Genomic DNA, 71,182 nt, shown 5'->3' with positions numbered 1-71,182 from the left:
ACCTCTACACTAACTACCAATGTAAGGGGTCACCTCTACACTAACCACCAATGTAAAGGTTCACTTCTACACTAACCACCAATGTAAGGGGGCATTTCTACACTGATCACCAATATAAGGGGTCACCCCCACATGACCATCAATGTAGGGGTCACCTCTACACTGACCACCAATATACACTTCTACCCCTGGGGAGACATGTATGGGATGTCCACCAGGGAAGATTCCCGGACATAACATTTCTGATACTTGACCGGATCCACCCCAGTACAAGGGGTGGGGACCAGGACAATATGCTCCTTCAAAGGGAGACCAGGTGGATAGTGTTTTACGTGCCATTCATCCACCTGGGTTAAACAATTCAGCCAGTTATGGCCCATTCCTGGGAGGGTTCATATCGGGACTATGGGATGGACTCAGTTAATCCCATTGACCACTAATGGGATTGAGCGGACTTCATCCTTTAGGGAATCTGAATGAACATCGGCAGAGAGATATTCACACTATCCGCTATGTATGAATGGTCACATTTAGTGTGCATTTCATGATTTGTAATGTTCCAATGAGAGGTCAATCTGTCATATCCATTCTTTGGTTACAGCCTTGCTCTGTATATATATCTTTTTTGTGAAGAGTAGTTTAACATTAATATTTTGTTTTATTTTATATGTTCATTTCCTTGCTGTTGCTGTATCTTCTTGTTGGTCTGTGATCTTCCATTTTATGGGTTGATGCAATCCCGATAGGAATGTACCCGATACCATGAACCGGCTTTTTCCATTGGGTTATGGTGAATGGTGCAGTATTCTATATAAGCACAAGATGGCGAAAGACGCAATGGATTCTACAATGTTGCTTTGGTGTAGTCTAAATTTCACCCCAGGAGTTGCTAGGAGGTGTCCTAATCTAACCACGAACCGATCATGTTTCATTGGCTGGTGCCATTGTTGACTGGCCCCTCCCCTACTATCCTATTAGACCAGGCTTGCTGCCTGTGGAACGCATGGCCACGGCCCCGCTAGTCGGAGTGGGTGTGCCGTGCAATCAGCCAATGCATTTACCAGCTATCGCGCATGTGCGTACTAGTATCAGTATCGGGACCGATACCGAGTATTTGCAGGAGTACTTGTGCAGTTGCTCCCAATGCTTCACCCGATACCTGGACACTCAGGAACAATCGATGCAGTGGCGAGGGAAGTTATAATCACTGATCTCCTTGTGTGGCTTTCAATAAAGCAGCTGAAAGCCGCGGAGGGGAGAGGAGGAGAAGAACAGGGAGATCAGTGATTGTAACTTCTGCCCCGCACCAATTGTTCCTGAGTGTCCCCTGTATAGTCCTCCATCCCCCGTCCCCCTCCGCTCCCCCTCCGCTCCCCCTCCGTGCGCTCCTCTGTGTTAATCTCCAGTCCCCCTCTATGCGCTCCTCCTCCTCCTCCAGTCCCCCTCCATGCGCTACACTGCCCCAGTGTTCTCCTCCGGTACCCCCTCATCCTCCTCCGGTCCCCCTCCATGTGCTACTCCTCCTCTGTGATCTCCTCTGTTCCCTCCGGTCCTCCTCCACCCCCCTGCCAGATCTTTCAGGATGGAGAGCGGAGGAAGGAGCCGTTAATTTACCAGCTCCTTCCTTTTCTGAATGCACAGAGTCAGTGATTACTGACTCTGCCCATTCATAATAAATGAGCATCGTAAACTGTGTTTATGATGCTTCAGTTTATGAATGGAGAGGAGCCTTTGTCTCCTATTCATTCATCTTCAGTGCAGATGAGGCTGCTGAGAAAGGGACTTGGAAATCTGTGTCCTCAGTCCCTTTCCATGTCTCAAAGGGGAGATGTCAGGGGTTTGTTTAGACCCCTCATATCTCACCAAAGCCCCCCCATATCCCCCAACAGGGTTGAATAAAAAATATTCTAATGTAAAATTGTAAATATAATAATTTCTAAAATAAACACTGCCACTGATTGTCCACTCCCCCCCCTGACAGAAACCATGAAATCAGGCTGAGACAGAAGTACAGTTAAATCACACTTGTTTAATAATAAAAGTAAAAAGAACAAACATAGTCAAAACATAGCCAGAGTTCAGTAACCGGAACAGATAGTCAGCCAAGCCAGAAGTCAGGGATCAATGTAGTGGAACAGCAAACAGGATCTGGAGCCAAAAGGGATGTCAGTCTTTAAACAGGAACGCAGGAGTTTCTTGTGATGTGACCAAGGCGAAAGCAGAGCTCCTCTGGACTGGACGGCTTAAGTAGGCAGGACTGACGAGCAGGATATCATCAACAACAGCTGAGTTATGCCCCGTACACACGGTCGGACTTTGTTCGGACATTCCGACAACAAAATCCTAGGATTTGTTCCGACGGATGTTGGCTCAAACTTTTCTTGCATACACACGGTCACACAAAGTTGTCGGAAAATCCGATCGTTCTGAACGCGGTGACGTAAAACACGTACGTCGGGACTATAAATGGGGCAGTGGCCAATAGCTTTCATCTCTTTATTTATTCTGAGCATGCATGGCACTTTGTCCTTCGGATTTGTGTACACACGATCGTAATTTCCGCCAACGGATTTTGTTGTCGGAAAATTTTATCTCCTGCTCTCCAACTTTGTGTGTTGGAAAATCCGATGGAAAATGTCCGATGGAGCCAACACACGGTCGGAATTTCCGACAACACGGTCCGATCGAACATTTTCCATCGGAAAATCCGACCGTGTGTACGGGGCATAACTGTGGAGAGATACGAGCTGGCAATTAGCCGACAGCTGAGCGGCCAGCTCAGAGAAGGAAGGGCTGAGCCCAGCCCTGACCCCCCCTCCAAAAAGAAAGAAAGCATTGTAAAAAAAAAAAAAAATTATATATATATGTATATATATATATATATATATATAGTATCTCACAGAAGTGAGTACACCCCTCACATTTTTGTAATTTTTTTTCTATCTTTTCATGTGACAACACTGAAGAAATGACACTTTGCTGCAATGTAAAGTAGTGAGTGTACAGCTTGTATAACAGTGTAAATTTGCTGTCCCCTCCAAATAACTCAACACACAGCCATTAATGTCTAAATCGCTGGTAACAAAAGTGAGTACACCCCTAAGTGAAAATGTCCAAATTGGGTCCAATTAGCCATTTTCCCTCCCCGGTGTCATGTGACAAGTCTCAGGTGGGAATGGGGAGCAGGTGTGTTAAATTGTGTGATATCGCTCTCACTCTCCCATACTGGTCACTGGAAGTTCAACATGCCACCTCATGGCAAAGAACTCTCTGGGGATCTGAAAAAAAGAATTGTTGCTCTATATAAAGATGGCCTAGGCTATAAGAAGTTTGCCAAGACCCTGAAACTGAGCTGCAGCACGGTGGCCAAGACCATACAGCGGTATAACAGGACAGGTTCCACTCAGAACAGGCCTCGCCATGGCCGACCAACGAAGTTGAGTGCACATGCTCAGCGTCATATCCAGAGGTTGTCTTTGGGAAATAGACGTATGAGTGCTGCCAGCAATGCTGCAGAGGTTGAAGGGGTGGGGGGGTCAGCCTGTATTGTTTTTTCCTTTTTTATTTTCTTTGATTTTGTCTTTCTTTTTTGGTCTAAAAATGAAAATAAACACCTTTAACAAAAAATACTTACTGCGCATGCGCTCCAACATGCGTTCCACGGTGCACTATACGTTCTACACACTTCTCTACTCCACTACCAACAGAGCCCATCAGGTTGTTTGACAACAGCAGCAGCGGACATCTTACTACACCCAGCTAGGTCTTAACCTTTTTTAGTAATAAAGTGAGCGTATATAAATAAATATAGTATATTGACATCTGTGATGCAGTTTGTATGTTTAATTTTGAAAGCCTAAAGGTTAAGCGCTGAGCAGTTTGAGGTTTACCAACATGGCCTCCGCCACCTTCCTACTGCTGGTGTCCAGCTTGTTACAAAATGTAACATCAAAACAGCATCACAAATGTCAACATACTATATTTATTTATAAACGCTCACTTTATTGCTAAAACTACTCTGAAATTCAAGACGTAGATGGGTGTAGTAAGATGTCCGCTGCTGCTGTTTTATCAGATTGCCGCTACCTGTCAGATCATAAAGTGTTTGGAACGCATGTTGGAACGCATAGAGCATGCGCAGTAAGTATTTTTTGGTCGGAACATCACTTCCGTTACACAATCTGGTAGCGCTATTCTGAACAGCATCACTTGCTCATTCCCAGAAGTCTGTGGGCAGAGAGAAGACAGAGGGGGTCAGTGTCAACATTCAACAACACGCTGGCAGCTAAGCTGGCCAGGGCAGGGGCACAGCCAAATATGCTGGTGTTCCATCAGAATCGGAGACCCGTCAGATTTGGTAATGGATGTGACGTTGCATCAGAACACCGCAGAACACCGCAGCAACCATCTTGGTGCACCCTGCACTCAGCCACAGTAAGCCTGCAGTCAGAAGGCTGCAGCGGACATCTTGGTGCACCCTGCCCATATAGTGAAATACAGTATTTTAAAATCCATGAGACATGTTTTGATATTGAATTTGAAAAGCAGCGGCAAGCCTGCTGATCTAACAGGTTTGGTAATCTGACAGAACACCGCTGCTTTTAAAATTCAATATCAAAATAATCTCACGGATTATAAAATACTGTATTTGAACCATATAAGCTCAGTTTACTGCTAAAATAAGTCTGAAATTCAAGACTTGGCTGGGTGTAACAAGATGTCCGCTGCCACCTTCTGACTGCAGACTTACTGCGGCTGAGTGCAGGGTGTACCGCAGTGTTCTGACGGAACTTCACTTTAGTTACCGAATCTGATGGGTCGCCGATTCTGACAGAACACCAGCATATTTGTCTTGGAAAAAAATGAACTATATTATTTTAAATTGTTAAAAAAAAATAAAGAAGTATAGCCTCTTTGCCCCGCACTCTGAAACCATGAAATGTGAAAATAGAAATGAATAAATTTCATACCGCGCTCAATAAACCAAATCATGTGATATAAATTACTCCTAACAAACATATGCAGAGCATAAACAGAAACATATGCAGAAAAAGAAAGAAAAGCTCCCCATAGTTCAGCTTGTAGCCATTTATTTGAAAAATGGACTGAAGACGTCAGACGTGCTGACGAAACGCATTGGATTAGGTACGTGATACGTCACTTCTGCTATCGAGGTTGGAGTGCAGGTGGAGCGCAACTTGGCATACCGGCTCCATTTTATGTGTTTTTAATGGAACGATTACATTTTTCAAAATAAACGGCTACAAGCTACACTATGAGGAGCTTTTCTTTCTTTTTCTGTTCTACAAATCTCGTTTTGGCCATATCATTGGGGAGAGACGCCTATACTGGGTGGGGACATCATGATATACATTCTCTGCTTATTTGACACCTGTCATGGGTGTCAGATCTATACGGTGAGTAGGATGTTTGCCTAGATTGGTGGAGGACGGCACCTTTCCCATTCCCAGAATTTTATTTTCACCGTTCACTGGATTGAAGAATCGTTTGGTGGCGGTTCATTATAATTTCATTATAATTTCATTGTTGTATTTACAAAGTTCATTTATATTATTTTTCACATGCATATGTTTATATGAGTAATTTATATCACGCGATTTGGTTTATTGAGCGCGGTATGAAATTTTATTAATTTCTATTTTATAATATTTAAAAGTTGCAGTGAGGCCAATCTGTGCCCATCAGTTATGCCAATCAGAGCTGCCTTTTAGTGCCACTGTAAAAAAAACGGTAATCGGTATTGGCGAGTACTTGAAAAAAAAACTATTGGTACTTGTACTCAGTCTTAAAAAAGTGGTATTGGTGCAACCCTAACAATGTGTTTATGTTTGCGATGTTTACATTCCTTGTAATCGAAATAAACATGATAAAAAATAAAAACAAAAAAATAAAAAATGAAACAAATAAGAAAAAAAAAGTAAAGTTCCCCCATCCTTCCGTGTTAGCGTGCAGATTTTTAGATACTGTAGTCTTTTGTTGCTATTCCACGAGTGTGCGCAATTTTAAAGCGTGACATGTTAGGTATCTATTTACTCGGCATAACATTTTTCATATTTTGCAAAAAAATTAGGGTATATATTGTGTTTTTTTTAACATTAAAGTGTATTTTTTTTAATGCGTTTGAAAAAAACGATGTGCAAATACTGTGTAACATAAAAAAATTGCAATGATCGCCATTTCATTCCCTAGAGTCTCTGCAAGATAGATGGATAGAGAGAGATAGAGAGATAGAGAGATAGATAGATAGATAGATAGATAGATAGATAGATAGATAGATAGATAGATAGATAGATAGATAGATAGATAGATAGATAGATTGCTCTGTAAACTACAGTATACAATATATTTCATGGAGTTTGTAAAGTGGCCCTGCCTTGGCTATAACAAATGGCTTAGATGTTTACTGTGAGTTGCTCAATAGCTTATTACAAAAGGAAACATTTGTGATCTGTGGGCTTTGTTGTGCCATATTGACAGTTGTACATGCAAGTCTTGGGCTTTACAATTGGCCATTATTATTAGGAAAACATTTACATAGGGAAAGTCAACTTTAACCTCCTGGGGTGAAGCCACAGGGGGGATGAAGGACGGGGGAATAAGGACTTGTGTAGAACAGTAGCCATTAGCACTTGTTTTGGTGGAACTAGTAAGAGATGGGATGCAAGGGCAAGTTGATTTGACAACATTGACATTGGAAGTGGGTTTTAGGATTCTTGTGTCCATTTTTTACCTTACTTCTTATTTAATAATAAAGTACCACATACCATACCATAGTGAACCTCTTTTGGTGAGCTTTGGGTATATATGAAGATGTCCTTATATTTTAGACAAGGAGGTATTTTAATTGATTAATTCTGGAGGTATTTTTATTATCTTCCTTCTATCTAGCCAACCATGATCACCTCAGGGAATGATATGACATTTCTGGACATCTTTGCTTGGATCTGATTGGGGAGAGTCAATCAGCCAGTGGGGTTCTTTCCAGATGGGGATATCAGCTAGGCTCCCCCCACACATAGACACTGGCTTTATTTTTTTATACCATGAGTATTAGGTGGAACAATTGTTTGGCCTCTACCTTGTCATCTGTAGGAAGCATTAGAAGCTTTTTCATATTTCTTCCAAGCCAACACCACCATGTGAAGTACTCCCTGGTTCTTTGCTGCTATTTTTTTCTATAATTACAGTTTTTCTATAACCAAACATTAGCTTTCTGAGGATTCAATTCCCTTATTTATTTTTTTATATTATCTTCCTCTATGTGGGAAGACATCTGCCAGAGCCAGGAGAAAGGATCTAAGCTAGGTCCCTTCTTCCAGACATAGGAGCCCCATAGGAAACTTGTTCTGCACTTATGGGCAGTGAGGACAAGGGTGACAAGCAGTCCAAGTGGTTACAGTGGCTCCTGTGGTGAGAATGCTGGATCTAAGGATCTAAGCTAGTTCCATTCTTCCAGACATAGGCACCCCATAGGAAGCTTGTTCTGCACTGATGGGCAGTAAGGACAAGGGTGACAAGCAGTCCAAGTGGTTATAGCAGGGCCGTCTTATCCAGTGGGCACTGCCCAGGAGCCCCAGGTGCACATGGGGCCCCATCAGGGTGGGCCCAGACCTAGGGAGATGCTGCTGGCACTGGGGTGCAAATACTCCTCCAGCTTTGCCTTATCTCTCTTACTGATTGCAACACATTAATCCCTCTCCTCTTCACTCGCTCTCCTTCCACGGCTCACTCCACCTTCTTTCCAGATGAGCTTCTTTCAATTATTTCTGCTACAAACGGCTCACCCTCTGCTTCTCCCTTTATCTACACTTTCATTTTGCCATAAGTTGAACACTTTCACACAATCCGATCCTCCTCCCTTCTCCCCTGACAAGTAACAGACCCGAGCACCTGATGGGCGGAGAGGCGGTTCAGTGTTAGGGCAGCGAATATTCATTCACTGTTCTAATGTACCTGGGCCATGGTACTCGCAGGTCACTTTTTTATGCCTATTAGAGCCTATGGCTCTAATCAGGTGCTTCATAAACACCCCCCGCCGCTGTAATTCAGGCGCCCGAAAAAGGGGCTGGGCGTCTGAATAGGGGGTGACAGTGGCGGCCATAGATGGATTCATGCAATGCATGAATCTATCCATTGGTCATAGAGGGGGTGGCTGGAGAGAGGAGGCGGTGCCCGTGTGCCCTTATGGACGCCCCGCCACTGTGCAAGACAGATGAATGTGTGGACTGTCTTGCACCCTTTCTATACCTGCTCACTTTTTATCTCTTCCAACTGTCCTGCAGCCTACCACGTTTTCTGCAGCTATTTAAACTGCCCATAGCGTAACACACTCCCGATCCCTGCATTCTGAGCATAACACACTCCTGATCCCTGCATTCTGAGCATAACACACTCCCGATCCCTGCATTCTGAGCATAACACACTCCCGATCCCTGCATTCTGAGCAAAACACACCTGATCCCTGCATTCTGAGCATAACACACTCCTGATCCCTGCATTCTGAGCATAACACACTCCCGATCCCTGCATTCTGAGCAAAACACACCTGATCCCTGCATTCTGAGAGCAACGCACTCCTGATCCCTGCATTCTGAGAGAAACGCCCCTCTTAATCCTGCATTCTCAGCGCAATGCACTACTTAACCCTGCATTCTCAGCACAACGCAAGCCTTAACCCTACATTCTGAGCATAACGCACTGCTTAACCCTGCTTACTGTCTTTATTTTTGTTTGGTGGGGTGCTTCAGAATTCCCTGCCTATAGGCTCCTGAGATGTAAATCCAGCCCTGCCTGCAAATCGCATCAGACTGCACAAAAAAGAGTGCATGCACTGGCACCACGTTCTGGTGTGAACCGGCCCCAACAACAGGACACTGTGCCCGGTGATCTTTGACTTCATCAGTGTTGTTCAAGTAGGTCTCCATCTGTCTAAGGTTGCCTACCCCTGCCTTAGAGCCTTTTCAATCCCTTTTCCTCCCTCAGAGCTCCCCAAGATCCCTTTAGTTCCATGCACCAACTCATTCCCAACTGGGAAATATGTTTCCTTAGTCCCTTTCATTGTATCAAAAGTGAGACTTCCGGGGTCTGTTTACACCCCTGATTACTCACCAAAGACAACAGCATTTTTTAAAAAAAATAATTGCTTACATTTTTTTCATAAATGGTTTAAAAAAAAATAGGTCAAAATCAAACTAAAAGTTCTAATCAGCCTAAAAAGCCTTGCCCAATATGTAGCATAATTTAGCCATTCCCACTGTTTGCCACGGCACGCCTCAGGTCACTATCTTCATTGTTGGGGCCCTAATGCATTACTTTGCCCAGGGGCCCATGATGCTATTAAAATGGCACTGGGTTACAGTGGCTCCTGTGGTGAGAATGCTGGATCTAATGATCTAAGCTAGATCCCTTCTTCCAGACATAGGCGCCCCATAGGAAACTTGTTCTGAACTGATGGGCAGTGAGGACAAGGGTGACAAGCAGTCCAAGTGGTTACAGTGGCTCCTGTGGTGACAACGCTGCACAAGCATCACTTTAGACCCAACAGCATTGTCAACTTACAGGAGGAAGGATCCGGGCTAGATCCCTTCTTCCAGACACAGGGCACCACATTGGATACTTGTCCTGCGCTGATGGGCAGTGAGGAGGAAGGTTATCAGCAGCGACGAGCAGTCCAAGTAGTTACAATGCTGGATTTAAGATCTAAGCTAAATCCCTTCTTCCAGACATAGGTGCCCCATAGAAAACTTGTTCTTGTACTGATAGGCAATGAGGACAAGGGTGAGAAGCAGTCCAAGTGGTTACAACGTTGGATTTAAGGATCTAAGCTATATCCCTTCTTCCAGACACAGGGCACCTCATTGATTACTTGTCCTGCACTGATAGGCAGTGAGGAGGAAGGTTATCAGCAGTGACAACAGTCCAAGTGGTTACAGTGGCTCCTGACGTGACAACGCTGCATGAAAAATCACTTTAAAAGAATAGCGTTGTCAACCTTCAGGAGGAAAGGATCCAAGCTCAATCCCTTCTTCCAGGCACAGGGTGCCCCATTAGATACGTGTCCTGCACTGATGGGCAGTGAGGAGGAGGGTTATCAGCAGTGAGGAGCAGTCCAAAGGTGCGGTGGTGACAACTCTTCAAAGGGCATCGTCAGCCTACAGGGGGGAAGGTCCTAAGGCTGGCACTTTCATTTATTTGTAATAGAGATTTATGAGGAAGAATTTCCCTTTTTGGATATATTTATACTTTAATATTATAAAACTGGAAAAGTGAAAGAAAGCAAGAAAAGTGGTCAAAAAAGGATAGAATGGTTAAAAAGGGCCTGAAGAACAAAATCGCTACTTTAGGAAAAGTGACCCTTTCAATCTATCTGCTTTGAGAATATGAAATTATGGGTGGATTCGGATGGAGTAAATCATGGGAGTAAGTGTATATACTCTAAGGCTGGGTTCACATATATGCCAATCGGATGCGTTTTTAACCGTATCCAATTCGCATAACATGTGAGTGTGACCGGCTTTCAATTAAACGGTTTTGGGTCCGGTTCAGGTGCGAATTCAGGGAAAAATTTGCATATGCATCACACCTGAACCGGTGAACCGAAATGCACAGGATATCGAATTGCAATCTGCAGCCACAAATACACTATATTAGCAAAAATATTAGGACGCCTGTCTTTACACACACACACGAACTTTGATGGCATCCCAGTCTTAGTCTGTAGGGTTCAATATTGAGTTGGCCCACCCTTTGCAGCTATAACAGCTTCAACTCTTCTGGGAAGGCTGTCCACAAGGTTTAGAGGTGTGTCTATAGGAATGTTTGACCATTCTTCTAAAAGCACATTTGTGAGGTCAGGCTCTGATGTTGGATGAGAAGGTCTGGCTCGCAGTCTCCGCTCTAATTGATCCCAAAGGTGTTCTATTAGGTTGAGGTCAGGACTCTGTGCAGGACAGTCAGGTTCCTCCACCCCAAACTCGCTCATCCATGTCTTTATGGACCTTGCTTTGTGCACTGGTGTGCAGTCATGTTGGGCCATCCCCAAACTGTTCCCACAAAGTTGGGAGCATGAGATTGTCCAAAATGTCTTGGTATGCTGACACCTTAAGAGTTCCCTTCACTGGAACTAAGGGGACAAGCCCAACCCCTGAAAAACAACCCCACACCATAACCCCCACCTTTGGGATCAAGTGGAGACTGCAAGCCAGGCCTTCTCGTCCAACATCAGTGCCTGACCTTCACTGCTGAATTTGCACCTGAACCAGACCCAGAAATGCACAGAACCCCTTTTGAAACACCACCTCGTCAGCCCCAGAAATGTGTGTACCGGCTCCATCGAGAGCGAATTGGACGCGGTTTAAAACCCATTCACTTTGCATATATGTAAACACAGCCTAGAACTTATGTTTATTAGATATAATACATTTTTGGGGCCGTGGATATTGTCTCTTGTAGTGAAAAGTTCGGAGACCCCTGTATATGATTGGGAGATTGATAGCTTATTAGTGATTTAATTTCATTTGGATGATTAGCGGTGAGCTCCACTAATGTTCTCATCTATATTGTATTTGTTTAATAACATCTATTATTATTATTATTATTATTATTATTATACAGGATTTATATAGCGTCAACAGTTTGTGCAGCGTTTACAACATGAGGGCAGCTATTGAGTTTTCTTCACACATAGAATATATATTGCTGACAATTTATAGGTTATAACAAGAGAAATGCACATTTTTTTATATATGAGATTTGTAACGAAATAACAATTTCCATCTTTAGAAAGATTCCTGCGGGTGTATTCCTTGTAGTGGGAATTCCTGGGCTCGTGTCTCCTGACAATGGGAGGTTGTGATGTTTGGAAGGGTGTAATGTACACTGAGATCGCTCACCATTGTTGGGGCTGTTGAGATGTAGATGAAGGTTGGAGTCACACGGGGGATGAAGGGTTGGTGGGACATATCAGGAGAACAATGTCGGCCTGATGGGTTACTTAAGGCTTCTATCATGTGCTAATCACTGTAAACAGGGTTCAGATTGAGAAGTGAGACTCCTCCAGGCAAGAAATGGGAAGTCACTTTCATATGTGTCATGGGACTGATAACCCTAAAAGATGCAAATTGAAAGCATATTGTACAAAGTTTAGGTGAGTCTATGAGAGTTTAAGAGCATTTTGTTTACAGGCGTTTTTTACACTACACGCCCCTCTGCAAAAGCCAGGAAATGATGTACAGCAACAACACACCTTTATTTTTTACTAAAAAAAGGTTGAAACTTGATGTTCAGAAGAGATAAGAGGAGTTTAGGAGAGATTGATGTTTTTACAGCTCCTAAACTTCTCCAGAAAACGCGATAGAGAAGGTTTTTTTTCCTACCTCTGAACGTCCCTGACAGAAAACGCCTGTAGTAGTCATAATGTGCAAAGACACATAGAACACAATAGAAGTGCTTCTAGAGGCAGGTGAAAAAAACGCCAAATGCCTGTAGAATCAACGTTTTTTAAGTCCAGTGTGCATGGAACCGAATAGTGTCAGGATTGTCACATTAGCCATCGATATTTCTTGTTCTTGTGTGATGGTGAACTGAGAATACTCACATTAAGAATCAACACATTTGTTACAATCTGCAATGGCTTTTAGATTCACCAAGAATTATCTAGTGTAAGGGCCGGCCTGATTAGATACAAATTGATTGGGTAGATTAGGTAGGTTCTTATATAGTTCTGGTAAATCTAAAGTTGATTGGGCAAAGTTTGTATGGTCAAATTGTAACATGTTTGGTGACCCTAAAGCTGACCACGTGCGGGAATCTGATTGTGAAATCTCCTTTAGATCTGCCAACAACTATGTAGTGCATGGGTACTCAACTTGTGGCCCTCCAGCTGTTGCTAAACTATAATGCCCATCATGCCTCTGCCTTTGGGAGTCATGCTTGTAGGCATCAGCTTTGCAGTGCCTCATGGGACTTCCACAACAGCTGGAAGGCCACCGGTTGAGCACCCATGATGTAGTGTAAGGGCCTGCCTGATTGGATACAAATCCATTGGATAGATTAGGTAGGTCCTCATATTACATTGCTTCTTTTTTCTGTAAAGTTGATATTACAAAGATGATACAGTCAGATGTTTTGGGGACACGAACCGTGACTGTCTTATAAGATTCATGGTCAATATTCCCATAAAACACTTTGATAGTTTATCTTCGTTGTCAAATTACTAATCCAACCAGAAGAAGTGAATCTAAAGGCCATATTTATCCAGCACAGAATGGACTCGCATATACAAGAACCTTTTTTTGATTATTCTATATTGGACAGTGGTATTTCCCAGCTGGTATTGTAATTTTGAGTAAAAAAACGATATAATTGGAACCAACATTACTCTCCATACACCTACATTGACTTGATGACATTTACATTGTTGCAATGTTGAGTAGGGGCAGATCTGTGTTGGACATTCATTCTATATATCATTTTTTATAAGATTCTTCTAACTCCCTGGTGTCCAACCTGTGACCCTCCGATGCTTGTAGTGCAGCCCTTACCCCCGGCAGTCAGTACAGGGAGCACTGATTTGTAAAGGGTTCCGTAACTGTAGTAATGCCCAGTGGTCTCTTGCAACATTTGCCTAGTCTCTGATGGTCTCCTATAGCATGACTTCGGTCTCCAACCACTCTAGTACAGGGGGTCTCCAAACTTTCCAAACAAAGGGCCAGTTTACTGTCCTTCAGACAGAAGGGGGTTGGACTAGGGCCATTGGGAATAAAAAATGTTCTGATGTCCAGTGGGAGTAAACAGCGCTCTATCTTTGGTGTCAATGGAAAGAATTGTGCCCCATCATTGATGCTAATGAAAGGAATTGTTCCCCATCATTGGTGTCAATGGGAGGAATTGTGCCCCAACGTTGGTGTTAATGGAAGGAAATGTGCCCCATCATTAGTGTTAATGGAAGGAGTTGTGCTCCATTATTGGGGGACCCGCATACAATTCGCAATGGTGTGAACCCAGCCTAAAGTTCCATGGGAGGTCTTCCATGTTTAAGAGTAGATTTCCATTTCTCTGAAGAAATTTCCCCTCATTTCCTATTGTGTCTATAGTATAGGAAGTGAATAGAAATCTTAAAATGGCAGACATTTTAACCATTTCCTACAGTACCCAAAAATGTTTTAAAAAGTTTTGTCTTTTTATGCTTACGTTTTTGGAAAATCTGCTATTACTGACAGAAACAAATACAGACATTGGTTCTAACCCGTTTCCACTCCATCCAAAAATGAAACACAGTTTTGATACTCTGGTTTTAATTCAGCTTGAGTACATTTTTTACCCCTTTTACTAAAAAGCCGTTCTGGTTAGAGTTACTGGGTTTGGTTTACTAAAGCCAAATAGGCCGATCACTTTGCAAAGGAATTTAACCTTGGCTTAGTAAACGAGGTGAAGCTCTGCAGCCTTCCATTATTTAATCATATGCAAGAAAACAATGCTGTGTTTTTTTTTACATTTTCGTTGCCTTGTTGGGTTTCCTTTGTAAAGCGCATTTCACCACATTCACTAAGTTAGGGGAAAAACCCCATGCAAAGTGAACACCGGTTTGCCTTTAGTAAGTCAAACTCGGTTTGTTCAGTTCTGAAGACCTCACATGCAAGAAAATATTGATAAGATAGAATGAATCCAGAGATGGACAACAAAATGGTGAAAGGTCTGAGGGATGAAACATATCAGGAGAGACTTCAGGAACTTACAGTCTGGAGGAAAGAAGGGAAAGGATGGATATGACAACCTTCAAACTCATAAAGGGGGAGGGCAGGATTTTCAATATGAAGCCAAGTTTAGGAACACGAGGACATGTCCTCAAACTAGATGAAGGAAAGTTCTACACTAATCTTAGAAAGACTTGGAACAGACTTTTAGAAGAGGTAGTGAGTCAGTCAACAGTCAGCCCCTGTTCACATTAGAGTGACAGGTCAAATCGCATGACAAGTTGCATCCTATTGCCAGCAATCACGTTGTTCAAATCAGTGCGATGCCGACTCATGTATATTGGATGTGGTGTAAAGTGCATCCAAATCGCATATATGTGAACCCAGCCTAAATCTCCCCTAATGTATTTAACATTACTGGGCATATTATTCTCCAGATTTGCATCCCTGCTCCATGTCATTTTTCCACCATATTTATCATCAGTATAAAAAAATGTCAAAGCATGTCTATCATAGATTTAGAATAGCAGTTTCGTTGTTGGGGTGTCAAACTATTTAAAAAATAGTTCTGCAAACAGCAAGAGCAATAAAGCAGCTTCAGTACTGACCCCATCAATCATTATACCAACATTTAATAAGTCATTAACTCATTATTAATTGATTATTAATAATAATCAATTAATATGTATTTGTAGTTTTTACCCATTTAATATTACATCTAGACACACAGACACATAGAAGAGTGAGGACAGAAAAAAAAAGACCAAGTGCTCCATCAAGTCTGCCCCACTTTTTAAATTTATATCTACAGTATATCTATATTTTGAATTCTTTTAGTATAGATTTATGTTTGCCCCAAGCATTTTTGAGATGCATGTTTGAAAATCTATTATCAGTTATAGACCTCCCATGTTATATGGAGTCCTACTGAGCGTGTTTTTTTATCAAAAACATTTTTTCCTGCAAATTGTCATCTTAACATAACCAAATTGTTCTACTTATATAGATATAATATCATATGGGTATTTACATTTTTATATTAAATATAATCCCCTTCAATTTGCTTCTACAAATTTCTTAAATAGAACGAATGCCTAGAAAATGGCCACTATTAAGGAAAAAATGCTGAAAACCATCTGGAATAACAGGGACACCAACGTGCAGCAAAATTAAAACACTGATTTCAATTAAGAAATAAACAAACAGAAAAAAAATGTAAATTTATGCTAAAAAAAGCAGTTGCAATTTAACACAGCATGTGCTCCTTAGATAAGATCCCTCAGCAAATATATCTTTCAAAGTTTAATAAATAAAAATGACTTCTAAAATTCAATGTACTTGTAAATGTTAACTGGATAAAGTTATTTTAAAAATTAGACATAAAATAAAACTATTTTGACAGCCAAAATAAAAAGTCGTAAGAATTTTTAGAATAATAAAACCATCAAATTCAAGTTTGGACACTTTGAGTGGTTCTGATGGATAAAAAGCAGTATTAAGCTATTTATGCCCGATGTACCCTTACAAAAGCCATTCTGAGATTGGTAAATGTGTCTAAAATTTTATGCAAAATGTAGGAAAATTAAAAGATAAAATAAATATATTTTTGAATTAGTAAAAAAAATCTAAGTTATACATGTGATATAAAAATATATAAAAACAAATCTATATCCATAGGTAAGAAAAAAGAAATTGTATATACAAGAGAATCTTAGTATATGAACGTAATATTCACCTCATAAGCATATGATATATTCTCCATCAGCTTATAGTCAACACAACATATACATAACAATGCCCCCCAACATCTCAGCCCTGAAACTTCCTAGAAACGTATTCAAATGGATGGTGAGGGGCCCTCTGCAGTAAGGGAGGTGTCGCCTCTTATGGTTACAGGTGCATTTACATTATAAAGCCCAGGGTGGGGATCCCAGCACTATGTATACCTGGCTGCCCCCATACACACACAACACACCTGACAAGCCATGGATTGCCCACAACATTCCTGGGACCCCCTCTACAAGCAACTCCCTGAGCCACACAGCATGGACAGGATCCTGGCCGAAGTAGAGAGCTGTCCTGGGGAGGCCAACGGAGGCCCCAAAAAGCCAGAAACCACTGATCAGCTCAGCAAGAAGAGTAAGAAGAGCAAAAAGAGCAAAAAGAGCAAGAAGAAGAATTATCAACGCTACGCCAAACCACCCTACTCCTACTTGGCCATGATCGCCCTGGTCATCCAGGCTTCCCCCAAGAAGAAGCTCACAGTGTCCGAGGTAACCAACCTTCCATTATGGGCCTTCCTGGGGCTTTAGGGCAGCTAAGGGCAGAGGGAGGGGTGACACTAAGACTAGCTCAGATAAAGGATTTGTCAGAGGGATATTCTTTATTATTATTTGTTTCTGTTAGGCCTATGAAGGCTGAAAAAATTATACCAATATTTATCAAAAATAGAAGTTCAAGAAGTTGGGTGAATTGTCAATATTTTATTTTTTTACTTATTTTTTTATTTTTAATTTAGGCCCCTGGCTGCCTGTTATATTTGCAGCATATAAAACTCTCATGACTACAGGCTGAATTACTTTTTTTTTCTTTTTTTTGATGAAGTGGGACAGATTTTTGCTGTTTTCGTTTGGAGCAATAAGCCTTATGTTGTCCTTAGGTATATCATTCACAGCTGTTCAATTATACCAACTTTTTTTTCCAAAATACGGAAAGAAAATATAAAGAAAAAAATAATAGAATCACATAAACGTTCAGAAAAAAAGGATTGTTTATTTAAATTGTATTGTTTGTATTTTTTGTTCATGTAATTTCATTTGTGTGTGCTTTTTTTTCAAATTTGTGTTTTTTTTATATTTTTACTTTATTTTTTTCTTCCTTTTTTTTGCTTTTTTCATATTGTGTTTTGAGAATACATCTGATACAATTGATATAATAAATTGAACATATGTGAATAATATATGTAAGGACAGTGCAGCTAAGGCCTTCATTATTATTGCTCTTATTGGGCTTAGCCCGTGCTTTGTGGAAATACGTTTTGTAATAGTGAATGATTTTATAGTGAGGGGTGATTTTGCATTTTATTTTAGTCTTTATTGCTGTCTGTGTCCCAGCTGGGGAGATTTACCCTGAGACCCCCCAAAGTATGAAAGTGATTGGAAAAGCCAAAATATTGGGCTGTCAACAAAACAGGGGAAGCCTTCCAATGAAGACAATTGTTCCTGTGGCAAATGTCTAACTTGGGATTTGCCTCCCTTTGGGGGTTTCATCTTACTTGAAGGAAAGGGAAAAGAGAAATTTCCTCAATGGGGACACAAAAAAAAATCTCCACTCCATCCACAATGTCCAAAAAAAAGTTTTGCCTTCAGGTCATCTTTTCATTCCAAGTTTTGTGCTAGGATCTCAATGGCAACCCAAAAATCCCCCCAGGACATTGTTGTCCCTTTCTTCCATACATACATACATTTGGCTCCCAACACCAGACTTCAGAAAGTGCTAGCTGCCTCCCCAATTCAATACAAGCATGGACAAAGTATTTTGTCTATACCCTGACATCACTTTCTACATGCTTAATTTAGGAAGCTTATACCACAAATGGATAGGAGGTCTACAGTGATGTCCTCCTAAGTATCTCAGTACAGGTCTCCTGGTTATACTTATATAATGTAAGAGGTGTTATGTATCTTGGTTTATGGTCATGTTCATTCACTTACAACTATACTTTTTATTATTGGCAGATCGAAGATGAGATCAGCAACCTCTTCCCTTTCTTCAAGGGGGATTATCAGGGCTGGAGGGACTCTATTCGACATAACCTCTCCTCCAATGATTGCTTCAGAATGGTAAGGACTTTGTGCTCCTAGGATGTGATGGCGGTGATGGGCTCTTAAGGCTCTCTACATACTGCAGCCAAGTAAAAAAAAAAAAAACATTATTTAAAAATAGGTGCAGATTCTGAGAAATGACTTTTCTGATCATTGTAAATAGGTCACAGGGTTTTGTTACCCTGACCTGTAATAGATTTGTGTGAATCTGCTGTGCTGGTTTACGCCTCTAACGTCTTCTCCCTCTTTTGCAGATCCTGAAAGATCCGCTGAGGCCGAATGGTAAAGGCAACTACTGGATAGTGAATGTGAGCCAGATTCCCTCCGCAGCCATGAAGCTGCAGAACACGGCAGTCACCCGCCAGGAAGCCTACCCTCATGACCTGGCTCCTTATATCCTGGATGGACATCCCTACAGACCTTCCATTTTTCATAACCCTCATCCTCCAATAGAAAATACTGCGGTCAGAGCAGAAGCAGAGGCTCAGTCCTCAGTACGAATCCAGCCCCCTAGTGTACATCCCGCCTCAACTTTCCCAGAGATCTTATCGAACCTTCCAACATCATACACAACATGTGTGGCCCCTAATGTGGTGGCCCCTCCTAGCATACACCCTCTGCAGCTTTACCCCAACTTCGCACTCTCTCTACGTAATTACATGCCTTCCCCATGCTCAAGCTCCACCTGTGCGGAGCGGAGGGATGTCTACCCTCCCAATGTGATACCTCAAATGTCTCCCCAGCCTCGACCCTCTGAAGCCAGGAATTCCCTGTCAGATTTCCCTCCCAATACAGCAATATTTAATGTCCCCATATATCCCTCACCCGGGAGCTACATTTCACCTCAAAACATATATGGACAGCAATTATCTCAAGGTGGTGCTTACGAGCAGCAATTATCTCAAGGTGGTTATTATGGGCAGCATTTATCTCAGGGTGGTGCTTATGGGCAGCAATTATCTCAAGGTGGTGCTTACGGGCAGCATTTATCTCAGGGTGGTGCTTACGGGCAGCATTTATCTCAGGGTGGCGCATATGGGGAACATTTATCTCAGGTCGGGGTGTACCCATGGTACGGACCCAACGGTTACTGATTGGCCAGATGCTGAGACAAGGCTGGTTTTGGGCCGTTCACTTTTGTCCCAAGGACTAGCTGCACTTGAAGGCTTACCTGATGACATTGGCACCAGTGGTAATTTAGTCGACTAAAATAACACTATTTTAGTTGACTAAAACAATTCAGATGGCTAAAATACAACTAAAACTGAAATGGCATTTTAGTCAAAAGACAAAGATTAAAAATTAACACTGGTTGGCACTCAACTCGGCATGTGGCCCAGCGGAGGTGGCACCAACCATGACATACAGTCCAAAGGCATTGGAATTGGATCACATGTATATATGAAAATCATTTTGTATCTTGTCTGATTATATTCACTTGAAATAAATTTGAATTTTTGTTTTACTGAAATTTGGCATCAATGTTGTAATTGTCCACATGGGTATCAAGATTAGAACTAGTAAAATAGTCTGAAAAATGTATATATCAACTCTATAGTATAGATCTTAAAGGGTCAGTCCACCCAAAAGTGACATTTCAATATTTGTCTAATGCTGGTGAATTAATTGCCCTGACAGGGTCTTGTATCTCCCGATTTTACACACTTGCTGTCCCCATTATAAAGGGTTCCCAACTTCCCACCATCCCGGCACCATTTTTAATTTATTTTATGTTATGGAGAATGTGACAGAAGGCATCAAAACACAAATGTTTTATATATGAGATTTGTAACGAAATAACAATTTCCATCTTCATAAAGATTCCTGTGGGTGTATTGGTTGTATTCGGAATTCCTTGGCTCATGTCTAGTGATAATAGAAGCAGTGGCATCGCAATGGGGGGGCAAGGTGGGGTGCAGCCTGCACTGGGTGACACCTGCCAGAAAGGTGACACCGGGGCCGCCGCTACACAGTGCACCATATTGTATGCACTTGCAGAGCTGCAGCAGAGTGGTGAGAGCGGGACATGTAGCCGTGCGAGGGAGGCTGCCTATAAGACTCCCCAGTCAGTGAATCTAACCCTTGGGGATCTTCAATATCTCCTTCAGCTGCAGTTGGGGGCCGGAGCTGGGGGGTGTGGCTGCCTCCTCTACTCCTCCCACACACTTATTCACTCTCGTGGCTGAAGTAGGAGAAGAGGCGAAGACACAGCAGCCCCAATCTCTGCAGCTATGCTGTAAGTTCCTGCAAACTGCCCTATACCTCCCAACCTGCCCTATACCTCCCCAACCTGCCCTATACCTCCCCAACCTGCTCTATACCTCCCAACCTGCTCTATACCTCCCAACCTGCCATATACCACCCCAAACTGCCCTATACCACCCCAATCTACCATATACCACCCCAAACTGCCCTATTTCACCCCAACATTCCCTATACAACCCAACCAGCCTCATATCACCCAACCTGCCCTAGAATAAATCCAGAGATGGACAACAAAATGGTGAAAGTTCTGAGGGATGAAACATATCAGGAGAGGCTTCAGGCACTTACAGTCTGGAGGAAAGAAGGGAAAGGATGGATATGACAACCTTCAAACTCATAAAGGGAGTGAATAAGGTTCAGGAGGGCAGGATTTTCAATATGAAGCCAAGTTTAGGAACACGGGGACATGACCTCAAACTAGATGAAAGAAAGTTCTACATTAATCTTATGCCGCGTACACACGGTCGGACTTTTCGTCTACAAAAGTCCAACGGACGCTGACGGACTAAAGCTGGCTGGTAATCCGATCGTGTGTGGGCTTCTCCGGACTTTCAGCAGACTTTTTCAGCCTCAAATCCGACGGACTTTAGATTTGAAACATGCTTCAAATCTTTACGTCGTAACTACGACGGACCCCGAAATCCGCTCGTCTGTGTGCTAGTCCGACGGACAAAAACCCACGCTAGGGCAGCTATTGGCTACTGGCTATGAACTTCCTTATTTTAGTCCGGTGTACGTCATCACGTACGAATCCGTCGGACTTTTGTGTGGTCGTGTGTAGGCAAGTCCGTTCATTAGAAAGTCTGCCGCAAGTCCGCCGCAAGTCCGCCGAAAGTCCGCCGGAAGTCTGTCGGACAGGCTGTCGGACTTTTGTAGACGAAAAGTCTGACCGTGTGTACGCGGCATTAGAAAGACTTGGAACAGACTTTCAGAAGAGGTAGTGAGTCAGTCAACAGTCAGCCCCTGTTCACATTAGAGCGACTTGTCATGTGATTTGACAGGTCAAATCACATGACAAGTTGCATCCTATTGCCAGCCATATCACTCTGTTCAAACCAGTGAGACACCGACTCATGCAAATTGGATGCGGTGTAAAGCGCATCCAATTCGCATATATGTGACCCCAGCCTAAATCTCCCCTAATGTGTTTAACATTACTGGGTATATTATTCTCCAGATTTACATCCCTGCTCCATGTCCTTTTTCCACCATATTTTCATCAGTATAAAAAAATAATTTCAAGGCATGTCTATCATAGATTTAGAATAGCAGTTTCGTTGTTGGGGTGTCAAACTAGTTAAAAAAAAAAGTTCTGCAAACAGCAAGAGCAGTAAAGCAGCTTCAGTACTGACCCCCATCAATCATTATACCAACATTTAATAAGTCATTAACTCATTATTAATTGATTATTAATAATAATCAATTAATATGTATTCGTAGTTTTTATCCATTTAATATTACATCTAGACACACAGACACATAGAAGAGTGAGGACAGAAAAAAAAGACCAAGTGCTCCATCAAGTCTGCCCCACTTTTTTCATTTATATCTACAGTATATCTATATTTTTATTTTTTTTTAGTAAAGATTTATGTTTGTCCCAAGCATTTTTGAGATGCATGTTTGAAAATCTATTATCAGTTATTGACCTCCCATGTTATATGGAGTCCTACTGAGTGTGTTTTTTATCAAAAACATTTTTTCCTGCAAAATGCTCAGATCTGTCATCTTAACATAACGAAATTGTTCTACTTATAGATATAATATGACATAATATCATATAGGTATTTATATTTTTTATATTAAATTCTGAGCATAAGACACTCCTGATCCCTGCATTCTGAGCGCAGAGCACGCCTTAACTCTGCTTACTGTCTTTTTATTTTTGTTTGGTGGGGTGCTTCAGAATTCCCTGCCTATAGGCTCCTGAGATGTAAATCCAGCCCTGCCTGCAAATCGCATCAGACTGCACAAAAAGTAGTGCATGCACTGGCACCACGTTCTGGTGTGAACCGGCCCCAACAACAGGACACTGTGCCCGGTGATCTTTGACTTCATCAGTGATGTTCAAGTAGATCTCCATCTGTCTAAGGTTTCCTACCCCTGCCTTAGAGCCTTTTCAATCCCTTTTGCTCATTGTCATTGTTGGGGCCCCAATGCATTACTTTGCCCAGGGGCCCATGATGCCATTAAGATGGCACTGGGTTATAGTGGCTCCTGTGGTGACAATGCTGGATTTAAGGATCTAAGCTAGATCCCTTCTTCCAGACATAGGCAACCCATAGGAAACTTGTTCTGAATTGATGGGCAATGAGGACAAAGGTGAGAAGTAGTCCAAGTGGTTACAATGGCTGGATGGAGTAAATCATGGGAGTAAGTGTATATACTCTAATACCCCGTACACACGGTCGGACTTTGTTCGGACATTCCGACAACAAAATCCTAGGATTTTTTCCGACGGATGTTGGCTCAAACTTGTCTTGCATACACACGGTCGCACAAAGTTGTCGGAAAATCCGATCGTTCTAAACGCGGTGACGTAAAACACGTACATCGGGACTATAAACGGGGAAGTGGCCAATAGCTTTCATCTCTTTATTTATTCTGAGCATGCGTGGCACTTTGTCCATCGGATTTGTGTACACACGATCAGAATTTCCAACAACGGATTTTGTTGTCGGAAAATTTTATCTCCTGCTGTCCAACTTTGTGTGTCGGAAAATCCGATGGAAAATGTCCGATGGAGCCCACACACGGTCGGAATTTCCGACAACACGCTCCGATCGGACATTTTCCATCGGAAAATCCGACCTTGTGTACGGGGCATAAGGCTGGGTTCACATATATGCCAATTGGATGTGTTTTTAACCGTATTCAATTCGCATAACATGTGAGTGTGACCGGCTTTCAATGGAGCCGGTACACACATGTCCGGTGGTGGCTTCAGTGTGGTTTGAAAAGGGTCCTGTGTGTTTTTGGGTCCGGTTCAGGTGCGAATTCAGTAAAAAATTTACACCTGTATCACACCTGGACCGGTGAACCGAAATGCACAGGACATCGGACTGCAATCCACAGCCACAAATACACTATGTTAGCAAAAATATTGGGACGCCTGCCTTTATACACACACACACACACACACATGATCTTTAATGGCATCCCAGTCTTAGTCCGTAGGGTTCAATAAAGTGTTTCCCTGAAAATAAGCCCGGGTCTTATATTAATTTTGGCAACAAAAGACACAGTAGGGCTTATTTTCGGGGTAGGTCTTACCATGTAATGTGCTGTCTTCTCTCCCCCTCTCTCCCTGCCTGACAGGAATCCCCAGTGTGAACCAAGTTAAAATGCTTGTAAATCCTATATTCCACTCTATTAAAGTAGTATATAATGTACAATGTGTGTGTATCTGTAATATAATTGTGCCAAATACCTTCATTATAGCGTCGTTCTGCTCTTCTGTGACCCACCGGAGCCCTTTTCCCCGCAATTATATTACAGAAGCACACACATCGTACATTATATACTACTGTAATAGAGTAGATTATAGGATTTCACAAGCATTTTAAACTAGGGCTTATTTTCTGGGTAGGGCTTATATTGCAGGCCTCCTGGAAAATAACGCTAGGTCTTATTTTCAGGGTAGGTCTTATTTTCAGGGAAACACGGTATTGAGTTGGCTCACCCTTTGCAGCTATAACAGCTTCACCTCTTCTGGGAAGGCCGTCCACAAGGTTTAGGAGTGTGTCTATGGGAATGTTTGACCATTACTCCATAAGCGCATTTGTGAGGTCATGCACTGATGTTGGATGAGAAGGCCTGGCTCACAGTCTCGGCTCTAATTCATCCCAAAGATGTTCTAATGGGTTGAGGTCAGGACTCTGTGCAGGCCAGTCAAGTTCCTCCACCCCAAACTCGCTCATCCATGTCTTTATGGACCTTGCTTTGTGCACTGGTGTGCAGTCATGTTGGAACAGGAAATCCCCAAACTGTTCCCACAAAGTTGGGAGCATGAAATTGTACAAAATGTCTTGGTATGCTGGCACCGTAAGAGTTCCCTTCACTGGATCTAAGGGGACAAGCCCAACCCCTGAAAAACAACCCCACACCATAATCCCCCCTCCACCAAATGATTTGGACCAGTGCACAAAGCAAGGTCCATAAAGACATGGATGAGCAAGTTTGGGGTGGAGGAACTTTACTGGCCTGCACAGAGTCCTGACCTCAACAAGATAGAATACCTTTGGGATGAATAATGCCGCGTACACGTGATCGCACATTCCGACAACAAAATCCACGTTTTTTTTTCTGACGGATGTTGGCTCAAACTTGTCTTGCATACACACGGTCACACAAATGTTGTCGGAAATTCCAAACGTCAAGAACGCGGTGATGTACAAAACGTACGACAAGCCGAGACAAAATGAAGTTCAAAAGCCAGTGTGGCTCTTCTGCTTGATTTCGAACATGCGTGGAACTTTGTGCGTCGGAATTGTGTACACACAATCGGAATTTCCGTCAATGGATTTTGTGGTCGGAAAATTTGAGATCCAGATCTCAAATTTTGTGTGTTGGAAATTGTCCGATGGAGCCTACACACGGTCGGAATTTCCGACAACAAGCTCCCATCAAACATTTTCCGTCGGAAAATCCGACCGTGTGTACATGGCCTTAGAGTGGAGACTGCGAGCCAGGCCTTCTCGTCCAACATCAGTGCCTGACCTTCACTGCTGAATTTGCACCTGAACCAGACCCAGAAATGCACAGGACCCTTTTTGAAACACCACCTCGTCAGCCCCAGAAATGTGTGTACCGGCTCCATCGAGAGCGAATTGGATGCGGTTTCAAACACATTCACTTTGCATATATGTAAACACAGCCTAGAACTTATGTTTATTAGATAGAATACATTTTTGGGGCCGTGGATATTGTTTCTTGTACTGAAAAGTTCGGAGACCCCTGTATATGATTGGGAGATTGATAGCTTATTAGTGATTTAATTTCATTCAGATGATTAGCGGTGAGCTCCACTAATGTTCTTCTCTATATTGTATTTGTTTAATAACATCTATTATTATTATTATTATTATTATTATTATACAGGATTTATATAGCGTCAACAGTTTGTGCAGCGTTTACAACATGAGGGCAGCTATTGAGTTTTCTTCACACATAGAATATATATTGCTGACAATTTATAGGTTATAACAAGAGAAATGCACATTTTTCTTACATATGAGATTTGTAACAAAATCACAATTTCTATCTTTAGAAAGATTCCTGCGGGTGTATTCCTTGTAGTGGGAATTCCTGGGCTCGTGTCTCCTGACAATGGGAGGTTGTGATGTTTGGAAGGGTGTAATGTACACTGGGATCGCTCACCATTGTTGGGGCTGTTGAGATGTAGATGAAGGTTGGAGTCACACGGAGGATGAAGGGTTGATGGGACATATCAGGAGTAGGGATGAGCCGAACACCCCCCGGTTCGGTTCGCACCAGAACCTGCGTACAGACCGAAAATTCGCACGAACATTAGAACCCCATTGACGTCTATAGGACTCGAACGTTCAAAATCAAAAGTGCTCATTTTAAAGGCTAATTTGCATGGTATTGTCCTAAAAAGGGTTTGGGGACCCGGGTCCTGCCCCAGGGGACATGTATCAATGCAAAAAAAAGTTTTAAAAAACAGCCATTTTTTTCGGGAGCAGTGATTTTAATGATGCTTAAAGTGAAAAAAAAATGAAATATTCCTTTATCGTACCTGGGGGTATCTATAGTATGCCTGTAAAGTGGCGCGTGTTTCCCGTGCTTAGAATGGTCCCTGCACAAAATGACATTTTTAAAGTAATAAAAGTCATTTAAAACTGCTTACGGCTTTAAGGTAATGTCTGGTCCCAGTAATATGGATGAAAATCAGTGAGACAAATGGCATGGGTACCCCCCAGTCCATTACCAGGCCCATTGGGTCTTGTATGGATATTAAGGGGAACCCCGCACCCAAATTAAAAAAAGGAAAAGCATGGGGCCCCAGGCCCTCTGAACAGCACTATAAAGGCGGTACAAACAGACAAGGACTCTAGGTTTGTTGTGAAGTAGAATCTGTTTGTAATTTTGAACCGGTACATTTTTAAAGTGTAACTCCAGCCAAAAAAATCTATTTTTAAGCTTTTTGGAAAACATAGGGAAGGGTTATCACCCCTGTGACATTTGTTTTGCTGTCTGTGCTCCTCTTCAGAAGATTTTATCTCACTTTCTGTCCCAATGACAAATGTTTTTTGACAATTTGTTTTTTTTTAGTGAAACAAGGATTGGTGATAAAGCATCAGTGGAGAGGAGACACGTTTTTCCCATATTAACTCTTACGGGAGAGAATTTCCCTTCCTAGGGGTAGATTTCATCTCACTTCCTGTTGTCTCTTTCCGTTTGCAAGTAGGAGCCGTTTGTAAGTTGGATGTTTGAAAGTAGGGGCCTGTCCTATATACTCTGCAGAAATTGGGGCCTTAGGTGTTGGTGTTGCCACAACACTGTAAGCCCTCACAGTTACTCTTGGTGGGGGCAAGAACGGGCTCTGCTGCAAAATATTAGATCAAGAATTGTAATTACATGCCATTGTTGAACAGGGGCAGAAAAATTGGGCCTTAGCCACTAGTGGCGGCGCCCAGAACCAAAAATATTCTTACAAGCTATCACCATGATCATTGAGGAGGAAGAGGAAAGTCACTCAGCATAACAGGATAGTCACTCAGCATCAGCATAGGGATCTGACATTTCACAAAAAATTATTCGGTTACATCAGCATCAGGTGCTTGGTAGCTGGTGGTGATCCAAGACTGATTCATTTTTATGAAGGTCAGTCAATTGACCGAGTCGGTGGACAGACGCTACCTGTGATCGGTTACAAACCTCCAGCAGCACTGAATGTGCGTTCTGAAAGAACGCTTAATGCAGGACAGGCCAGTAGCCCAATTGCATACTGTGCAAACTCTGGCCAGTGATTCATCCTCAAGACCCAGTAACCCAGAGGATTTTCAGTGGGAAAGGTGTCCAAGTCAGATCTTGCCCCTAGGTATTCCTGCACCATGTAAAACAGACGCTGGCAATGGTTGCTGGAACCGATCATACCTTGGGGCTGCGGACTAAAAAATTGTCTGAACGCATCGGTGAGATGGCCACCTTCTCCACCGCTCCTTCTTTGACTGACCGAAGCCTCAGCAACACGTTGTCCAGGAACAAGAGTTTGTAACCTCCCAGTCTCTGGGAATGCGTTGCACAGACCTTTCTGCAAGGCCTCCCGAGGATGTTTCCTCCTCTGCTCCCTCTGCGATGGCAAGATAAGGTCCGCAACCTTACCCTTGTAACGTGGATCAAGGAGGGTTGCCAGCCAGTATTGATCCCTCTCCTTGATACCACGAATACGAGGATCCTTCTGCAGGCTTTGCAGGATCAGGGAGGCCATGCATCGTAGGTTTGCTGAGGCATTCAGTCCGGAGTCCTCTGGGTCACTAAGGATGACATGACCTGAAGTCACCTCCTCCCAGCCACATACAAGTCCATGGGTTTCTTGGGACTGTAAATGATCCCTTAAAGACTGCTGCTGATGCTGAGTGCCAGGCTCCACCTCCATGCTGACACAATCCTCCTCCTCCTCCTCTTCCTGTGTGATCACTGGGCATGCAGGAACGCTGTCTGGATAAAGGGGGCTTTGAGAGCTAAGGAAGTCCTCCTCTTCCTGCCTCTGTTTTGCCTCAAGTGCCCTGTCCATTATTCCATGCAGCGTGTGCTCCAACAGGTGGACAAGGAGGACAGTGTCACTGATGCATGCACTGTCACTGCTCACCATCCTCGTGGCCTCCTCAAACGGTGACAGGACAGTGCATGCATCCCTGATCATGGCCCACTGGTATGGGGAAAAAAGACTTTCCTGGCCTGCCTCAGGACATCCTGTAAGCCCAGGTACCTGCCCAAGAACCGCTGCACCACCAAGGTAAGGATGTGAGCCAAACAGGGCACATGGGTCATTTGTCCTTGTCGGAGGGCGGAGAGGAGGTTGGTGCCATTGTCGCAAACCACCATTCCTGCCTTAAGTTGGTGTGGCATCAACCACCTCTGAACCTGCCCCTGCAGAGCTGACAGAACCTCTGCCCAAGTGTGGCTCCTGTCCCCCAAGCACACCAGCTCAAGCACCGCATGGCATCTTTTGGCCTGCGTATTTACATAGCCCCTTGAATGCCTATGGAGCACCGCTGGTTCCGAGGTCAAAGCACAGGAAGAGGCCATGGAGAAAGAAGAAGAGGAGGGGGTGGGGGAGAGAGGTGTGTCAGAATCACCAGTAGTGGCATTTTGGAGGCGTGGTGGTGGAACAACCTCCAACACTACTGCACCTTGTCCTGCATCCTTCCCAGCTGCCAGCAGAGTCACCCAATGCGCCGTGAAGCTTGGATAACGTCCCTGTCCATGCCTACTGGACCATGAGTCAGCGGTAATATGCACCTTACCGCTGATTGCCCTGTCCAGCGAGGCCAAGACATTGCCTTCCACATGCCGGTAGAGAGCCGGAATCGCCTTCCATGAGAAAAAGTGGCGTTTGGGAACCTGCCACTGAGGAACCGCACATTCCACAAACTCACGGAAGGGGGCAGAGTCTACCAACTGAAAAGGAAGCAGTTGAAGTGCTAGCAATTTTGCCAAGCTAGCATTCAAGTGCTGGGCATGTGGATGGCTGGGAGCGAACTTCTTTCTGCGGTGCAGCAGCTGGGGCAGGGAAATTTGCCTGGTACAATCTGACGTTGGTGTACCGATAGCAGATTGCCCGCAAGTACTTGGCTGTGACACACCTAATTCTACACCTTCATTCCTCTCAGTGCAGGTCTCAGAGAGGACTGAAGGTATAGTGGGGTTGGAGATCCCAGCTGATAACGAGCAAGGAGATCTCATCTTTGTTCTTTGGTGTGGGTCTTTTAGGTACGCTTGCCAATGAACTGCATGGCAGGTCAACATATGTCTGGTCAAGCATGCGGTGCCCAAGCGGGAGATGTTTTGACCACGTGAGATACGCTTGAGACATATGTTGCAAATAGCAGCGGTGGGATCTGATGCACTTGTCTCAAAAAAAGGCCCACACCAAAGAACTTTTGAAATAACGCGCAGAGACAGCAGCGCCCTGCACATGTGGAGCTCTGTGGTGTGATGCAGTCAGTGTGCTGCCCTTAGGCTGGCCCCTGGAGGGCATCCTGCCTCGTTGGTGATGTGCCTCCTCCTCCTCTCTCCTATCAGGCACCCACGTTGAGTCAGTGACCTCATCATCCCCTCCCTCCTCATCACTGGAGCAAACCTAGCAGTATGCTGCAGCAGGGGGAACATGACTTCCAGATTGCTGTCCTTCTTGGGCACCCCGTCTGTCCGTGCTCACATTACTGCCTTCATCTAGCTCAATATCATCATCAGAGCCTTCAAAACACTGTGTATCCTCCTGGAACATGTACCCAACACTGTGGTTTGCCTCTCCTTGTTGGCCTTCCAGAAATACTAATGGCCTGCAGTGAGCTGCACAAAACTGGGATATATATATATATATATATATATATATATATATATATATACCAATTATACTGCAGCTAGCAGAATCCACTGCCTGCCTGTAGTATTATTAGTATGATATCACCTGTACTTGTCTTCAGCTAGCTATACTGTAGGTGCAACTGTGCATTGTACACAGTACAGTAACTGGAAATACTTCAAAGAGCCTACACAAGCACCTGGTTGCAGGTAGCTATACTGTAGGTGAGACTATGCAGGGTACACATTACAGTAGCTGGAAATACTTCAATGAGCCTACACAAGCACCTGGCTGCAGGTTGCTATACTGTAGGTAAGACTATGCAGGGTACACAGTACAGTAGCTGGAAATACTGTAAAAACACCTGCCTGCCAGTATATTAGGAAGAGAAGAACAGGATCTAGCTAAACTGAATACAATATATATATATATATATATATATATATATATATATAAATATATATATATGTATATATATACACACACACATACAAAACACCTGGGATGCATATATATATATACACAATACACTGTAACTGCAACTAACTGACTCGACCTGCCTACTCTATCTAACTTAAATCAAATGACACTGTCTGTCTCTCTCCCTCTCTCTCTCTATCTCTTTATCTGAACGCCGGAACACACTACACAGGACCGCCGTGCAGGCGGCCTTATATAGTGTGGGGTGTGTACTAAACCCCCTGAGCCATAACTGGCCAAAGCCTCCTTGGCTTTGACCAATTACAACTGTCTGTTCAGACGGCGCTGTGTTTGGTCAAGCATGTGGGTCATAGTGCGGGTCATAGTGCATGCTTGGCCAATCATCAGCCAGCAATGCACTGCGATGCCGCAGTGAATTATGGGCCATGACACGCCACTCGAATTTGGAGCAAATGGCCCATATCGTTCGCAATTCGGCGAACGACCGAACACATGATGTTCGAGTCGAACATGGGTTTGACTCGAACACGAAGCTTATCCCTAGTCCTGTGCACAAAGAGGAGATCACCCCCATGCTCTCAGCACCTTATTGTACTTTTTTGCACATTTTCTGATTAGCCACATTAAGAGGATTTAATCGCATAGGTCTACATTCCCAGTCCCATTATATATTTTGCACACGTTTGCCTTGTTTGAATTTCCACAAGTTCTACAGTGGACTTAGTTTGGTTATATGTTTATTATACACTGCATTTGCGATCTTTGCACATATTGATTGCACGTTGCACATTTAATTTATTAATTGCTGTTTTTTGCACAATGTTTTTTGCCTACTTGCACGATCCATTGATGTTTTTTGGTGATTGTATATTGATTTTAGTGTTTCCAGTAAGATACTTATCACATCTGGCCTTAAGTCTTTATTGAATGATTTTCTTGCACTTTGCACTTTGCTATTACCACCAATTATTGTGGAATATCACACTGCACCTATTGTGTATAGAAGTGCTCTATATTAATTGTACTTATTCTTATATTGTTTCTGGTTTTTTATATATTTATATCATTTTATGTGTTCATTTACCTTTGTACTACTACCTCTAGTATAGATTTTTTTTTTTAAAGAACAGCGCAGCACCAATTTTTACATACCAACCTACCCTATATCACCCCAAACTGCCCTATATCACCCACCCTGCCCTATATCACCCCAAACTCCCCTATACCACGCCAACCTGCCCTATACCACCCAACCTGCCCAATATTACCCCAAACTGCCCTGTACCACCCCAAACTGCCCTGTACCACCCCAAACTGCCCTATATTACCACAACCTGCCCTATACCACCCAACCTGCCCTATACCCCCTACCCTGCCCTATGCCTCCCTAACCTGCCCTATACCGCCCTATACCACCCCAACCTGCCCTATATCGCCCCAAACTGCCCTATATCGCCCCAAACTGCCCTATACCTCCCTAACCTGCCCTATACCACCCCATATCACCCTAACTTGCCCTATACCACCCCAACCTGCCCTATATCACCCCAAACTGCCCTATATCGCCCCAAACTGCCCTATACCTCCCTAACCTGCCCTATACCACCCCATATCACCCTAACTTGCCCTATACCACCCCAACCTGCCCTACACCACCCCTAACCAGACCTATATCACCCCAACCTGCCCTATACTACCCCAACCTGCCTTATATATTACCCCAAACTGTCCTATACCACCCCAATCTGCCCTATACCACCCCAACCTGCCCTATATCACCCCAACCCTGCCCTATACTACCCCGACCTGACCTAAACCACCCCATCCTTCCCTATATCTCCCAAAACTGCCCTATACCAACCAACCTGCCCTATATCACCCCAACCTACCCTATACCACCCCAAACTGCCCTATACTACCCTAACTATTGTTTCTGTTTTTTATATGTTTATATCATTTTACATGTTCATTTACCTTTGTACTACTACCGCTAGCAGAATAGATTTTTTTTTTAAGAACAGCGCAGCACCAATTTTTACATACCAACCTACCCTATACCACCCAAACTGCCCTATACCACCCCACCCTATATCACCCCAAACTCCCCTATACCACACCAACATGCACTATATCACCCCAAACTGCCCTATATCACCCCATACTGCCCTATACTACCCTAACCTGCCCTATATCACCCCAACCTGCCCTATATCACCCCAACCTGCCCTATATCACCCCAAACTGTCCTATACCATCCCAACCTGCCCTATATCAACCCAACCTACCCTATACCACCCCAACCTGCCCTATACCACTGACCTTCCCAATTTTACACCAAACTGCCCTATACCACCCCAACCTGCCTTGTACCACCCCAAACTGCCCTATATTACCAAAACCTGCCCTATACCACCCCAACCTGCCCTATACCCCCTAACCTGCCCTATAGCACCCCAAACTGCCCTATATCGCCCCAAACTGCACTATACCACCTAACCAGCCCTATACCTCCCTAACCTGCCCTATACCACTCCAACCTGCCCTATATCACCCCAACCCTGCCCTATACTACCCCTACCTGACCTATACCACCCCATCCTGCCCTATATCTCCCAAAACTGCCCTATACCAACCAACCTGCCCTATATCACCCCAATCTACCCTATACCACCCAAACTGCCCTATACCACCCCACCCTGCCCTATATCAGCCCAAACTCCCCTATACCACGCCAACATGCCCTATATCACCCCAAACTGCCCTATATCACCCCATACTGCCCTATACTACCCTAACCTGCCATATATCACCCCAAACTGTCCTATACCACCCCAACCTGCCCTATATCACCCCAACCTACCCTATACCACCCCAACCTGCCCTATATCACCCCAACCTACCCTATACCACCCCAACCTGCCCTATACCACCCGACCTTCCCAATTTTACACCAAATTGCCCTATACCACCCCAACCTGCCTTGTACCACCCCAAACTGCCCTATATTACCAAAATCTGCCCTATACCACCCCAACCTGCCCTATACCCCCTAACCTGCCCTATAGCACCCCAAACTGCCCTATACCGCCCAAAACTGCCCTATATCGCCCCAAACTGCCCTATATTGCCCCAAACTGCACTATACCACCTACCCAGCCCTATACCTCCCTAACCTGCCCTATACCACTCCAAACTGCCCTATATTACCCTTACTTGCCCTATACCACCCAACCTGCCCTACACCACCCCTAACCAGACCTATATCACCCCAACCTGCCCTATTTCACCCCAACCTGCCCTATACCACCCCAACCTGCCTTATATATTACCCCAAACTGTCCTATACCACCCCAATCTGCCCTATATTACCCCAAGCTGCCCTGTACCACTCCAAACTGCCCTGTACCACTCCAAACTGCCCTGTACCACCCCAAACTGCCCTGTACCACCCCAACCTGCCCTATATCTCCCAAAACTGCCCTATACCACCAACCTACCCTATATCTCCCCAACCTACCCTATACCACCCCAAACTGTCCTATATCACCCCAAACTGCCCAATACCACCTCAATCTGCCCAATACCACCCCAAACTCCCCTAACCTTTCAAACAGCATTCCAAAAAGCTGCACTTACCAAGCACTCTATCAGTTTTGTATTAGTATATGATAGCATTACCATGGAACACCTCAGGATCTCCTGGGAGTTGTGGGGTTTTAAAGTGTCTGCATGATTGTCCATTGTCGGCAGGTGTCAGGTCCCTCCTGATCCACCCTCCCATTGGGTCTGCGGTGCCAAAAAGACGTCATCCACGTGGTCCCCTCAGTGTTCCAGAAGGCATGACCCCGGCATGAGCATTTGCCTCAGATGCAAAAGCGCAACATCATTGACAGTCCGGTGGCGATCACGGGATGCCGCTGGCATGGAGAGGCTCCCCACAGTGGCCCAGGGGGGACTCAATTGTAGGGAAACATGCACCCACCCAATGTCGCAGGGCTGAACACAGCGGCCCGCACTGAGAGGATGGACAAAGTAAAACACTGCAATGCATGCAAAGTGATGAACAAAAAAAATGATTTACAAATATTCGTATATTGTATATAGGTATATAGTTGTTCGGAAGAGCCAAGGGCATATACAGTACCATCAAATAAATGAAAAAAGTGACTTTAATTAGAAATACTTTGATTTTTTCCTAGAATATAAATCCCCCTGAAGAGACCAAAAAATTGCAAGGGTCGAAATCCATCAGGGTTTTTCATGTGGATACATACGTCATAAATACAATTAGTAAACCATGCTTGTACATAGGGTGTTCCTTGCTATGAGTGATGTTCCATGTTTGTTTTTGTGTCACACTACCTATATGGATGATTTATTATTGTTCATTTAAAATCAACTACTTTTATGCAAATTCTCTGCTGCTAAAGAACCCCTGGGGAAAATTCCTATTTTTTGTATACATTTGGGTTATGCAGCTTTGGGGGCTCCCACATTGTGTTTTTCCCTTCTATATATACTAATTGGTTGGCTAAACACCCGTTCTTCACCCTCCAAGACATATGAGCCCTGATACGAGCCAAGGCATATCGCTAATTTCTTGAATATTTGAATATATACAATGCAGGTATTTTCCTCCAGTCCCCCTTGAGGTGACAATGAAGGGACACATACCAAGCGTTAATAGCCTATAATGAAAGGCACCTGCAATTGGCTCAGACATGTGGAATCCCTGTTTGAGCATAGGAGCAAATCCTTTTTCTTGGGGTGCAAAAAGCGATTTTCTTTTTCTCCCCCCACTTTTTTCATTTATTTGATGGCACTGTATATGCCCTTGGCTCTGCCAACCAACTATATACCTATATACAATATACGAATATTTGTAAATCATTTTATTTTGTTCATCACTTTGCATGCATTGCAGTGTTTTACTCTGTCCATCCTCCCGGTGTGGGCCGCTGTGTTCAGCCCTGCGACATTGGGTGGGTGCCTCTTTTCCATCACGCTTCCCAGCACGGTGGGGAGACGTGGATGCATTCTGCGATTCTCCCCAATGAGTGTTTCTCTACAGTTGAGTCCCCCCTGGGCCACTGTGGGGAGCCCTCTCCATGCCAGCGGCGTCCCGTCGTCTCCACTGGACTGTCAATGACGTTGCGCTTTTGCGTCAGAGGCGACGACTCATACCGGGGCCATGCCTTCTGGAGCGCCGAGGGGACCACGTGGACGTCACTTTTTTGGTGCCGCAGACCCAATGGGAGGGTGGATGGGGAGGGGCCTGACACCTGCAGACAATGGACAATCATGCAGACACTTTAAAACCCCACAGCTCCCAGGAGATCCTGAGGTGTTCCCTGGTAATGCTGTCATATACTAATACAAAACTGATGGAGTGCTTGGTAAGTGCAGCTTTTTGGAATGCTGTTTGACTGGCTAATCTATGTACTTGTGTTATACCCATTTATTTTCATTTTCCAACATTGTGATTTTTTTTTTCACCTTACACCATCATCCCTATGTAGTAAAAACCTTAGTTATATCCTTTTACCTTATGTACCGTATATACTATTCAGTGTCACATCACTTGTTTTTTGGCACCTAAATCCATCTCACTTTCATCATTTCATTTTATTCAACTTATTCCCCCTTTTCTTCTCACTTCACATATACAACTGTTTACACTTTTAACACTTGTTTTTAGTGGTGTGTGGTTTGTGTGGGTTTTTTTTTTATTTTTTATTTTTTTTCCCACTTTTACACCTGTTTTGCCCCATCATCAGTCAATCCCACATCATGCACTTTCACTTCACTAATCACATCACTACACCCCATCCCCCACCCAACCTTTCTTCACTGCTGGCCAACCCTTTTTATAACCAATCCAACTAACAAATAAACTATGCTATGTTATGTTTAACTTAATTAATTTTTCTATAACATGAATCCACTAGTGACTAAATAACAACCAGCCTACAGCTGCCACACACTTCTATACACTCCTCCAACATTATCTAAATGACTACTTACAAAAAGTCTTTGCATGTCCATCTGCAGGTGTTTTACCCCCATCCTCCTCTCCAGGTCCTAGAACGTGGCCCCCTGCAAGCTCGGTGGACTATGCGCCCACCCAGAGGACGCGGGGGGGGATGTGCGGCAGAGATGGGATCTTTGGACAACTACAATCCTGCAATGCTGGTTTGTGCGATACATCCTCATGTCTTCATCCACCCATTGGTAACTATACCCCTATGTGTATGGAGATATAACTTTGCTCAATTCGAAATGCTATACTTACATTTTTTTTTTATATTGTCCAATGACTTTAATTAGATACTTTGATATTTTCCTAGAATTTAAATCCCCCTGAAGAGACCGAAAAATTGCAAGGGTCGAATACAATTGGCAAACCATGCTTGTACATAGGTTGTTCCTTGCTATGAGTGAAGTTCCATGTTTGTTTTTGTGTCGCACTATCTATATGGATGATTTATTATTGTTCATTTGAAATTATTATTGTCTGTTAAATTTTTTACATCAACTACTTTTATACAAATTCTCTGCTGCTAAAAAACCCTGGGGAAACCTTCCTATTTTTGCATACATTTGGGTTTTGCAACTTTGGGGGCTCCCACGTTGCCCTCACCCTCCAAGATTTTGGTTTTATTTATAAAGACGTTGTATATCGCAATGGCTAAACCTGTGTCTGTAGTGCTAATGTTCAAACCTTAATACCATAAAAAATATCTTATTCGCTTTTTACTCCATGTAATTAGTATGGAAATTCTACAGAAATGTGTAAATAAAATTACAATTTAACTGCCCTGTACCACCCCCAACCTGCCCTATACTACCCCAACCTGCTCTATACTAGGGATGAGCCGAACACCCCCCCGGTTCGGTACGGACCAAAAATTTGCACGAACGTTAGAACCCGATTGACATCTATGGGACTCGAACATTCGAAATCAAAAGTGCTAATTTGCATGGTATTGTCTTAAAAAGGTTTGGGAACCCGGGTCCTGCCCCAGGGGACATTTTATCAATGCAAAAAAAAGTTTTAAAAACGGCCATTTTTTTTTTCGGGAGCAGTGATTTTAATGATGCTTAAAGTAAAAAAAAAAAAGTTAAATATTCCTTTAAATATAAATACCGGGGGGGGGGTGTGTCTATAGTATGCCTGTAATGTGGTGCATGTTTCCCATGCTTAGAACAATCCCTGCACAAAATGATGTTTTTAAAGGACTAAAAGTCATTTAAAACTGCGGCTTTAATGTAATGTTGGGTCCTGGCAATATGGATGAAAATCAGTGAAACAAATGGCATGGGTACTCCCCAGTCCATTACCAGGCCTTTTGGGTCTTGTATGGATATTAAGGGGAACCCCGCACCCAAATTATAAAAAGAAAAGGCGTGGGGCCATCAGGCCCTATGTATTCTGAACAGCAGTATACAGGCGGTACAAACAAGACAGGGACTGTAGGTTTGTTGTTAAGTAGAATCTGTTTGTAATTTTGAACTGGTACATTTTTAACGTGTTTAGCTCCATCCAAAAAATCTTTTTTAAGCTTTTTGGAAAACCTAGGGAAGGGTTATCACCCCTGTGACCTTTGTTTTGCTGCCTGTGCTCCCCTTCAGAAGATTTCACCTCACTTTCTGTCCCAATGACAAATGTTTAAATGTTTTTAGAAAATTTTGGGGTTTTTAGTGAAACAAGGATTGGTGATAAAGCATCAGTGGAGAGGAGAAACATTTTTCCCATATTAACTCTTACAGGAGAGAATTTCCATTCCTAGGGGTAGATTTCATCTCACTTCCTGTTGTCTCCTTCCGTTTGCAAGTAGGAGTCGTTTGTAAGTTGGATGTCTGAAAGTAGGGGCCTGCCCTATATACTCTACAGAAATTGTGGCCTTAGGTGTTGCCACAACACTGTAAGCTCTCACAGGGCCCTGCTGTGAAATATTAGATAAAGAATTGCAATTACATTCACCCGTTGAACAGGGGCAGAAAAATTGGGCCTTTGGTGGTGCTGGTTTCACAACACTGTAAGTCCTCAGTTACTCTTGGTGGGTGCTGGAACGGGCCCTGCTGTGAAATATTGGATCAGAATTGTAATTACACGCTCCTGTTAAACAGGGGCTAAAAAATTGGGCCTTAGCCACTGGTGGCAGCGCCCAGAACCAAAAATGTTGTTACAAGCTATCAGCATGATCATTGAGGAAGAGGATAATCACTCAGCATAACAGTATAGTCACTCCGCATCAGCATTGGCAGTCTTGAAGAGATCTAACACTTCAAAAAAAATTATTCAGTTACATCAGGATGAGGTGCTTGGTAGCTGGTGGTGATCCAAGACTGATTAATTTTTATGAAGGTCAGTCGATCGACCGAGTCAGTGGACAGACGCACCCTGAATTGTCTGAACTCATCGGTCAGACGGCCACCTTCTCCACTGCTCCTTCTTTGACTGACCGAAGCCTCAGCAAAATGTTGTCCAGGAACAGGAGTTTGTAACCTCCCAGTCTCTGGGAACGCGTTGCACAGACCTTTCTGCAAGGCGTCCCAAAGATGTTCCATCCTTTGCTCCCTCTGCGACGGCAAGATAATGTCCGCAACCTTACCCTTGTAACGTGGATCAAGGAGGGTTGCCAGCCAGTATTGATCCCTCTCTTTGATACTACGAATACGAGGATCCTTCCGCAGGCTTTGCAGGATCAGGGAGGCCATGCAGCGTAGGTTTGCTGAGGCATTGAGTCCGGAGTCCTCTGGGTCACTAAGGACAACATGATCCGCAGCCACCTCCTCCCAGCCACGTACAAGTCCATGGGTTTCTTGGGACTGTAAATAATCCCTTAAAGACTGATGCTGAGTGCCAGGCTCCACCTCCATGCTGACACAATCCTCCTCCTTCTCATCCTCTTCCTGTGTGATCAGTGGGCACGCAGGAACACTGTCTGGATAAAGGGGGGCCTTGAGAGCTAAGGAAGTCCTCCTCTTCCTGCCTCAAGTGCCCTGTCCATTATTCCACGCAGTGTGTGCTCCAACAGGTGGACAAGGGGGAAAGTGTCACTGATGCATGCACTGTCACTGCTCACCATCCTTTTGGCCTCCTCAAATGGTGACAGGACAGTGCATGCATCCCTGATCATGGCCCACTGGCGTGGGGGGAAACAAGCTCCCCTGACCCTGTCCTGGTGCCGTTGTCACACAGGTACTCATTGATGGCCCTCTGCTGCATGTGCAGCCGCTGTAGCATGGCCAACGTTGAGTTTCACCTGGTGAGCATGTCACAGATTAGGCGGTTCTTGGGCAGATTAAATTCCTTTCGGAGGTCTGCCAGCCGAGCACTGGCATTATATGACTGGCAGAAATGCACATAGACTTTCCTGGCCTGCCTCAGGACATTCTGTAAGCCCAGGTACCTGCCCAAGAACCACTGCACCACCAAGTGAAGGACGTGAGCTAAACAGGGCGCATGGGTCAGTTGTCCCTGTCAGAGGAGGTTGGTGCCATTGTCGCAAACCACCATTCCTGCCTTAAGTTGCCGTGGCGTCAACCACCTCTGAACCTGCCCCTGCAGAGCTGACAATCTCTGCCCCAGTGTGGCTCCTGTCCCCCAAGCACACCAGCTCAAGCACCGCATGGCATCTTTTGGCCTGCGTACTTGCGTAGCCCCTTGAACGCCTATGGAGCACCGCTGGTTCCAAGGACAAAGCACAGGAAGAGGCCATGGAGGAACAAGACGAGGTGGAGGAGAGAGGTATCAGAATCACCAGTACTGGCATTTTGGAGGCGTGGTGGTGGAACAACCTCCAACACTACTGCACTTTGTCCTGCATCCTTCCCAGCTGCCAGCAGAATCACACAATGCGCTGTGATACTTAAGTAACATCCCTATCCATGCCTACTGGACCATGATTCAGCAGTAATATGCACCTTACCACTGACTGCCCTGTCCAGCGAGGCCAAGACATTGCCTTCCACATGCCGGTAGAGAGCCGGAATCGCCTTCCATGAGAAAAAGTGACGTTTGGGAACCTGCCACTGAGGAACCGCGCATTCCACAAACTCACGGAAGGGGGCAGAGTCTACCAACTGAAAAGGAAGCAGTTGAAGTGCTAGCAATTTTGCCAAGCTAGCATTCAAGTGCTGGGCATGTGGATGGCTGGGAGTGAACTACTTTCTGCGGTGCAGCAGCTGGGGCAGGGAAATTTGCCTGGTACAATCTGACGTCGGTGTACTGATTGTACTGTACTGATTGCACACCTAATTCTACACCTTCATTCCCCTCAGTGCAGGTCTCAGAGAGGACTGAAGGTATAGAGGGCCATGGAGGAACAAGACGAGGTTTGAGATCCCAGCTGATGAGGAGCAAGGAGAGGTCCTCTTTATTCTTTGGTGTGGGTCTTTTAGGTACGCTTGCCAATGAACTGCATGGCAGGTCAACACATGTCTGGTCAAGCAGATGTTTTGGCCATGCGAGATACCATTGAGACATATGTTGCAAATAGCAACGGTGCAATCTGATGCACTCGTCTCAAAGGCCCACACCAAAGAACTTTTGGAATAATGCACAGAGACAGCACATGTGGAGCTCTGTGGTGTGATGCAGTCAGTGTGCTGCCCTTAGGCTGGCCCCTGGAGGGCATCCTGCCTCGTTGGTGATGTTTGTTCCTTCCTTTATTTATTTATTTTACTCCTCCTCACTGGAGCAAGCTTGGCAGTATACTGTAGCAGGGGGAACATGACTGCCAGATTGCTGCCCTTCTTGGGCACCCCCTCTGTCCGGGCTCACGTTACTGCCTTCATGTAGCTCAGTACCATCATCAGAGCCTTCAAAACGCTGGGTATCCTCCTGGAGCATGTACCCAACACTGTGGTCAAACAGTTCGAGGGACTCCTCAGGAGGACATGGTGGGGCTGGGGAAGGAGTCACTGATGCCATTGAGCCGAGGGAAGAGGCCGCGTTGGCAGCTGCTTTGCCAAACAAACTACCCTGAGTGAGAGGATGAGGACGGCTTGGTCATCCACTTGACCAAGTATTCCGCATTTTGCGGCTCAACACAGCTAGCTGTTGAAAAAAAAAAGGCCAAACGTGTCCCACGGCCATGTGCTGATGAGGATGCACCGTGTCCACGACCAGCACTGTTGCCTCTAGACACAGAGCCTGCTTGCCCTTTTATTGGCTTGTGACTGTCTGCCTCTCCTTGTTGGCCTTCCAGACATACTATTGGCCTGCAGTGAGCTGCACAAAACTGGGATGTGTGTGTATATTATATTCGATTATACTGCAGTTAGCAGAATCAAATGCCTGCCTGTAGTATTAGTATGATGACCCCTGCACTTGTCTTCAGGTAGCTATACTGTAGGTGCAACTGTGCGGGGTACACAATACAGTAACTGGAAAAAATGTAAAAATGCCTGCCTGTCAGTATATTAGGAGAAGAAGAATAGGATCTTGCTAAACTGAAATATATTATATTAAATATACTATAATATATCTCTGTAAGTGCAGCTAACTGACTCGACCTGCCTACTCTATCTAACTTAAATCAAATCTTTATTTTTCTTTCGGAACACACTACACAGGGCCGATGTGCAGGCGGCATGGGTTCGACTCGAACACGAAGCTCATCCCTACTCTATCCCCCTAACCTGCCCTATACCACCCCAAACTGCCCTACATTACCCTAACCTGCCACTATACTACCCTAACCTGCCACCATACCAGCCTATACTATCATTTTACAGGGACTGGTTTGGGGTGCGCCCTGTGACCGTGGACTGCCTGCAGCGCACTGGACAGGATAGACAGGGGGTGGTGACGCCATGTTTTACCGCACCAGGTGACACCAACCCTAGTGATGCCACTGAATGGGCAGTTGTGATGTTTGGAAGGGTGTGATGTACACTGAGATCGCTCACCATTGTTGGGGTTGTTAAGATGTAAATGAAGGTTGGAGTAATGCCCAGTACACACGATCCGATTATCAGGCGAATGATCTTATTTATTTTTTTTTTTTGCATGTTAATCTCACATTGAATCTGAGTTTACTAAAGTCACAAATTCCGGTACGACAGAATAAAAATTCGGAAGTGATGTCATGTGTTGTAATGCGCTTGTATTGCATTTTAGAACGATAGGTGTACTGATTGAATGAAAATTGTACGATCTGGCATTGTACGAAAAATTCCGTGCATGTCCGACAGAATAATGTCGGATGAACTGTCCTGATTGGCTCTTGAAAGCTTTGTACTAATGTTCCGATTATCGTACGATTGTTTTGAATGCGGCATTTTTCGGATCGTGTGTACAGGCTTTTTGCGGGGGGGGGGGTGAAGGGTTGATGGGACACCTCAAGAAAACAATGAGGGCCTGATGGGTTACTTAAGGCTTCTGTCATATGCTAATTGCTGCAAACAGGGTTCAGACTGAGAAGTGAGCCTCCTCCAGGCATGGAATGTAAAGTCCCTTTCACAAATGTCCTTGGACTAGTAACCCTAACAGGAATGGTGTCAGGTTCGTCACATTGGCCATCAATATTCCACGTTCTTGTGTGATGGTGAACTGAGAATTCTTACATTAAGAATCAACACATTTGTTACAATCTGATTGTACAATATCCTTTAGATCCAACAACTATCTAGTGTAAGGGCCTTCCTGATTGGGTACAAATTGGATAGATCAGGTAGGTTCTTATATAGTTTTAGTAAATCTAAAGTTTATTGGGCTACGTTTGTATGGTCAAATTGTAACCTGTTTGGTGACCCTAAAGCTAACCATGTGCGGGAATCTGATTGTAATATCTCCTTTAGATCTACCTAGAGTTGTCACCTCATCCCGAACACATATTAATTACACAGGTTCTGTGGCTGAATAACATGGCAATAAAACTCACTTGGTGCCTTTATATGCATTAAAGTAACATCAGAACCTGTGTAATTCATATGTGTTTGGGTTTAAAGGGATGAGGTGGCAACCCTAGATCTACCAACAACTATGTAGTGCATGGGTACTCAACCTGTGGCCCTCCAGCTGTTGCCAAACTACAATGCCCATCATGCCTCTGCCTTTGGGAGTCATGCTTGTAAATATCATCTTTGCAGTGCCTCATGGGACTTGTAGTTCTGCAGCATCTGGATGGCCACAGGTTGAGCACCCATGATGTAGTGTAAGGGCCTGCCTGATTGGATACAAATTCATTGGATAGATTAGGTAAGTCCTCATATATTGTGCTATTTTTTGTTTTTTTGTTTTATCTAAAGTTGATAGTTCAAAGATTGTATGGTCAGATATTATGGGGACCAGAAGAAGTCGATCTAAAGGCCATATTTATCCAGCACAGAATGGACTCACACATGCAAGAACCTATTCTATACTGGACATTGGAATTTCCCAGCTGGTATTGTAATTTTGAGTAAAAAATAAATATATTTGGAACCAACATTACTCTCCATACACGCACATTGACTTGATGACATTTACATTGTTGCAATGTTGAGTAGGGACAGATCTGTGTTGGACATTCATTCTATATATCATTTTTTAATAAGATTCTTCTAACTCCCTGGTGCCCAACCTATGGCCCTCCGATGCTTGAAGTGCAGCCCTTTGCCCCAGTAGTCAGTACAGGGAGCACTGATTTGTAAAGGGTTCCGTAACTGTAGTAAAGTCCAGTGGTCTCTTGCAACATTTGCCTAGTCTCTGATGGTCTGTCAGTAGGAGGAATAGTGCGCCATCCTTGGTGTCAGCGAAAAGAATTATGCCCCATTTTTGGTGTCAGTGGACGGAATAGTGCCCCAAGGCAAGCAAAGGGCCGCATCTGGCCCCAGGGCCAAAGTTTAGAGACTGCTGCTCTAGTAGAACATTCTCTGAACATTTGCTCGAGTAAGTCTTGTCTAGTGATAGTTTTCTGTAGCATTAAATGTAATAAATATTATATTTTTGCCTCTTGGAGAGATTAGGAGCTGCATTTGAGGCCCCCTTTCCCTTGCAAGTTGACAACCACTGTTTTAACTGATCATCTGGGTCCAGTAAAAAAAAATTAAGTCAGCAGCTAGAAATACTGCAGCTGCTGACTTTTTTAATTGGACAATTACCTGTCCCAGGGTCCAGCGATGCGGGGTTCAAAGCCCCGCTCGTCTCCCCCTCCGTTCAGCGGTGCTGGTATTGCAACTGTGGGTGCTGGGCTGTGGCTTCACAGCCTGGCACCCACTGCGCATGCGCGAGCAGCACCGCGATTGGCCGCTCAGTCACCTGGGACCTGTAATGGGTCCCAGATGATTGACAGGAGGGAGCAGAGCTGAGCCCTTCCTGTGCCGAGGGGGAAGTGATGTCACCAGCCCAGGCACTAGAAGAGGCAGACTACGAGGGACCCCCTAGCAACAGGCATTTAGAGGTAAGTTAAAAAAAAAAATATCCAAATGTTTTTTTTTGTGAAAATTTTTTTTTTTTTTTTTTGTGGATCCCCACTTTAAGTACCTTGTTCCTTTTACACTTTATTGATCCTTTTAACATTACTACATCTAAGAGATGTGGGTTATTTTCTTACCATTTGGTATGAAAAATAACACAAACTCCAATGTTCTTGCATCTCTTCGTATTACAATTAAGAAGTGTTCAAAGCTGTTTTGAAAATTCCTCAAAGGGTGTTTTTTTTTTTTTTTACTTTTGTTTTTCATTTTAGATTCATGATTGTGATATGTTCCAACAGAAATGAAAGTGAAGAAAAATCCAAAATTGACAGGTCACCCAGACAGGTACAGAGGTGAAATCATCCAATGGAGAAGCTGTTCAAGTGACAATAATCTAAAGCCGGCCATACACCAGTAGATTTCCAAACAAACATTTGTAAATTTGTACAAACCTGAAGATTTTGATTAGTATATTCGATGTGTTGAATGTCAATGTCTGTCTTTCAAAAGCACTTAAAATTTTCTATTGCTTTTAACAATCGGTTTTGGGACGGATAAACTTTCCTGAATGGACACCACATTGTAAGTTGCTCTTTAGAGATTTTACCTCCTGCTCCTTTAACCACTTCAGCCCCGGAAGGTTTTACCCCCTTCCTGACCAGAGCACTTTTTACAATTCGGCACTGCGTCGCTTTAACTGCTAATTGCGCGGTCATGCAATGCTGTACCCAAACAAAATTTGCGTCCTCTCCTTCCCACAAATAGAGCTTTCTTTTGATGATATTTGATCACCTCTGCCGTTTTTTTATTTTTTGCGCTATACACGGAAAAAGACCGAAAATTTTGAAAAAAAATGATATTTTCTACTTTTTGTTCTAAAAAAAATCCAATAAACTCAATTTTAGTCATACATTTAGGCCAAAATGTATTCGGCCACATGTCTTTGGTAAAAAAAATGTCAATAAGCGTATATTTATTGGTTTGCGCAAAAGTTATAGCGTCTACAAACTAGGGTACATTTTCTGTAATTTACACAGCTTTTAGTTTATGACTGCCTATGTCGTTTCTTGAGGTGCTAAAATGGCAGGGCAGTACAAAACCCCCACAAATGACCCCATTTTGGAAAGTAGACACCCCAAGGAATTTGCTGAGAGGCATGTTGAGCCCATTGAATATTCATTTTTTTTGTCCCAAGTGATTGAATAATGACAAAAAAAAATTATAAAAAGTTGTCGCTAAATGATATATTGCTCACACAGGCCATGGGGATATGTGGAATTGCACCCCAAAATACATTTAGCTGCTTCTCCTGAGTATGGGGATACCACATGTGTGGGACTTTTTGGGAGCCTAGCCACGTACGGGGCCCCGAAAACCAATCACTGCCTTCAGGATTTCTAAGGGCGTACATTTTTGATTTTACTCCTCACTGCCTATCACAGTTTCGGAGGCCATGGAATGCCCAGGTGGCACAACCCCCCCCAAATTACCCCATTTTGGAAAGTAGACACCCCAAGCTATTTGCTGAGAGGCATGGTGAGTATTTTGCAGCTCTCATTTGTTTTTGAAAATAAAGAAAGACGAGAAAAAAAAATTTTTTTTTTTCAAAACTTTGTGACAAACTGAGGTCTGCAAAATACTCACTATACCTCTCATCAAATAGCTTGGGGTGTCTACTTTCCAAAATGGGGTCATTTGGGGGGGGGTTGCCACCTGGGCATTCCATGGCCTCCGAAACTGATAGGCAGTGAAGAGTGAAATCAAAAATTTACGGCCTTAGAAAGCCTGAAGGCGGTGCTTGGTTTTCGGGGTCCCGTACGCGGCTAGGCTCCCAAAAAGTCCCACACATGTGGTATCCCCGTACTCAGGAGAAGCAACAGAATGTATTTTGGGGTGTAATTTCACATATTCCCATGGCATGTTTGAGCAATATATCATTTAGTGACAACTTTGCGCAAAAAAAAAATAAAAAAAATAAAAAATTGTCTCTTTCCCGCAACTTGTGTCACAATATAAAATATTCCATGGACTCAACATGACTCTCAGCAAATAGCTTGGGGTGTCTACTTTCCAAAATGGGGTCATTTGGGGGGGGTTTGAACTGTCCTGGCATTTTATGTACAACATCTAGAAGCTTATGTCACACATCACCCACTCTTCTAACCACTTGAAGACAAAGCCCTTTCTGACACTTATTGTTTACATAAAAAAATAAATTTTTTTGTAAGAAAATTACTTTGAACCCCCAAACATTATATATTTTTTTTTAAAGCAAATGCCCTACAGATTAAAATGGTGGGTGTTCCATTTTTTTTTCACACAGTATTTGCGCAGCGATTTTTCAAACGCATTTTTTGGGGAAAAAACACATTTTTTTACATTTTAATGCACTAAAACACACTATATTGCCCAAATGTTTGATTTAAATAAAAAAGATGATCTTAGGACGAGTACATGGATACCAAACATGACATGCTTTAAAATTGCGCACAAACGTGCAGTGGCGACAAACTAAATACATTTTTAAAAGCCTTTAAAAGCCTTTACAGGTTACCACTTTAGATTTACAGAGGAGGTCTACTGCTAAAATTACTGCCCTCAATCTGACGTTCGCGGTGATACCTCACATGCATGGTGCAATTGCAGGGGGGACAGGGGTGCTTTTTTTTTTTTTTTTTTTTTTTTTTTAAATCATTTTTATTATCTCAGGGAATGTAAATATCCCCTATGATAGCAATAGGTAGTGACAGGTACTCTTTTTTGCAAAAATTTGGGTCTATTAGACCCTAGATTTCTCCTCTGCCCTCAAAGCATCTGACCACACCAAGATCGGTGTGCTAAAATGCTTTCCCAATTTCCCAATGGCGCTGTTTACATCCGGCGAAATCTAAGTCATAAAATGCTCGTAGCTTCCGGTTTCTTAGGCCATAGAGATGTTTGGAGCCACTCTGGTCTCTGAACAGCTCTATGGTCAGCTGGCTGAATCACTGCCTGCATTTTCAGGTTCCCTGTTGAGACAGGAGAGCCAGAGAAAAACACGGAAGACGTTGGGGGGGGGCATTCCCTCCCACTGCTTGTAAAAGCAGTCTAGAGGCTAATTAGCCGCTAGGATTGCTTTTACATGAAAGGCGACCGCTGGCTGAAAAGAATGATACCAAGATGATACCTAAACCTGCAGGCATCATTCTGGTATAACCACTCAAAGTCGTGAATGGCGTACCTGAAGACAAAAAAATGGTTAACAATAAAGCACAGTAAACGGTAAGGTATAAAAAATTGCATACCTGAAAAGCAAACATAATAACAATAAAACATTGCAGAATAGAATACAGTAAAAAAGAGCAGAACAATAGAGAGAGAGAGAACAATAAAACGCCAACTATTTTTTTTTATTTTATATTTTTGTTTGTGTTTTTTTTTTTTTTTTGTAACTAACTTTTATAACTGTAACCGGTTCCAGGTTCGGGTCTCTCAAAATGCGATGGCATCTTGGGAGACCCTGTGAAAGTGCGCCTAGTCTGTGCAATGCTGTACCCTACGCTAATACTCAACTAGTGAATGGTAGCGTTCAAAACATTCACCAATGCAAAGACCAGTATTGTCAGGACAGGAGGGACAATAATAGCGGGTGTCACGCCTATATCTGCGCTTGCAGACACGACATCTTTTTGGGGGGGTTCCTTGGGTAGGGGTACTCGGGAGGACATAAAGAAAATGCCTCTCATGCAGCCGACTGCATTTGGTTGGGGATGTGAATGGGGGAAGTACGGGCGCTGCAGAAGCGGTGGGTTCCCAATTAGGATTGGCGAATGCAGCAGGAGGGGCATTATGGGCACGACGGGCCTGTGTTTGTCTTCTTCTTGGTGGCAGTGGGACACTACTTGTGCTTGCCACCTCACCAGCTTGAACTGCACTTATGGGACTCGCCATGTCACCAAGTGTTACTGCAGTGCTGGTTTGACTATGACCGGGGTGTACTAGGCCGCTGGTGCTTGCCAGTTCACCAAAATGCTACCAAAAAAACTGTTAGCGATCGCAGGGATCAGGCCTGACTCTGCAAACGCTGCAGTTATGCGTTTAGTGTTTTGTAAGTGACAGTGATCGATCGATACTGCACTTGGGTGGGCTGGGTAAGGCGGAGGGGTAAAACGCAGGTGCTAGCAGGTATCTGGGCTGATCCCACTAACACTGCGTTTGTGGGAACCCTAAACTGCTGGGGACGCTAGTATAGATCTGATCAGATATTGATCCGATCAGATACTATACCACTAAGGGAGGTGTATGCTGCGTGCGTGGGTGTTAGCGGTACTGGCGCTAATCTGACGCTGCCTGGGGCTGGTGCTTGCCAGTTCACCAAAACGCTACCAAGAAAACTGTTAGCGATCGCAGGGATCAGGCCTGACTCTGTGAACACTGCAGTTATGCGTTTAGTGTTTTGTAAGTGACAGTGATCGATCGATACTTCACTTGGGTGGGCTGGGCCGGGCCGGGCAGAGGGGCAAAACGCAGGTGCTAGCGGGTGTCTGGGCTGATCCCGCTAACACTGCGTTTTTGGGAACCCTAAACTGCTGGGGACGCTAGTATAGATCTGATCGGATCAGATATTGATCCATACAGATACTATACCACTAAGGGAGGCGTATGCTATGTGCGTGGGTGTTAGCGGTACTGGCGCTAATCTGATGCTGCCTGGGGCGACGCATATCACTGCTGGGCGATCAGGGGGCTAAACCTTTATTCGGTAATAAACGGCGGGTGCCCTGACACTATAAAAAATAAACGAACTAACCAGCGTCACCCGTAACGGTTATACGGTGATCAGTGGTGAAAGGGTTAACTAGGGGGCAAGCAAGGGGTTAAAACATTTATTAGGTAGTATATGGGGGTCCCTGTCACTATGAAACGCTGACGGCGAACCTAAATATTTACGTCCCTAACTAGCGTCACCAGCGACACTAATACAGCGATCAGAAAAATGATCGCTTAGCAACACTGACGGGGGGTGATCAAGGGGTTAAAACTTTATTAGGGGGGTATCCTAGACCTAAAGGGGGCCTAACACTCACTGCCCTAACACTGTAACTGTCACAAACTGACACCAATACAGTAATCAGAAAAAAAAAAAAAAAAACCTGCTTGGTGTCAGTTTGTCAAGTCCGTAGTGTGAGGCCGGGTTGCTGAGAGGGCGCCCCTTGCGGCTGAGTGCAGCACGTCCCTGGATTTGGGTACAGGGAATGCGATGCACAGAGGTGCACGGGTTGCCAGGAATACTGCAAGCTGGCTGGTTGGCTGTAAGTAGCTAGAGTGCGTTGTGGCAGCCGTGCGGAGAGAAGTCTTGAACGGTAACAGCAGGGTAAATCAGGAACAGGGTCCACAGCCAGGCCAGGGATCAGATACCAAAAGACAGTCCGAGAGAAGTACAGGAACAAGCCGGGTCATACACAGAGGGCAGAAGATCTGAGAGTAGTCAGCCAAGCCGGGGTCAGAGCGAGGAGATAAACAGGAACACTGGTCAAGCCGGGCAGAGGTCAAGCAGAGGTCTTCAGAGTTTACAAGGCACAGGAACACAGGAGCTGTTTGATAATCCAGCAAACTGCAAGTGTCAGTGGCAGGTTTAAATAGGCCAGAGGGGTGTGCCTACAAGATCAGGGCGTGCTCACTAGACTCGCCTGCCACCATGACGGTTACTGGCGGAATTGCCCATAACACGGCCATTTCCCTTACATTGCCCCCCCACAAGGGGCAACCTCCGGATGCCCAACCTGGCCCATCTTTCGGGGTAACGAACTCGGAATCTCTGCAAAAGTCTAGGAGCATGTATATTGGCTGCAGGTTCCCAAGAACTTTCTTCTGCTGGGTAACCCTTCCACTTTATAAGAAATTGAATGATCCTACCTCTCCGGCGGCAGTCCAGGATGGCCTCAACTTCATACTCTGTTTCATCTCCCACAGAAACTGGAGGTGGAGGATCTTCTTTCCTTCCTGAAAAAGGACTAGAGATAACAGCTTTAAGTAAGGAGACATGAAACACAGGGTGCACTTTATAAGAACTCGGGAGTGACAGTTCAAAGGCTACTGGATTGATCTCCCGTCTAATCTTGAATGGGCCAATAAATCTTGGTCCCAATTTCCGGGAGGGACAAGGAAGTTTAAGATTTGCCGAGGAGAGCCAAACCTCATCTCCAACCTTAAAGCTAGGACTCTCCCCCCTCTTTTTGTCATATTGTTCCTTGTAGTCCTCTTGGGCCTTTTGCATGGTTAACCGGAGAGTTTGAAAGTTAGTCTGAATGGATTTTATCCTGTCTTGAACTGCTGGAACTGAGGTCTCTGGAATGACATTAGGTAGAAATGAAGGATGGAACCCATAGTTGGCCCAAAACGGTGATTGATCGGTGGTTGAGTGTACTGAGTTATTGTATGCGAATTCCGCACAGGGGAGTATCAAGTACCAGTCATCCTGGGAAGTGGAGCAAAAACAGCGTAAATATTGTTCTAAGGTCTGATTAGTCCTTTCAGTCTGACCGTTGCTCTGGGGATGATAGGCAGAGGATAGGCAAACTTCAATAGACAAAACTTTGCAGAGCTCTTTCCAAAATCGGGAAGTAAATTGGACCCCTCTATCAGACACAATGCTGTCAGGAAGGCCGTGAAGTCTGACTATCTCTCTTATGAAGGCCTTTGCTGTGTCTGCAGCTGAAGGAGTACCTATCATAGGCACGAAGTGTGACATCTTGGACAGACGGTCTACAACAACTAGAATCGTTGTGAATCTTTCAGAGGGTGGCAGCTCTACTATGAAGTCCATAGATATATTCCTCCATGGTTGTTCTGGTACCGGCAAAGGACGTAGCAGACCCCAAGACTTAATGTTGGACCCCTTGTTTCGCTGGCAGGTAGTGCAGGAGCTTACATACTTTTTGCAATCAATTTTCAAGGTAGGCCACCAAAAGGATCGCTGAACAAGATCTATAGTTTTCCGTACACCGAAGTGGCCAGCAAGTTGATGATCATGTAAAGTTTGTAAGACCTGGATTCTTGCTTGTTGTGGGACAAAGATCTTGTCCTGATACCAGAGATACCCCCCCTGGCTTCTTAAAGAGGAAGTCTCTGGTTCCTGGCATTGGCAGGAGGCCTGTTCAAGAGAAGACCTTAGATCAGGTTGAATCAAAAGGAAGTTCTGTGGAGACAAGATTGTACTGGATGTTGTTTCTTCTGGGGTATCAGGAAACATTCGGGATAAAGCATCGGCCTTGCCGTTCTTGGAGCCAGGGCGGTAGGTGATGTGAAAGTTGAATCGTGAAAAGAACAGAGCCCAGCGAGCTTGACGGGGTCTCAGGCGTTTGGCAGTGCGGAGGTACTCGAGGTTTCTGTGATCGGTGAATATCATTATTGGGTGCGTGGCTCCCTCAAGAAGGTATCTCCACTCTTCTAAGGCTGTCTTAATGGCCAGAAGCTCACGATCACCTACGTCGTAATTCCTCTCGGGTTGGCTCATTTTCCGGGAGGAGAAGGCCACAGGGTGCAGCAGCGACTTGGGTCCCAGGCGCTGTGAAAGTACTGCTCCTGTAGCTACCTCTGAGGCATCGACCTCTAAAATATAGGGCAGGGCAGGATCGGGGTGTCGAAGAATTGGTGCAGAAGTAAACAAAGACTTCAGTTTCTCAAAGGCAGATTGGGCTTTGGAGGACCACAGGAAGCGAACATGTAGGCGGGTTACTTGGGTTATGGGCGAGATGATGGAAGAAAAGTTCCTTATAAACCTTCTATAGAAGTTTGCAAACCCTACAAACCTTTGTACACCCTTCTTGTCTGACGGAGTTGGCCAGTCTAGGATTGCCTGCACTTTCTGTGGATCCATAGCTACACCACCGGTAGAGATGATGAGCCCTAGGAATTGTATGGATTTCTTTTCAAAGTCACACTTTTCTGCTTTCGCGTAAAGTCCGTGTTTTCTTAGTGTGAGTAATACTGTCTTTACGTGAGTCCGATGGAGCTCCAAGGTGGTTGAGAAGATAAGGATGTCATCCAGATAGATGATGACGAAGTAGTCAAGATATTCCCGGAAGATGTTGTTTATGAAGTGCTGGAAAGTAGCCGGGGCATTACAGAGCCCAAACGGCATCACCAAATACTCAAAGTGCCCAAACCTCGTTCTGAATGCCGTCTTCCACTCATCGCCCTCACGGATGCGAACGAGGTTGTAGGCACCACGGAGGTCGAGTTTGGTGAACACTTAAGCTGAACGAAGTCTCTGGAAGAGTTCGGGGACCAGTGGGAGTGGATATCGGTTCTTTATGGTGATTTTATTTAATTCCCTATAGTCCACACATGGTCTTAGAGTCTTATCTTTTTTTTCGACAAAGAAAATGCCGGCACCGGCAGGAGAAGAAGATGGACGAATGAAGCCCTTTGCCAAATTTTCATCTATGTACTGTCGTAGTGTCCCCAATTCCACTTCAGAGAGGGGAAATATACGTCCAAATGGAACTTCGGCCCCTGGAAGCAGCTCGATAGGACAATCATATGGCCGATGTGGTGGTAGAACCTCTGCCTTTTTCTTATCAAAAACGTCCAGGAATTCATGGTACGCCTGGGGTACATCCTGGTTGGTGGAGGATACCGACTGGACTGTCAGACAACTGGTGGTATCTCTGAATTCAGGGATGAGGCAATGTTGTTGGCAATAGGGGGAAGTGAACAGGACTTCCTTCTTAATCCAATCGATCTGGGGGTTATGGGCTTGGAGCCAAGGGATACCCAAGATAATTGGAGACATAGGTGAACTCAAAACGTCAAAACGTATGAATTCCCGATGGCCATCGGGAGAGGTAATAAGGAGAGGAGAAGTCTCTTGAGTAACAAGGCCAGAGTTAGGTAGGGTGCCATCTGCTAAACGGACTTCCAGACCCCGTTTCTTGTGGAGGAGGGGCAACCTAAGGTTCCTTGCCAGGTTCAAGTCCATGAAGCAACTGCATGCTCCAGAGTCGATTATAGCCTGGAGCCGGACCTCTTCTTCTCCCAACTGCAGTGAAATGGGAAGAAAGAGTTGTGAGGGAGAAGTCCCAGAAACCTGGAAATATGCTGGAGAGTAGGTAGGTGGCTTCTTGAACTTCCTGGGACAGTTGCATAGAAAATGTCCATTTCCTCCACAATAGAGGCAAAGATTGGCTAGGATACGATGACGTCTTTCATCAGGAGTTAGTGCGGAACGTAACAGGCCAATCTGCTTGGGAACTGATCCAAAGGTGGGTGTACTGGCGGGTCTGCAGGTTCGTGATCGTTTGGACTGTCTCTCCCGCAAACGTCGATCCAGTTGGATGGATAATTGGATGAGACCCTCAAGTGTAGTGGGAATCTCGATCCTGGCCAACTCGTCCTTGAGGGATTCGGAGAGTCCTAGACGGAACTGGTGTAGTAAAGCTGCCTCATTCCAGGCTGTGTCTGCGGACCACCGCCGGAAGTCCAGGGTATAGTCCTCTACTGGTTGCCCACCCTGCTGCAGAGAGTGCAGAGCGGCTTCAGCGGTGGCAGTACGCTGGGGATCTTCGTAAAGCTGTGCCATAGCTGCCAGGAATGCATCCACCGTGCAAATGACTGGACTCTTTTGTTCCCATAAGTTATGGGCCCAGGCCTGAGGTTCATCGGACAGCAAAGAGATGAGGAACCCGACTTTAACAGTCTCTAAAGCAAAAGTCCGGGGTTGCAGGGCTAGGTACAATAGACAGGCAGTCTTGAATGATCTGAACTTTTTACGGTCTCCGAAGAATCGCTCCGGAATGGGAACTCGGGGTTCTGGAGGCGGGAACATCATCAAGGGAGCCGCAGAGGTTTGTTCATGAGCAGGTGACTCTGACAGGTGTTGCAACTTATCCGTTAGTTGCAGATAACCTTCCTGTAATTTCTGAACTGCTTGGGTCAGAGTGATGGCTTGTTGGCACAAAGTCTCTAATGGGGACGCACCTCCGCCGGCCTCAGTCATGGCTGGATTATACTGTCAAGTCCGTAGTGTGAGGCCGGGTTGCTGAGAGGGCGCCCCTTGCGGCTGAGTGCAGCACGTCCCTGGATTTGGGTACAGGGAATGCGATGCACAGAGGTGCATGGGTTGCCAGGAATACTGCAAGCTGGCTGGTTGGCTGTAAGTAGCTAGAGTGCGTTGTGGCAGCCGTGCGGAGAGAAGTCTTGAACGGTAACAGCAGGGTAAATCAGGAACAGGGTCCGCAGCCAGGCCAGGGATCAGATACCAAAAGACAGTCCGAGAGAAGTACAGGAACAAGCCGGGTCATACACAGAGGGCAGAAGATCGGAGAGTAGTCAGCCAAGCCGGGGTCAGAGCGAGGAGATAAACAGGAACACTGGTCAAGCCGGGCAGAGGTCAAGCAGAGGTCTTCAGAGTTTACAAGGCACAGGAACACAGGAGCTGTTTGATAATCCAGCAAACTGCAAGTGTCAGTGGCAGGTTTAAATAGGCCAGAGGGGTGTGCCTACAAGATCAGGGCGTGCTCACTAGACTCGCCTGCCACCATGACGGTTACTGGCGGAATTGCCCATAACACGGCCATTTCCCTGACACAGTTTGTGACAGGGGGAGGGGGGTGATCGGGGGGGATCGGGGTGTAGTGTGTGTGTGTGTGTGTGTGTGTGTGTGTGTGTGTGTGTGTGTGTTGGTGCACTCACATTACAGTCTTCTCTCCTCGGCCCGGAACGGAAAATACAGAGCCGAGGAGAGATGACATCATTTCCTCTGCGTACAATACAGAGGCAGGGAAATGATCCCATTGGCTGGGAGCGATCGCGAGGGGGGGCCACGAATGGATGGCCTCCCCCTCACCACTGATCGCTGGGACATTTGCCAACCGCCGCAGGCACCGGGGGGGGGGGGGTCGGATCGAACCCCCCCACCCGCGGGCAGGCAAGGACGTACAGGTAAGCCCTTTTGCTTGCCCGTGCCGCTCTGTCGACGTACATCATCGTGCGGCGGTCGGCAACTGGTTAATATCTCTCTCTCTCTCTCTCTCTCTCTCTCTCTCTCTCTCTCTCTCTCTCTCTCTCTCTCTCTCTCTCTCTCTCTCTCTCTCTCTCTCTCTCTCTCTCTCTCTCTCTCTCTCTCTCTCTCTCTCTCTCTCTCTCTCTCTCTCTCTCTCTCTCTCTCTCTCTCTCTCTCTCTCTCTCTCTCTCTCTCTCTCTCCTACCTGCCCAATTCAATACAAGCATGCACAAAGCATTCTTTCTATACACTGACATCACTTTCTACATGCTTAATTTAGGAAGTCTTGTACCACAAATGGATAGGAGGTCTACAGTGATGTCCTCTCAAGTATCTAAGTACAGGTCTCCTGGTTATACTTTTATTATGTATCTTGGTTTATGGTCATATTCATTCACTTACAACTATACTAAATATTTTTTTTTTGGCAGATCCAACATGAGATCAGCATCCTCTTCCCTTTCTTCAAGGGGGATTATCAGGGCTGGAAGGACTCTATTCGACATAACCTCTCCTCCAATGATTGCTTCCGAAAGGTAAGGACTTGTTGTTCCTAGGATGGTGATCGGCTCTTATGGCTCTTGCAGGATAGTCCCCAAATCACGATGCGAATGTGATAATACTAAAGCGTGCTGAGCTATAATTTTGAGATGTGGTGATAGAACTCTTCCAGAGCGCTGTAAAGATCTGAATTACTTTGGGATGAAAAATCTGTTGGCAAGAGTTTTTTTTTTTTTTTTATCCATTTTATTTATTTTTACGCTATTGTTTTAATATTTCAGCAAAACTTTCTGTTTGAAGCGTCTATGCGGCGTTGCAAAGCGCAGTGAAAGGAAAAGTAACAACTTTTTCTAAGCATTATGAACTATCCTGCAGACTCAAGGAGCCTTATATTATATTTTACCCAAACATAAAAATCATATAAGGTGGTGAGATGCGCCTTTAGCCCAAAGCTCCTCCCCAGGCAAAGCCCAGCTGACGTGCTTCACCCCATCCAGACCTCTACGACTAAGCCCTGTGGGCATGGTGAAATGTGTCAGTTGGGCATGGCCTGGGTTGAAGCCAGATCTCACCTTCTTATATTCTGGCTGTTTCCAATGTGTGGTATCCCATCGGCTGCTTCTGTGTATTTTCCCTGGTGCCGGGATGAGCTCTTTGGATGGCGGTACCCGCTAGCTGTGTGAGACACCAGTGAGTCTTGCAGCTATAAGTTTTCTTATTACACACTCGATGGGGGACCCAACCATCTCCCACTCTATATAAAGCAAAGATTTCTACTTTAATTAAACCATTTTTCATCGCTGTTGGTTTTTTAGAATTTGCTCATTTACTACATATTGTAGCCAAGTAAAAGTAACCAATTTTTAAAAATTGGTGCGGATTCTGGGAAATGACTTTTCTGATCATTGTAAATAGGTCACAAGGTTTTGTTACCCTGACCTGTAATAATTTGTGTGAATGTGCTGTGCTGGCTTACGCCTCTAACGTCTTCTCCCTCTTTACAGGTCCTGAAAAATCTGCTGAAGCTGCAGCCTAAAGGCAACTACTGGACAGTGAATGTGAGCCAGATTCCTGCTGAAGCCACAAAGCTGCAGAATACGATGGCCACCCACCAGGAAGCCTACCCTCATGACCTGGCTCCTTTTTTATACTGTATGGACAGCCCTACAGAGCTTCCACTTTTCATAACCCTCATCCTCCAATAGAAAGCACTGCGGTCAGAGAAGAGGCTCAGTCCCAGTACCAACCCAGCCGCCAAGTGTACATCCCGCCTCAACCTTCCCAAGGATCTTATGAAACCTTCCAATATCGTACACAAAATGCGTGGCCCCTCCCAGCATACACCCTCTGCTTTACCCCAACTTCTCCTCACTCACTCTGTGTAACTACATGCCTTCCCCATACTCAAGCGCCACATGTGCGGCGGGATGTCGACCCTCCCAATGTGATACCTCAAATGTCTCCCCAGCCTAGACCCTCTGAAACCAGGAATTCCCTGCCAGATTTCCCTCCTGATACAACAATCTTTGATGTCCCCATATATCCCCCACACGGGAGCTACATGTCACCTCCAAAACATGTATGGGCAGCAATTATCTCAGGGTGGTGCTTATGGCCAACATTTATCTCAGCTCGGAGTGTACCCATGGTACAGACCCAACGTTTACTAATTGGCCAGATGCTGAGACAAGGCTGGTTTTGGGCCGTTCACTTTTGTCCCAAGGACTAGCTGCACTTGAAGGCTTGCCTGATGACGTTGGCACCAGTGGTAAACTAAACTAAAAATATACTAGATTTTAGTCGACTAAAATATAACAAACTAAAATGCCATTTTAGTTAAACTATGATTAAAACTAAACTGAAATTTGCTGCCAAAATTAACACTGATTGGCACTCAACTCATGTAGCCCAGCGGAGGTGGCACCAAACATGACATACAGTCCAAAGGCATTGGAATTGGCTCACATGTATATATGACAATCATTATCTTGTCTGATTATATTCACTTGAAATAAATTTGAATTTTTGTTTTACTGAAATTTGGCATCAGTGTTGTAATTGTCCACATGGGTATCAAGATTAGAACTAGTAAAATACTCTGAAAATGTATATATCAACTGTATAGTATAGTTCTTAAAGGGTCAGTCCACACAAAAGTGACATTTCAGTATTTGTCTAATGCTGGTGAATTAATTGCCCTGACAGGGTCTTGTATCTCCTGATTTTACACACTTGCTGTCCCCATTATAAAGGGTTCCCAACTTCCCACCATCCCGGCACCATTTTTAATTTTTATGTTATGGAGAATGTGACAGAAGGCATCAAAACACAAATGTTTTATATATGAGATTTGTAACGAAATAACAATTTCCATCTTTATAAAGATTCCTGCGGGTGTATTGGTTGTATTCGAAATTCCTCGGCTCGTGTCTCCCGATAATGAGAGCAGTGGTGTCTCTATGGGGGGCCAGGGGGGTGCGGCCCGCACTGGGTGACACCTGCCAGAGAGGTGACACGGGGGGCGCTGCTACACAGTGCACTATATTGCATGCACTTGCAGAGCGGTGAGAGTGGGACATGTAGCCATGCAAGGGAGGCTGCCTATAACACTCCCCAGTCAGTGAAGCTAACCCTTGGATCTTCAATATCTCCTTCAGCTGGGGTTGGGCGGCGGAACTCAGGTGTGGCTGCCTCCTCCACTCCTCCCACAGACTTATTCACTCCCACAGCTGAAGGAGGAGAAGAGTGTCTTCATCTCTGCAGCTATGCTGTAAGTTCCTGCAACCTGCCCTATACCACCCTAAACTGCCCTATACCACCCCATCCTGCCCAATATTGCATCAAACTGCCCTATATTACCCCAACCGGCCCTATATCACCCTAACTTGCCCTGTACCCTACAGCACCCCATCCTACCACTACGCCACCCCAACCTGCCCTATACCACCCCAACCGCCTTTACCACCCCAACCTTCTCTATACCCCCCATATCCTGCCCTAACTTGCCCTACACCACCCCAGCCTACCCTACATAACCCCAAACTGCCCTATACCTCCCCAATGCTCTATATCACCCCAACCTGCCACTACACCACCCTAGCCTGCCACTATACCACCCTATACTATCATTTGCAGGGACCGGTTTGGGGTGCACCCTATGACTGGACTGCCTGCAGGGCACTGGGCAGGATAGACAGGGGGGTGACACCTTGTTTTACCGCGCCAGGTGACGCCAACCCTAGTGATGCCACTGAATGGGTGGTTGTAATGTTTAGAAGGGTGTGATGTACACTGAGATCGCTCAGCATTGTTGGGGTAGTTGAGATGTAAATGAAGGTTGGAGTTACACGGGGGGATGAAGGGTTGATGGGACACATCAAGAAAACAATGGGGGCCTGATGGGTTACTTAAGGCTTTTGTCATATGCTAATTACTGCAAACAGGGTTCAGACTTAGAAGTGAGACTACTCCAGGCATGGAAAGTCACTTTCCCCAGTTGTCTTCCAGGACAGCCCTTGAGAGATGGAGTCCCTCCCATCTACCCAGGAAACATATTGCCAAAACAGTTCAAAAGGCGGTCCCTGGCCAGTCATTTGTGTTTCCTCCATCGGAGGAACATGTTGCCAGGAACCAGGTCAGAAGGACTCTATCTCTCAGGGGCTGCCTGAGGTGAGTGGAGCTGCACAGGGGGACCGGGTCCTATCCAGCAGCTCCAGATTAGTCCTACCCCTTTTTTTTTTTTTTTTTCTGGGCTCGGGTACTGTCTGGCTGACAGGAGCAGACCCGTTGCCCCCCCCCCTCTTTCCGGTGCCGAGGTGGCCAGTGGCAGGTTGATGCTTGTCCCCCCCCCCCAGAGCGGTGTAGATGGTTTCTTCCATCTCAGCTCCGTGCTGTAAGGGCAGTGGGGGTCAGACACCGAGCGTCATTTCTGGCAGAACCGCGTCATCGATGTATGCCGAGACTTCTGGTTCCGGGTCTCTGGAGGCACAAAGAGGAAAAGCCCATGCTGGGCCTACAAATCCCGACCAGCCATACCGGACTAGCGACGGGATCTGGAGCTCGAGAGGGGGACCATGGAGGCTAATCCCCAGGAAACTCCGGTGGATGCAGGCACCAGCCAAACACAGGTAGGCTGCTGGGCAAGCCCTTACTGTGTTTATTACTGGGGTTTTGTTGTAAGGCTGGGATTGGTAGTACCCCATGGTGGTGGTTATCTCACAGTCCCGGGTTTATGCAGCAGTGGTGGCAGTACGGGTGTTTTCTACTAAAAGTTAGAGGGATTTTGATGCTAAAGATCGTTTATTCTTTATTGCAGGCTAAGGAGGCCCCAAGGGAAGACAAGTCAGGCCGCAAAAAGTGCCCCAATTGTGGAAATAAGTTGTCCTCAGGCTCTAACAAAGCCTTATGCAAGCAGTGTATTGCAGGCTTACTTAAAACAGATGCAGACTCTCCCTTGGCAAAATTCCTTGGTTCCTTTAAGGAGGAGATGGCATCAACCTTTAAATCTCTCCGCGAGTTAATCGCAGATGTAAGCACGTCTGCTTCCACCAGTAAAGCAGCTGCGATTCTCTCCTCACCATGCCTTACAACACCCAGTTCTGGGGAGCCCCGTACAGTCAGGGAGCATAGCCCCATGTTGGTTAGCCCTGAATCCTCTGATGCAGACTCGGATCAGGAGGAGGATCAGGTTGTAGCTAACAAAGCAGCAAAATACAAGCTGTCTCTTGAGGAAGTAGATGAGCTGTTGAGCGCTATTTATGATACGCTGGAAATTGATGAGGAAGAAACTCAATTGACCAGACATGATAAAATGTATGAGGCTCTGGGGAAAAAGAAAGCTAAGGTATTCCCTATACATAAAGTGCTTTCTGACCTTGTCCGCAAGGAGTGGGCCAAGCCAGATAAAAAGGTCTTCTTTCCAAATTCCCTTAAAAGGAGATTCCCCTTTGATGAGAGCCCAGAGGTGGTCTGGAATAAAAATCCTAAGCTAGATGCCCCTCTGTCCAAAGTCTCAAAACAGTCTGACCTTGCTTTTGAGGATATGGGTCATTTTAAAGGACCCAATGGACAGGAAAACAGACAGTCTTAAAGAGGGCCTGGGATGCTTCTATGGCAGGCTTAAAACCAGCTCTAGCCACTTCTTGTGTTGCCAAGAATCTGGAGTTCTGGTTATCCCAACTAGAAGAACACCTAAAGGCAAGCATGCCTAGGGGGGAGCTCTTGAAAACCTTCCCTATGCTTTTTAAGGTGACAAGTTTCATCTCTGATGCTTCCACTAATGCCATAAAATTTACGGCTAAAACCGTGGCGCTTTCTGTCACAGCCAGGAGGTCAGTATGGATGAAAACCTGGGGTGGGGGGGAGACACGGCGTCTAAAACACGCCTGTGCAGTGTCCCCTTTACAGGAGACTTAGTCTTTGGGCCTGACCTAGATACCGCCTTGGAAAGAACGGCGGATAAAAAGAAAACCTTTCCCATTAAAAAGAAAAATTTTCAAAGAAAATTTTTTTGTCCCTCAAAGGGACCCTCCAAGTCATAGAAGGAGTTCAAACCCAAAAAGCACTGGACAGGACAAAAAGGGAAAGGGGGCATAATTTTTAACCGCCCCAATTCAAACCCTAAACCCCAGTGACATCAGGGTTCCGGTGGGAGGAAGGTTAGTGAATTTTCTCCCACAGTGGGAAAAGATAACCTCAAACGAGTTTGTCTTAAACATTATAAAAAGAGTGTATGCGCTGGAATTTCACAGCGATCCATCCTCAAAGTTTCTTGTGACAAAGCTTCCAAGACACTCAGAAAAGGCCAAGGCCTTACCTCTGTTAATAGGGGAAATGGTGGATCAAGAGGTATTGACACCAGTCCCCATTCAGGAACAGGGGGACGGTTGTTACTCGCACATTTTTGTGGTAAAAAAGCCGTCTGGAAAGTTCAGACTAATCATGAACCTCCGACCTCTGAACCGCTCCATCCAATACAAAAAATTCCGGATGGAGTCCATTTACTCGATAAGGAATCTTCTCCAAAAAGAGGTGTTCATGGCTACCCTGGATTTAAGGGACGCCTATCTGCATATCCCAATAAGGAAGGAATGCCAGAAATTTCTTCGGATGGTGATCCAGATAGAAACCAAAATGTATCATTTCCAGTGCAGAGCACTTTCCTTCGGACTGTCGTCCTCCCTGAGAATCTTTACCAAGGTTTTCGGGGAGGCATTAGTTCCGTTAAGACTTCAGTCAGTCTCGATCATTCCATATCTAGATGACTTACTCCTCATAGCCCATTCTGAGAAACAACTTCCTTGGGACCTAGAGTTGACACAGCTCAGCCTGAGTCGGTTGGGGTGGATAATCAGTCTGGAAAAGTCCAAGACTACTCCAACACAGAACATTTTGTACTTGGGGTACAAGATCCTGTCAGTAGAGCAGAGAATAGTCCTGCCGGAAGGAAAGATGTTGAATCTGCACCAGAGAATGTGTTTTCTTCAAAGCAGCGCCAAGTGTACAGTGAGGGATGTGATGTCGGTCTTAGGACTTATGACAGCAGCCATTCCAGCTGTACAATGGGCCAGGTTCCACCAAAGAGACCTTCAGAGGTTTCTGTTGGAACAATTAAAAGTCAAGGATCTGGAAGAAGAGATTTCAATCCCCACCAGAGTAAAGCACTCCCTGTGGTGGTGGAAGGAGACAGAGAATTTAAACAAAGGGGTTCTCTGGATCTCTCCTGTCACATCCATACTAACTACGGATGCGAGCAGCTGGGGCTGGGGAGCCCACCTCAACTCAGACTGGGCACAAGGCAGGTGGACGTCAGAGGAGAAGCTTCTCTCATCCAATTGGAAGGAGCTAACAGCTGTCCTCAGGGCTCTGTTATTCTTTTAGAATACAATACAAGGTCATCATCTACAGGTCCGTTCAGACAATATGACGGCTGTAGCTTATATAAACAAGAAAGGAGGCACCAGAAGTCATCGACTAATGCTGGTGGCCAGTCGCATTTTTCAATGGGCAGAATCCAATCGCATCCATCTCTGCAATTCACCTGAAAGGGGAGCTGAACAACACTGCAGATTTCTTGAGTCGACAACGAGTGTCGAATCAAGAATGGTCTCTACACCGGAAGTGTTCAACTACATAGCAGCTTACTGGGGAAAACCAGTAGTGGACCTGTTTGCAAACAAGGAGAATGCAAAAGTTCCAAATTTTTGCTCGCTACACCCAGGAGATCAGCCCTGGGCAGTAGACGCCTTACAGACCCCATGGACCTTCAGTTTAGCGTATGCGTTTCCTCCGATTCACCTCATCCCGAGGGTTTTAGCAAAGTTTCTAGTGGAGGAAACGTGTTTAATCTTAGTGCCACCATTTTGGCCCAAGAGACCATGGTTCACAACGTTGCTACAGTTGACAGATCAACCTCCTCTGAGGCTTCCCTGCAGACCAGACCTTCTGTCTCAGGGACCTCTCTTTCATCCACAAGTATCCATGCTGAACCTCTCAGCGTGGTTACTGAGGAGGAAATATTGAGGAGCAAGGGCCTGACTGATAGAGTGATTCAGACCCTGCTACAGAGTAGAAAACCTGTCGCTCAAGCCATTTACAGGAAGGTATGGAGAAAATATAACAGCTGGTTGAACAGCCGAGGTGAGGTAAACATGGATACAACAAATATCTTAGTTTCTCCAGGAGGGGATAGACAAAGGGCTAACTCCTAGTACTATTAAGGTCCAGATAGCGGCCTTAAGTGTGTACTTAGAGAAAAGGTTGCAAGAAGACCCTTTCATTGCTAGGTTCTGTAAAGCAATCTCCAGAAGCAAACCAGTTAGAGTTAACATCGCCCCATCCTGGGATCTATCAGTCGTTCTAAAGGCTTTTTTGTGGTCACCTTTTGAACCTATCTCAGAGGTCTCTCTAAGACTGGTCACTTTCAAGACAGTACTGCTTGTGGCAATCACTTCAGCACGCAGAGTTAGTGAAATCCAAGCTCTCTCTGTCAGAGAGCCCTTCCTCCAAATTCTAGAGGACAGAGTCATCCTAAAGACAGACCCTGGATCTTACCAAAGGTGGCATCTAATTTCCATAGGTCACAAGTAGGGATGAGCCGAACACCCCCCTGTTCGGTTCGCACCAGAACATGCGAACAGGAAAAAAGTTCGCGCGAACACCGTTAAAGTCTATGAGACACGAACATGAATAATCAAAAGTGCTAATTTTAAAGGCTTATATGCAAGTTATTGTCATAAAAAGTGTTTGGGGACCCGGGTCCTGCCCCAGGGGACATGAATCAATGCAAAAAAGTTTTAAAAACTTCTGTTTTTTCAGGAGCAGTGATTTTAATAATGCTTAAAGTCAAACAATAAAAGTGTAATATCCCTTTAAATTTTGTACCTGGGGGGTGTCTATAGTATGCCTGTAAAGGGGCGCATGTTTCCCATGTTTAGAACAGTCTGACAGCAAAATGACATTTCGAAGGAAAAATTCCATTTAAAACTACCCGCGGCTATTGCATTGCTGACAATACACATAGAAGTTCATTGATAAAAATGGCATGGGAATTCAACACAGGGAAACCCCGAACCAAAATTTAAAAAAAAAAAAATGACGTGGGAGTCCCCCTAAATTCCATAAATATATACACAATAATTCTGCGCTGCCAAAAAAGGGGGATAGAAACAGCAGCTAACACAACCAGCAAGTGTAAACAATATCAAAAAACAAAATAAGTGTAGCACTAGAAAGAGGTCAGGAAATGGAGTCTATGGACTAACAGTTCAAAGTTTGTGTGTTTAAAAGAACATCCCTGGAGGGAATTTGAAAAGTCCTCTGGAACAAATGTCAACAGAAGTGTACATCATCTGTGAAGGGAGCCCACACACCACCAATAGAAGTGAAGAGGCTTACCAGACTTGGTGGACCCAACAAGGCATACGCCAGGTAGAGTCAATCAGGCTTGGGTGGTGCTGGGTTACAGTTGGCCCGAACGGGCAAAGTTGGTGGAGTGGCTGCCACGTGGCTGTGTTCCTCATGCGTAATCGGGCCCAAAGATATGAAGTACGACACCCATAAATCGTATCCCTCGGATCGGCGTTGGAACCAGCATGAGCAGGTCTGAGTAAGCTGTGGAGCTTGGTGTAAGTGGAGCTGGATTAAGTGGGAGTTATAAACAAGTGTTAGAGTATACAAGTCTTGCTGTCTGTTGGTGTTTGCTGTCTGCTGGTGTGTGTTTGCTGCTGTCAGTTGGTGTGTGTATTGCTGCTGTCTGTTGGTGTGTGTATTGCTGCTGTCTGTTGGTGTGTGTATTGCTGCTGTCTGTTGGTGTGTGTATTGCTGCTGTCTGTTGGTGTGTGTATTGCTGCTGTCTGTTGGTGTTTGCTGGGTTGCATTTTGGGGACTTTTCCTTTTAGTTTTTAACTTGCCTTTTGCTGTCACTTTTTAAATAGCTTTTTTTTTTTCCTGTTTCATCAGTCTATCAATTAAGGGGTGTGGTTAATTGCTCCCAGGTGCCTATTTAACTTGTTGTAGGACTCAGTTGAGCGTGCTCAGTTTGAAGCTGTGGAGCTTGGTGTAAGTGGGAGTTATAAACAAGAGTTTAAAACAGGAGGTTATAACAGGGGTCATAGTACCTGTGTAGTGTGAGTATCTGAGTGTTGTCTGAGTAGTGTGTGTGGATCGTTAGTACTTGTGTATTGTGTACCTGTGTATTGTCTTGTACCTGTGTATTGTCTTGAGTATTAGTGCCAGGAAGCTAGTTGTTAGGTAATTTGGACAGGGTAAAATCCCCAAATCCTCACTAAATTTAATAGGTACGATGCCCGGCGGGTGTGGAGAGGCGACTCTTTGTACATCTTGCCGCATGTATGCGTTCCTTGATCATCCGATCGAGGGCGAATACTGCTGTGCAAAATGTAAGCACATTGTTTCCCTGGAAGCCCAGGTTCTGAATCTGGGGAAGCAACTGTCAGCACTGAGAAGTCCCTCCATACTAAAGGTGAGCCAGGAATGTACACGGCAGGTGCCGGCAGGGGCCAGCACAGAGGCGGGTGGAGACAAAGAGGTGCAGGCACTAGCAAAGAGTAGATGGGTGACAGTCAGGAGGGGTAGAGGGGGAAGTGCCAGGGAGGCCGATCCAGGACTGGAGCATCCCAATAAGTACGCTCCATTGAGTGACATTGGTGTAACCAGTCAGGGACCAGCACTGCTGGAGTTGAGGGACTCTCCTAGCTGCCAGGGGAAGAACTCCTCCAGTGAGAGTGGGGGGGCAGCAAAGGGAAAGGAAAGACAGATTCTGGTGGTAGGGGACTCAATTCTTAGAAGGACAGAGAGGGCAATCTGTAACCAAGACCTGAAGCGCCGAACAGTATGTTGTCTACCGGGCGCTCGGGTTCGGCACATCACGGATCTTGTGGACAGATTACTGGGAGGGGCTGGGGAAGACCCGGCTGTCATGGTGCACGTTGGCACCAATGACAAAGTCAGAGGCAGATGGAGTGTCCTAAAGAACGATTTTAGGGACTTAGGAGCTAAATTGAGGAAAAGGACCTCCAAGGTAGTGTTTTCAGGAATACTACCGGTACATCGAGCCACACCAGAGAGGCAGAGGGAGATTAGGGAAGTAAACAAGTGGCTGAAGAGCTGGTGTAGTAAGGAGGGGTTTGGGTTCCTGGAGGACTGGGCCGACTTCTCAGTCGGTAACCGGTACTATAGGAGGGACGGACTGCACCTAAATGAGGAGGGTGCAGATCTTCTGGGAATGAAGATGGCCAAAAAGTTAGAGGGGTTTTTAAACTAGGCGATGGGGGGAGGGTCCAGAGACAGTGATAGCCAGCGCGGAAGATACTCCAGAGGGTAGTATTGGGGGCATTAGTGGTAGGTTAACCAAAGCACAAAAACGCAAGGTGAGTATAGTAGCAAGTCCAAGTTGCAATCTTGAAACACCCAATACGAGGACAATATGCGACCGGTCTAAACTATGTGGCATGTTCACCAATGCCAGGAGCCTGGCGGACAAGATGGGTGAACTAGAGATACTCTTGTACAAGGAGGATTTGGATTTTGTGGGAATTTCAGAGACCTGGTTCAACAGCTCTCATGATTGGCTGGCAAACATTCAAGGGTATACCCTATACCGCAAGGATAGAGAGGGTAAAAAAGGGGGAGGGGTATGCCTATATATCAAGAATAATGTACAAGTGAATGTGAGAGATGACATCACTGAGGGGGCTAGGGAGGAGGTGGAATCTTTATGGGTAGAGCTCCAAAGGGATGAAGCTAAGGGGAAAATAATACTGGGAGTATGCTATAGGCCCCCTAACCTGAGGGAGGAAGTGGAGACGGATCTCCTATCACAAATTGGATTAGCAGCAAGGATGGGAAGTGTTATCATAATGGGGGATTTTAATTATCCAGACATAGACTGGGCGGAGGGAACCGCGCATTCATTTAAGGCTCGCCAGTTCCTTAATGTTTTGCAGGACAATTTTATGGGTCAGATGGTAGACGCACCAACTAGAAATAAAACATTACTAGATCTACTGATTACCAACAATACAGACCTGATAACAGATGTGGAAATACGGGGCAATTTAGGTAACAGCGATCACAGGTCAATTAGTTTCAGTATAAATCACACAAATATGAGACATGAAGGGAACACAAAGACACTGAATTTCAAAAGAGCCAACTTCCCTAAACTACAAACCTGGCTAAAAGGCATAAATTGGGATAAAATATTAGGAACAAAGAATACAGAGGAGAGATGGGTTTGCTTTAAGAGCATATTAAATAAGGGCATTAGCCAATGTATCCCATTGGGTAATAAATTTAAAAGAGCGAACAAACATCCTGGATGGCTTAACTCCAATGTAAAAATGCATATAAAAGCAAAGGAGAAGGCCTTCAAAAAATACAAGGTTGAGGGATCATCCACAGCATTCAGAATTTATAAAGAATGCAATAAGAAATGTAAGGGTGCAATTAGGATGGCTAAGATAGAACATGAAAGACACATAGCGGAGGAGAGCAAAAAAAATCCCAAGAAATTCTTTAAGTATGTAAACAGTAAAAAAGGGAGGACAGACCATATTGGCCCCATAAAGAATGAGGAAGGACATCTGGTTACAAAGGATGGGGAGATGGCAGAGGTATTGAATTTATTCTTCTCCTCAGTCTTCACGAGTGAATCGGGGGGCTTCAGTAACCAAAACTGCAGTGTTTATCCTCATGACACAACACAGGAAGCACCTACATGGTTAACAGAGGACGGAATTAAAATTAGACTTGAGAAACTTAACATTAATAAATCACCGGGACCAGATGGCTTGCATCCGAGGGTACTTAGGGAACTCAGTCAGGTGATTGCCAGACCATTGTTCCTAATTTTTACAGACAGTCTATTGACTGGAATGGTACCAGCTGATTGGAGAAAAGCCAATGTAGCACCAATATTTAAAAAGGGCCCAAAAAACATCCCTGGGAATTACAGACCAGTTAGCCTAACATCAATAGTATGTAAACTCTTGGAGGGGATGATAAGGGACTATATACAAGATTTTAGTAATAAGAATGATATCATTAGCAGTAATCAGCATGGATTCATGAAGAATCGTTCTTGCCAAACCAATCTATTAACCTTCTATGAGGAGGTGAGTTGCCATCTAGATAAAGGAAGGCCCGTAGACGTGGTGTATCTGGATTTTGCAAAAGCATTTGACACAGTTCCCCATAAACGTTTACTGTACAAAATAAGGTGCGTTGGCATGGACCATAGGGTGAGTACATGGATTGAAAACTGGCTACAAGGGCGTGTTCAGAGGGTGGTGATAAATGGGGAGTACTCAGAATGGTCAGGGGTGGGTAGTGGGGTCCCCCAGGGTTCTGTGCTGGGACCAATCCTATTTAATTTGTTCATAAACGACCTGGAGGATGGGATAAACAGTTCCATCTCTGTATTTGCAGACGATACTAAGCTGGGCAGGGCAATAACTTCTCCGCAGGATGTGGAAATCTTGCAAAAAGACCTGAACAAATTAATGGGGTGGGCGACTACATGGCAAATGAGGTTCAATGTAGAAAAATGTAAAATAATGCATTTGGGTGTCAAAAATATGAATGCAATCTATACACTGGGGGGAGAACCTCTGGGGGAATCTAGGATGGAAAAGGACTTGGGGGTCCTAGTGGATGATAGGCTCAGCAATGGCATGCAATGCCAAGCTGCTGCTAATAAAGCAAACAGAATATTGGCATGCATTAAAAGGGGGATCAACTGCAGAGATAAAACGATAATTCTCCCGCTCTACAAGACTCTGGTCCGCCCGCACCTGGAGTATGCTGTCCAGTTCTGGGCACCAGTCCTCAGGAGGGACGTACTGGAAATGGAGCGAGTACAAAGAAGGGCAACAAAGCTAATAAAGGGTCTGGAGGATCTTAGTTATGAGGAAAGGTTGCGAGCACTGAACTTATTCTCTCTGGAGAAGAGACGCTTGAGAGGGGATATGATTTCAATTTACAAATACTGTACTGGTGACCCCACAATAGGGATAAAACTTTTTCACAGAAGAGCATTTAATAAGACTCGTGGCCACTCATTACAATTAGAAGAAAAGAGGTTTAACCTTAAACTACGTAGAGGGTTCTTTACTGTAAGAGCGGCAAGGATGTGGAATTCCCTTCCACAGGCGGTGGTCTCAGTGAGGAGCATTGATAGCTTCAAGAAACTATTAGATAATCACCTGAATGACCGCAATATACAGGGATATGTAATGTAATACTGACACATAATCACACACATAGGTTGGACTTGATGGACTTGTGTCTTTTTTCAACCTCACCTACTACTTAACTATGTAACTATGTAACTATGTAACTATGAGTAGAGCAGGTCAGCTGGGACTTGTAGTTCACCGCTGTAGATGTGGGTAGATGTTTGCTGGACCTTGTAGTTCACCTCTGCAGATGAGGATAGATGGCATCTGGTGTTTGTAGTTAACGCTGCAGGTGAGGATAGATGTCTGGTGCTTGTAGTTCACCGCTGCAGATGAAGGCACTAGTAAAAACATAGTCTAGGCAAGCTGGGTCATACACAGGAAGATCAGAGTCCAAACGGTACCGAATCAGAAGCAAGCAAACAGAGTCAACGAGCCGGGTCATACACGAAATACACAGAGCAGATATCAACTGGATCAAACACAAGGTAAACTCTAACACGAGACGAGGCCCTTCAGGTCTGGTATGGATTTTAAGGGGAACCCCGCGCCAAAAAAAAAAAAAAACTGCGTGGGGTCCCCCCAAAAATCCATACCAGACCCTTATCCAAGCACGCAACCTGGCAGGCCACAGGAAAAGAGGGGGGGATGAGAGTGCGGCCCCCCCTCCTGAACCGTACCAGGCCACATGCCCTCAACATTGGGAGGGTGCTTTGGGGTAGCCCCCCAAAACACCTTGTCCCCATGTTGATGAGGACAAGGGCCTCATCCCCACAACCCTGGCCGGTGGTTGT

At 44.9% G+C, this 71,182-nt stretch overlaps 1 protein-coding gene across 1 annotated transcript; it reads left to right on the top strand.

Moving 5' to 3' along the window:
* Window positions 1-16,699: 16,699 nt before the first annotated feature.
* Window positions 16,700-45,624, top strand: LOC141146113 (forkhead activin signal transducer 3-like). Its single transcript, XM_073632866.1, has 4 exons — window positions 16,700-16,987; window positions 18,452-18,556; window positions 18,793-19,444; window positions 45,506-45,624. Exons 1-4 carry the CDS (start codon window positions 16,700-16,702, stop codon window positions 45,622-45,624), a joined length of 1,164 nt encoding a protein of 387 aa, XP_073488967.1.
* Window positions 45,625-71,182: the final 25,558 nt, after the last annotated feature.

Source organism: Aquarana catesbeiana, linkage group LG05 (genome assembly GCF_042186555.1).
Source record: "Aquarana catesbeiana isolate 2022-GZ linkage group LG05, ASM4218655v1, whole genome shotgun sequence".
Lineage (NCBI taxonomy): Eukaryota > Metazoa > Chordata > Amphibia > Anura > Ranidae > Aquarana > Aquarana catesbeiana.
The sequence above is the reverse complement of the archived record's forward strand: the minus strand, read 5'-3'. Positions and strand labels throughout refer to the sequence as shown.

What these genes read in the sequence shown, in the direction of transcription:
- LOC141146113 (XM_073632866.1), top strand. Translation starts at nt 16,700, where the DNA reads ATGGATTGCCCACAACATTCCTGGGACCCCCTCTACAAGCAACTCCCT. An exon ending in CCAATGATTGCTTCAGAATG is followed by an intron (nt 18,557 to 18,792) that starts GTAAGGACTTTG and finishes CCTCTTTTGCAG; the next exon opens with ATCCTGAAAGATCCGCTGAG. An exon ending in CGAGCAGCAATTATCTCAAG is followed by an intron (nt 19,445 to 45,505) that starts GTGGTTATTATG and finishes ATGTTCCAACAG; the next exon opens with AAATGAAAGTGAAGAAAAAT.